Source organism: Odocoileus virginianus, chromosome 9 (assembly GCF_023699985.2).
Source record: "Odocoileus virginianus isolate 20LAN1187 ecotype Illinois chromosome 9, Ovbor_1.2, whole genome shotgun sequence".
Lineage (NCBI taxonomy): Eukaryota > Metazoa > Chordata > Mammalia > Artiodactyla > Cervidae > Odocoileus > Odocoileus virginianus.
The window spans coordinates 52,495,382-52,566,609 of record NC_069682.1 but is presented as its reverse complement, the minus strand read 5'-3'; the positions used below and the strand labels follow the sequence as shown (position 1 = coordinate 52,566,609).

The following is a 71,228-nucleotide window of genomic DNA, read 5'->3' as shown; positions in this document are numbered from 1 at the left end:
GTGAATTACTTAAATCTCTCTGAGCTTCATTCTGTTCAGCTGAGAAATGGGGCTATTATCTACTAGGTAGTGCAGAATTAATTTTATTTAATTGAATTATTTGAATTAGTGTATTTAATTTTTTTCAGAATTAAATGACATCAAATACTTACAGCACCTAGCATTGTAAGCCAGCAAATAAGAGAGGACATGTTGATTTCCTTTTCCTGTGTTCAAAGCTCTGTAATTGAGTGACAGTCACCATGGGGGTGGGGGGGGGCGGCAGATACACAGTAGTTATTCCTACATGGGCTTCAATAAGCACTAAGATGAAGTACAGTAACTATTCCATCCCCCGTGTTTTCCTAGAGCTTTCTTCCTATGTAATACTGACCTGGCATAAAAGGATGCATCTCAGTGTCTCAAAGACACACACGACTGTGCTGCTGAAGCTCAGGTGCCATCATAAAATGCATTTATTTATATTGGCAAGATACTAAACATGACAGCATTCTAGGAAGGATAAGACATATGTGAAACGTCTTAACACATTTCTAAAGCCTTTTTTTCACACTATTCAGGCCACAAGAAAAACACACTTCAACCAACGACTTGTGCACATATAGTTTAATAGTGAGGCTTAGGTGAAGTCATCTTAAATGGCAGGTATTAAAATATGTTTGAAGAGACAACCCAACAACTGCACAGGTCACAACAAAACTTGAATTTCTAGGCTATGTCACTGTGTTTTCAGGCCTGCAAATCTCCTTAAGCTGTCCCAAAGCTATTTTATTAACTAGGCAGGTATATTTAAGCTTTAAAGTTTTTAAATGTTGATCTTTTTTCAAAGGCACATGGAGGTTTTCTTAATATTGAAGATATAACATTTACTACATATTCCTTGACCAGACCTTTTATGGCAAATGACCTTTACACAGATTATAAGATTCTCCACATGCCTTTACATGGCAATATATTTGCCAGCTCTTGCTCATACGTGAATGCCGTGGATAACTGCTTTGCACACTGGGCTAGGATCCAGGGCATAGTGGCTGAGGCCCTCACGGGCTTACAGACCTAACTGGACAGTTTGTCAAACAGCAGGAAATGCGACCAGGCTTCTCTACCTCTTCCATGTCAATGGAGTTCACAGTGCTAACAGCCAGCGATTGTTCAGTTCAGTCACAATGTTTTAAATCAGAATTTCATATTCTTAGGCCAGAAGGTACCAAAGAAAGCCATCCTTGTTGCTGGAATTTTTAAAACACTGAAGTTGCCATTATAAAAAAAGAAATTGGTTAAAAGGCAAAATTCATCCTTTGCATACTTATTTGACAAACGGTAACAAGCATTCAAATATTTAGAGTTAATTCACTGGTGACAGCTTTCACAAGATTTATCACACTGGCTTCAGCTCTTGAAAACCAGCTTCCCAAGTTGGAGACCACGTCCACCTTAGCTGGGTTTTCACACCTCTGTGCTAGCACCTGCTATCGGACCACCACTCAGCACCAAGAGAAATAGCCCCTCGCTGAGTTTTAAGTTGTTGTGGCACTCTGCAGGAGACAATGGCCTTGACTTCTTGGTTGGAGAGTTAAAAAAAACAAAACCAACCATTTAACATTTTAAAATTGGGAAACAAGTCCAGACAAGGTTACAAAGTTTATCTAAAGGCACAAAGAATAAAGTTGGCAGGTAGTTGATAAAACCAGGCATATACAAATACAGCTTAAAACAATTAAAATGTATAAATATTTGTGTATTGTTTTTCCTCCAGTCTGGTTGTTGCTGAAAATACCTGCTAGTTCCACTTGGTAATGTGACTTCCAAATGAGGACTGCTGGAACCCTGGACACTTAAGACATCAAGAGAGTCATCATAATCGTCAAAAAGGTAACTGCAAAGGGCATTGTTGCCCAAATTCCACAGAGTTGCCTGAAAACTGAAATAACGTAAGGCAGAATTTCTTTAAATACTTAGGTAGCTCAAACCTAAACAGAATGACTAATAAAGTGCAGATAAACAATTATCAAACGTACAATAAAATACATAAAGTGCAAAGAAACACGCAGAAGGGGCTGTTTTGCTAACTAAAAGTTTTAAGTGTTTTCCTTCTTGGCAGTTGCTGATGGAGGAGACACACAGCCTAATGGAGCAGCCTGAACTCCCAGGAATGATTGTATGATGACTGAAGAGGCATCAATTTCTTGCCTATTAATAGTTTCCCGGCTGTTAGAAGCCTACAGACATTGGCATGCAAATGTGACTTCAGGTTTTCCTTGTCCCAGGGCAGGAATGCCTCAAGGGACTATGATGGGGGGGTCACAGCATATACATTCTGTTTACAGTGCGCACAAACACACGAGAATGACTTTTCTTTTTTTTAGCTTATTGAATTCAGAATGCTCCCAAGAAGGCATGGGCTAAGGGTAAAAAGTCTCAACATCGCAGTGATGATAAAGAAGAGCTATATTCACAGAGACGCGATCAGGACACATGCAAAAGCCACAGGCTTTCCCGGCGCAGGGTGCAGGCCTTTTCAAAACCACCTGCCTGGGCCTTCTTCATAGGGCCAACTCACTCGTGCATCTACTCACCCAGCACCCCACCCAGCACATGACACAGCCGGGCCTCTGGCATCGGAGGCCACGGTTTAGACCAAGTGACCCAGCCGTTTCAAGTAAAAGACAGCATAGGCGGGCCACAGCGAGCACACTTTGCAGCTGCGGGAAGCCAGGTCCGATGGCCCCGGCTTGGGGGTGCGGTGTGAGGCAGGGCCACCTCCCAGAAGCTCAGATAAAGTGGATCCAGCTCTCCTCGCACTCCCCGCGCGGCATGTGCAGTGCGTGGTTGCGGCACGTGAAACTGTAGTCGCGGCCGTCGTTGTTGTCCCAGTGCTCGGTTCCGGCCACACGGTAGCGCAGCGCGAAGTGCACGCGGGAGCCGAGCTCCAGCAGGAAGGGCGGCACCGGGAAGCCGAAGGCGAAGACGTCCTCGGAGCCCCCGGAGCCTGCAGGCCCGCGCCACCGTGCCACCACTTCGTGCGCGCTGCGCCAGTCCGAGAAGGTGTAGCGCACCGCCACCTGCTTCTCGAAGGCCACGTTACGCACGCGCACCGTGCCGCTGATGCCCAGGTCCGAGCAGGTGACGCGCTCCAGGCACACGAGCTGGCGGCCCAGGCGCTCGCCGAAGTCCGGAGCCTCGACGGGCGGCGGGAAGTCGGGCACCAGGCACTGCAGAGTGAACTCCAGGTCCTGGCTGCTGCAGCACAGGTCCGAATTGATGGCGAGCCGCGACAGCACGTGCAGCGGCACGGACGGGTCTTCGCCCGCACTGAACACCTTGACCTGTGCCAGCTCCAAGCCCAGCGCGTCGGCGAAGCGCACGCGGTGCTGCCGGCTGCAGCCGGGTCGGCACGCAGAGCCCGGAGCGCCCGCGCCCTTTTGGCGGCGCTCCGGCGAACTGGGCAGCGAGCGCGCCCGCCGCAGGATGATGGGCCGCAGGCGGGGGTCGCAGCCGGACGGTGCGGGCGGCGGCGGCGGCGCGCTGCCCGGGCTCCCCGGGGGCCGGCAGGGCCGCGGCTCCCGGGCCGCGCCGCCGTCCAGGTCCGAGAGGCAGCTGAGACTCCGCGGGGCCGGCTTCCGGAACCCGACGGTGGCGGGGAGGACCGCCGAGCCCGGGCCTCTAGACATGGCCCGGCCGACCGTCGAGCGATGGGGAGGCGGAACCGAAGGGCGGCCTCCCTCCCGATTCTGCGTCCGCTCCTTCGGTGTCCCGGGACGTGCTCGGCGACCCTGGGGAGGGTCCGCTGGAAATGCCGCAGGCAGAGGACGCAGTGGGCCGGCTGCGCGCTCCCCCAGTCCGCCACCTGGTCCCTCGAGTCCTCCCCCGGGTTTTCCGCTTTGGGCAGGAAAAAAAAAAAAACAAACCAGCTGGTTTCCAGGACGAACGCTTGCTCGCGCAGACGCTCCTCGGGGCCGCAGCGGAGCGCGGGGTGGCGGCGGCTTGGGCTTCCTCCGGGTGCGAGGAAGGAGGTGTCCGCCCAGCGGCCCCTCCCCGGCCGCGCGTTACTCACCGCCGCGACTTGGAGGAACTTCCCGGCGAGCCTCCGCCCCGCCCCTCGTGACGCGGCAGGCGCGGACTCCCGCCGCCCAGCGCAGCCTAGCGCAGCCGTCTGCCTCCCGCTCGGCCCCGCGTCACGTGTCCTCCGCGGCCGCGAAACAGGTCTGGTCAGTGTCTGTCTGCGTCCGCCTGGCCGGCCGGCCGGCACGCCAATCGGTACCAGATCGGTGTCTGCTCGCGCGGAGGACCCGGAGCGTGCACGCTGCGGTCCCGGGATTTCTGAGCTAATGTGGGCGGGGGAGGGGCGCACCACTCGGCCTGCCCAGGAGCAGGTCCCCAGCTCATTTTAAGCCTCGAGGGTAGCCAGCTCTCTGGACGTTTGCGCTGCAACAAGGACCCTAGGCCAGACCGTGGGAGCCTGGCTGCGTAGACGAGAAGCGTCGTGTCCCCGCGTCACCCACAATGCTTTGCCGCGGGGACCGCTGTCCCTGTCCCTGCGGGGTGGGGAGGGGGCGGCACTGCTGCTACTGCTGTCTCTTACAGAGGCTCCAAACCGGAGAGGAAGATATGAGAACGAGGGTTAAGACCCTGTGACAAATGATAAGGCTGCCTTTAAGCAGCCTCTGGCGTTTGGGACGCATTTTTGTAGGCAGAATCCAGACTTTTAGCTTTGTTCCCGAACCTTCAGGGAAACCAGAGCTTGCTTTCTGCAGCCTTAGGGACCCTGCAGGCTGTCACCTCTTCTCTCTCAGTAACTTTGTCCAGAAAACAGAACAGCCTGGGGTGTAAAGCTTGCCAGGTGAAATGAAGTGGAGAAGATGGGAGTGCACTTTCTAGAGAGTTCTAGAGTGTTCCTGTACCATCCAGAGGGACAAGGCAGCAGGAAAACCAGACTAATGAATTGGTTTGGCGAAGAACGTTTTCTACATCTGAAAAGAATTAAGCAGTTGATTATGGTCTCATTCATTCATTGTAAGGGCCCGCATGTGATTGTCCTTCTCATCATATGTACACAGATCAAAATGGCATACATGGCTTATTTTGAAAAATAACAGTTTTAGGAAGGAAATAAGAATGTATAATCCCAACTCTTCCATTTTTTCAGAGGCAGGGGATTTTATGGAAGAAGGAAGATTCACATTCAAATGGGGCGCTTTTAGTAGGCCACTCAAGAGGGGGGAAGCAGCTTTGGGTGGTACCAATCAACAAAATGTCACAGAGAGAGAACACTGTGTGATATGTATTATACTGATAAATTTTTCATGGACTGATGTGATAGTGAAGGCTGGAGGCCTGAAAGGGGCCCTTTCCAATAGAATTCAAGCTCCATGAGAGCAGGATAGGTATCTAACCCTGCTGTTTTCTAGGCACTCTCTTTGTGGAAGGAAGGAATGGATGAATGGACATGGGAACTTTGGAGTAACAGCCAAACTTAATTAGTCCCACAGATTTCCTCGACAAATTATTTCCAAGGAGATTTTGTGGGTGTGTGCATGCGTGTGTATGGGGAGAGAGATGAAATCCATTTATAGTAGCGTGATCTTGTATCTAATACCCGCTGTGAAAAACAAGCAAAATAGACTAAGCCATAAATAGAAGGCAGTATCCCCCCATTAAAACTTTTTATACAATTTGTGAATATTTAAGAACAAAAAAGTGAAAAGCAACACGATTAAGGATGATAGGGTGTTTGCAATTGGTACTTACCAACACTGTTCCATTGCTTCTAGTTCCGGTGGTAAGGCATCCTTCCCAAATATTAGAGGAGGAAAGAAGTCACTTCCCCTGCTGTCAGCATCTTCCAACAGATTTAGCAAGAATATTTTGAGCACTACAGAAAAGGTGATGTTAACTTAAGTAAAATCTCATTTAGATTTGTTCTAGTTTTTCATGTTTCTTTCTTGTGTGTATTCATATGTTTAGGGTATTTATTAACTATATGTCTTTCTTTCTTTTTTTTTTATGTCTTTCTTTTTAGACAATCCGTCCAACTCTAAATGATGATCAGCCATGTGACTTTTTCAAGAAAGGGAATAGGGTGAATGAATCTTATCAGAAAAGCAGGTAAATAGTTTTTCATGTAATTACTTTATCTTGCAAAAGGCTCAGTATCTCAGTTCTCCAGATTGATATGTGTGGTTGGGAGAAAAATATGTCTGTAGACAGAAGTATATACACTATATTTTTTGTCTGACAAATGGTTTTGAACATCACTAGTTGGTAAAAATTCTAGGAGGTCATAATTCTTGCACTGTTAGCAGAATCCACAATTTTGGGTAATCATCTTTCTATGTTTGTTTTCCTTTTCTTAAAAAGTATACTAGTAATAACTTTTATGGATGCACATAGACAGCTAGAGGTAAAGGAAAGTTTTAACAATGTTGGTTATGAGTTCTAAATCATGGCAATTACTTTATCCATTTCTTCATTTTTTCCAACATTTATTGAGCACATGTTATGCTGCTGGCAATGATTTAACCTCCTCCATGTTTATTAAGAGGTGGCACATTTTCAAGTAATCACTTATTGTGGTGGAGACCTCCAGCGAGTGAACCTCTGAGGTTTCCACAAAGCATGTTTACCATCCTTTTTTTTTTTAACCACACCAGACTGATGTTGCTGAGAAGTGCTATTCATCTTGGTAAAGTGCATTGTTCTTGGTAAATAAGTTGAAAAGAAAATATTTTCACCTCTGATATGAGATGCTGCCTCAGAAATAAATTAGAGGAAGAATCAGTTGCCATGCTAGTAATGTGTACATGTATTCATGAGATCTGCCTCCCCACTGTTCAAAGGGCAGTATTAACAAGGCCCTACTGCAGAGCATGGGGAGCTGTGTTCAAAAATATCCCAAGATAAACCATAGTGGAAAAGAATATTTAAAAAAAACAACGTATATATATATATATATATAAAACTGAATCACCTTGTTGTGCACCAAAAACTAACACATTGAAAATAAACTATACTTCAATTTTTAAAAATGATAAAATTTAAAAAAAGTAGCATTTAAGCCTTTTAAAAAATTCATATTGTGTTATCAGGCATTGTGTGATTTTATTCCTATCCCTCTAAACACTGTTTTCCCTAGTGTGTTTTCTATTTGAAGATACTCTGATGCTTTGATAAGCTTTTGGCTCAAGGTGTAGGTTGTATATGCTACAGTTTTCCTTAGGATATTTGCTGGCTCAGAGTTACCACCAACCAGCGGTTAAGTTCTGTAAAATGTGTATTTTACATCCTGTCTATGTTTAATTTAAAATAGGTATATAAAAGAAAGGTGTGGATTTTATTTGTTTGTGTTATTAAACAGTGCTCATCATTAACAACAGACTGAGCGTTCTACAAGAGATATTTTTCAAAGTACACACAATGGGTTTAAGATGATAATATAAGTACTTTATGAAATGTTAGTGTTTTTCTTAAAAGCTGATATTTGCTGCAAAATGAACCCATGCATTTTGGGTTCTGGTACCTGCTTTATATTATTTCCTAAATAGAGTTATCAAGTGGAAAACTGTCCTGTAACTTGAGAGTTTAGAGGCCTCACATTTTCTAACCCACTGCCATGGCTGAAATGTACAACTAGAGGCTTCTTTTGATTACTTTCTTAATTCATTAGAAGGCCAGTTTGTGTCACATGGACTAAGAATTGCAATTTTATTTCTCGCAGCAATATGAATGCAGGCCCATCTTGGAATAAAGTACAACATCCCAAGAATTCCAGAAAAAGACAGAGTAAACCCCAAGTCCCCCACATTTCTTCCCAGCTGAAAAGCAGTCTCAGAGGATGTGTCCCCCAGCCAGCTGACGATAAGCTGAAGGAAAGCATTTCCCCAGAAGGAAACCTCAAAAAGAGTCCCCTCAGCCCCAGGTATCGGGGGCCCTCAGGGAACAAGCTGTTTCTGGACTTTCAGTCCATGAAAATCATCAAAGGAGATGCCGAAGAGGAGGACAGTGCCAGCGACCTCTCTGATTCAGAAAGGATTGCCATCTCCCCATCCCCCCTCACACCTCCTGATCTTCACCTTCGAGCAGAAGAGATTGACCCGGTTTACTTTGATCTGCACCCGGGTCAGGGCCCCACCCGGCCTGAATACTGTTACCCCGACTTCCTCCCGCCCCCGTGCAACTCCTGGGACCTGCGGGACATGGCCATGCTCCTGCACTCCGAGCGCAGGACAGAGACTGTGCCCAAAGCTGGGGGGCTCCTGGGCAAGTACGTCGACAGGCTCGTCCAGCTCGAGTGGCTGCAGATCCAGACCGTCCAGTGCGAGAAAGGCAAGGTGGCCAAAGGGAGGCCTCCCACTGCCCCTGGGACCTCGGGGGCCCTGAAGAGCCCTGGGAGAAGCAAGCTGATGCCTAGCGCTCTGTCTAGGCCTCAGCAGGAAGGGCCTCCGAAGTCAGGCCCTTCACGAAAGAAAGACACGCTCTGCGAGGAAGTCCATCCATTCTGTTACACTGGTGAGGCTTCCCCCAGGCCCCTTGATGTGCTGAGCAGTAGCCGATTATGTTCTCAGAAGCATACCCTGGAGGTGCAGACAGAGAAGAAGAAAAAGAAATTTAACAACAACTCCAGGCTGCAGCCCTGGGACTTATCTTGCGGGGACGGTGGCCCCAAGATCGAGAGCAATGGGAACCTCCGTGCATCCCAGCCACCAGCCGTGATCCTGGATCCCTCAGACGGCTGCAGGGCTGCCCGAGCACCAGCACACACAGGTCTTAAGAAGAAGGGAAATGTGAGTAACTGTGCTCATGCCACAATATCCAGCGAGAAAAAGCTCAAAGCTAATGGAGGAAAGCAAAACACGTACAAATTCAAGAAATAACTGAGATGATGAGTTGCAAGGACCTGCAGATGACTCAGTATTAAAGCTCTTCCAAAAGTTCCCCTCCAGTGAATTGTAAGAGACTTTGGGTTTACTGAGCTTGAAGGGGTGGACAGTTCTTTAGTCCACCCACCCTCACCTCCACCCCGGCCACACAGGGTTGTTTTCAAAGAAAGAAATCTTTAGGTAATCATACTTTGTGTTGACAGTCTTAGGCAAACTTGAGGTAAACATCAGCCAAAGTCTGTGCCACAGAAAGAAATAAAACCACTGCTCTCTAGCGGGACTTGAGTGAATTCCACTTCTGAAATCTCAGCCAGGCTAGATACAGCACATGTGAGCTAGTGGGTACGGCTTCAAACAGTAGAGAATCCTGAGTGTCTGAGACAGGGCTCTCTGCACCCTGGCCTTAAAGGATTCAAACAGAAGTTCTGGCTGTTTCACCCCAGGGGAAGCTTGGGCCCTTCCTCAACAGCATCTATTTTGGGCAAAGTCATTTATCACTAAGTTTCCTGCTCTTGGGAGACAGTGGAATCTAGGGCTTTCATGCGCTTTCCCTAACATGGGTTTGTTGTTGTTGTTGTTTTTTAAGAAGGCCTTTTAGAGGTGGTGTGAAGTCAATTTTTTGTATCCTGTCAGTATGCAGACTTCATCCCAGTGGAGGTTGGTGGGTCTAAGCATGGTCTAAGCATGCCACCATGTTGGCATGTGGTGGGAGGAAGAATGAAATGTTGACACCTGGAATTCCCGGCGGCTGGTGTCTCTGAAGAGGTGCCACAGATAAACTGCTTTTTAGAATTTGCAAATGCAGGGCCTATAATCAGACAGATATACACGGAACCACTTTGAGTGGAACCCTTATTACATTCCTGATTTGGGACCTGGGCCCTCTTCTGTCATTAAAATGATGATCTGTTTTCATTTGCAAGAGCAGGACTTTATAATCTTGCTGGGGGTGCGGGGAGCATGACTAAAGTTACTGAATGAATGTCTTCACATCCTTACATGGCCCTGTGGCTTCCTGACTCTCCTAAATGCTTCTTATGTTACTGCTGTTAAGTCACAAAGATCCATGGCTGATTCATGTCATGTCAATGTATGACAAAAACCACTACAATATTGTAAAGTAATTAGCCTCCAACTAATAAAAATAAATGAAAAAAATTTTTTAAAAAAAGGCGGCAGGAGGAGAAGGGGACAACAGAGAATGAGATGGTTGGATGGCATCATTGACTTAATGGACATGAGTTTGAGCAAGCTCCGGGAGTTGGTGATGGACAGGGAAGCCTGGCATGCTGCAGTCCATGAGGTTGCAAAGAGTCGGACACGACTGAGCAACTGAACTGAACTGAAGTCACATCTACTTGTTCCTATGGTGGTGTGAAGTGATTGCTTTTGATATTATTGTAAAAATCTTTAAAACCTTTGGTTGAAAATTCTTGATGTACAGTATGTTTTAATGACTATAGCTGATATTATTCCTTCAAACAATTCTTCTATTTTTCTTTACATATATGTCTCTGTTTTTTCATCTTTGGGGCAAATGAAAAACTTGGCACATTTCATTTGAAAATATTTACCAACTGGCAGACTTTTTACCCAGCAATTCAGTGTCATCCAAGTCACTGTTTAAGTTAACATAAAGACAAGATGCATTTATACATAGTTAAAAATAATAGGTCAAAATTGAATATTAAGATGCCATATGAAAATCTGATCTTAATCATATTAAACAACAAAGATGTTTATGGTAGTCCTTTTCTTTTCAGACTTTATTTCCAGATTCCCTCTTATAGTCTTTCTTCCTCACACTGCCCTACTGGAGAAAGCACTGGTTATGGTAAGATCTTAGGCCTTTTTATAAATGAACAAAAGATGTATATCTGCCCAGCATCACTTCCATGGTTCACAATTATACTGTAACATTTGTACTCAGTATAAGTATATTTTTAAAACATATTGTTATTCATAACTGTTCCTTCCTGTGGTTCCTGAGCATTCCCCCACATGTCTTTTGACGGGCCTGCTTCTGTGATCACTGATAGGCAAGTCCTGTCTACACCCCACTCATGATTTCTTTTTCTGCTAGATGTTCATGCAGCTCTGTATGAAGTTGCAGGGCCAATAAATCTCTGTAAGCATGTTATATACACATATATGATCCTGATATTAATCCTGATTAAAAACCCAGGGTTTATGCTGAGCTGCTGCCTCTTGCAGTAATACACCTGTGCAGGAGATCTGGACGGTGACATGGTTTATCTTTCCTGGCCTCCTGTATGTCTGAGCTGATTAAGAAATGTTGAGGTAATACCTCGGATGTTACGTTTGTTCCTTGCTCTTTGACTTGGTTGCTTAATTCGGAAGCATAGTTATAATGTCACATGTTAGGACAGTTTGAAAAGCCTGAAAAAGTGGCTTTGCTTGTTTAGTTTTTTGCCTCTGGTTGGTAATTTTAAGAGACATTATTGTGATTGGATCAGAGCTCCTAATGAATATAGGTTCATTACAGAGCAGAAGCACACTTCTATGATTTCTGATGCGCACATCTTAATGCACTAAATGCTGCAGATAAAAATCTTGCCACTAGAGCAGACCGCATTAGAGTTGAGTCGTGAACTAATTCAGTCCATCAGATCGAAGTCATGGAATCTTGTGACATGAGTCACTGTATTCCTAAGAAGTGCCTGTCATTTCTGTGCAGTTGTTTACATACATGTTGCATTTAAATCAGTTAAAGTAGCCAATAAAATGGTAGCAAAAAAAGAAACAACCCCAAAGTTTAGAAAAAGTGCTAAGAACTGTTTCAGGCTTGGAATCAGGGGGAAAAGTTGTAAAAACTACAGAAGTGAACTACAAAAATATATCAATATTAGCTACAATTGTTTAGGTTGTGACTATTTAATGACTATAAACTGACTAAAAGTTTGTAACTTAACTGGGATAGCATGGGGTTGGCAACCTATGACAAAAAAGATGGGGGGAGAGGGTATCACTGGTTTGTAGTGGTTCTTGGGCCTATTTGGTTAGTTTCCAGAGAGAAGAATTTCTACCATTCATGTTTAAATATCACATATTTTCTCTTTCCTTTGTGCTCATTTACACAAGTAGTAAAACAAAAATATAGACCTCTTGGTGGTACTGTATTTCAAAGTAATAAGCAGAATTTATTATTTATTCATGAACATGTACGGAGCACCATTCAAAATTCAGCATGTTTGTTATTTGCTATGTAATTATTGTATGCTTGGTTTTATATATAATAAAACAATACACAGGTTTTTGTGAATCTGGGCTTTTTCCTTCCTTGAGATCAATTGAATATTGGGAAAACACTATGTGGATTTTTCTGGTATTGTTTTGATTTGCTTTTTATACAGTTCTGTTTCAGAATTTGTCTTCGTTCTCCCTGATTAGTTCAAAAAACTGCTGAGGGGGAAATTCTGTCCCAATTACTTTCGTAATTCTGAGCTGCAGACATGACAACAGGACTAGACGCATCTGAGGAAGATTCCTGGCTGCACCTTTGCTGAGTCCCTCTTCCTCTTATCATACACAAGGTTGGTTAGGGACACAGATGGAAATTCAATAAAATGAATACATTAGAAATAAACTGCATTTTAATGTCGAGCCCTGTGTCTTTTGAGGGAGTCCCCAGATTAGGAAATAGAAATTGTGAGCAGCTACTGCTGTAAACATTCTGAAAACCTTTTGTTCCTCTTTCTAAATTCACTCTGACAATGAGGTGTCCTGTTTAGGGTCTGCCAAACAGTGGCAGTTTAAAAAGAATAATTTTGGGGGTGTTAAAAAACAAGTTCACTGAGTAAATTTAAATCTTGTTGACTTTATCCTGTGATTAATGAATTGACAGCATCCAACCTAGCAGACAGAAAGGAGCTGTGAGGGAGGGGCTGTACAAAACGGAAGCTTTACAAACAGAAGGGACTGGACAAGAAAGTGATACCAGCAAAGAGCAGATTGGCTGTGGCAAGGTCACCTTCCTTCAGCGGCCAGGGTGGCAAGGGGCAACCAGGCAGATGACTTACCTGACTAGGCTATTCCTGATTACGGTTCCTTTTCCGGAGAGCCGAAACGGTCAGTCTCAGTTGGGTGAAGTAGAGCTTAGCATAAGCGACTCATCTGGGGCTTGCGGTCTCATTTTTAACAGGGGTTTACAAGTAACTGTATGATATTTTGAAAATGAACCATGCTGGAGGTTCCACATCATTAGTTTGTACATAAAATGGTAGATTATTTTTGGATGTGGCAATTTTCTTATCCACAAGGCGGCGACTAATCCTTTTCAGGCAGCATTGAATTGATTCTGTGATGCTTTCTGATCAAATGAAAGATTTTTACTGTGATCCAGAAGACATGGGGAGGGAGGAGGAGTGTTTGATTTCAAAAACAAGAAAATTTTAAGCTTTTTTTCTCTGAAAGATTTGAGAACTCATTTGAGCAAAAATCAATTTGTATTGGGCAGTACCAAAGGTTTAGAGGTTAGGAGCACTTCCCAGACAGGACCTGAAGTCAAGGAGAAGATGCAAAACAAGGGAACCGTTTGATTGGCTGTGGTTAAGTGGTTGCACCATTTGGGAAACCCTGATTGGCTGTTTGTGTTGGGTTGTTTTTCTTACTCTTGAGGCATTTACAAGAAATACTCCACTAAGGGTTTGGTTCCATTTGGTAGGCAAGGAAAGGGTAAAAATCACCTCAGTCCAAAAGCCTCCTTGCATCATTACTTTGATATCATAAAACACTGTTTATAGAACAATGCTCAATGAAGGAACATAAATCATGCGTTTTATAAAAATCTTCATAGAGACTCAAAAGATCCAATTCATACATCTCTGTCCTCAGCAGTTTGATGTTTAAGAGATTAACTGAGATAACTCTGGAAAATATACTTGAAATTTTAAAAACAGGATAGTCATATATATCATTGTCCTAGCTTGTTGGATTTTTAGAGAAAATTAATGATGCATATTTAACTTTTGATTCCATTCAGCTAGCACTATTCTATGCCTGTTACTCATATTCTGAGGCTCACTTCAGACCCACTGAATCTGAAGGAGTTCAGAACACACCATGTATGCCAAAATCATTCTGGCATAGGGATGATTTTGAGTTAAAGGCATTTGAAAGACAGCAAATATAAGAAAAACACTCTTATCTTCCTTCTTTTCTTTAAAGGAGGGAGATGAAATTCCTGTAAGACATGTTCCCCATACCAGGAGGAAAGCAACATATTATCACCAGGGATGAGAAGTTGAGGCCAACAGAATTCTACAGAAACTTTATTTGTTCAAACGATACTCATCTGTTGGGGTCCTTTAATGGACCGTAACCTAGTGGTCCGGAGTCAACAATGAGAAAGTGAAAGAAGGAGAGAGGCTAATATTCCCTGGGTTATGCAGCCGGCTTTCGTGTTCCAGGGAATCAGCCAGAAATAGAGAGAGAGAGAGAGAGAGAAAAGAAAGAAAGACACGGGGACCCAAGCAATGATGGAATAAGGGTGCTTTATTGAATTCTGTAAGAGTATATACACCGTAATACAAGGTAGCTTCTTCAGATAAAGATCAAGAGACCAGACTTTACAAGTTTACCAAGGAAGCAAGGAGCAATAGAGACCAAAAGGCCAAAAGGCAGATCCGTATCAAAAGGGGGTCGGAAATAGTTACTTTTCACCGTAAGGAAAAACCAACAAAGGAAATGCATGCATTCCTCAGTCCGGGGAGAGGCTTGCCTCTCCTCTTAATTCCTGAATATTCAGGAATTAACAAGGAACAGAGGATTCATGACAGATCCAAAACACCACACAGGAAGCCTCCTGTTAAATGTATCCTGACACTCATCATCTCATCTCCCCGGAGTTTCATCACTTTTCCACTCTGTTCAACCTAATATGAGAGCAAGGAAGCGTTGCCGTTTCTCTGGGTCTTCATTCTTTATGATGTCTAGTGTGTATTAATATTAACTAAATTTGTGTGTTTTTCTTCTGCTGACCTATCTCTTGTCAGTGTAGCTGTCAGGCCCAGTTAAAAAAAAAAAAAAACTATAAAAAAAAAAAAAAGCTGTAAAAGGGTGAAGGAGGGAAGAATCTGCCATCCCAAAATATGCCTCATTGGCGTGAGGATTGTTTTCTAGGCTGGTTATTTGTAACAAACAGCAGATACTGGAGAGGCTCTGAGAACTGAGAAGTTACCTTTTAGTAAAAGACATTTGGACTTGTAAGGGAAATCTCCTTTTGTAAGGATATCTTCCTGTCTGTACCTGGAAGAGCAGGACGAACTAAATCTAGAAATTTCAGAAATTCTTATTCATCTTATCAACTCTGATCATATTAAGGCAGGAGTTAAATCTGCCTAACAACTATACTCATTTTCTGTGCTTTTCCTGACAACCTCCTGTCAGTTGCTCCCCCAAACCCACACGTCCTTTTTCCTCTTTGGCTGGAGATGTTATTTCTGGCAGTTCGGTCTTTTCTGGGAGGGAGTCCCTCACTTTTCCTGGGTCTCTCCCACATATACAGGGGACACACAGGTTACTAAACTTTTGTTGTTTTTTTTCTCTTGTTAATCTGTCTTTTATTACAGGGCATCTCAGCCAATACGCTAGAAGGGCAGGGGAAACATGATCTCTCCTTCCCCATGAGGGTAAAGGTAAACACTGACCTCCAGAAGCAGAGGCTACATTTTAAGATCTCTGGAGGCTAAAGTCTGAGAAGTTCGCCTTTATAGCACTTTAAGTCTATGAGGTTGAACTGGTTGCTCTCACATCATTCCACCTGCTGGACCAGTCCCCTCTTGTGCTCTGGCCACAAAGTCTTCTGCTTGCTTCACTCTGCTTTCTCGAGGGTTTAAAGGCAGCTAGCTGGCTCTTTACCTCAAGAATAGGTCACTCATCAGTCATTAAAAAAGAAGGAAATTTTGCTCTTTGCAACCACATGGATGGACCTGAAGGGCATTGTGCTAAGTGAAATAAGTCAGACAGAGAAAGAGAAATACTGTATGATTTCAGTTATATGTGGAATCTACTATAACCAACTAGTGACTATAACAAAAAAAGAAGCAGACCCACAGATACAGAGAGAATCTAGTGCTTACCAGTGAGGAAAGGGGCAGTATAGGGCTGGAGGATTAAGAGGTACAAACTCTTATGTATCAAATAAGCTACAAGGATATATGTACAGCATACGGACTGTAGCCCGCCAGGATCTTCTGCACATGGAATTTTCCAGGCAAGAATACTGGAGTGGGGTGCCATTACCTTCTCCAGGCTATCTTCCCGACCCAGGGATGGAGCCCAAGTCTCTTATGTCTCTTGCATTGACAGGATACTTCACCACTAGTGTTATCTGGGAAAGCATTTAGGGAATACAACCAGTATTTTACAATAACTGGAAATGGAATAAACTCTTTAGAAACTGTGAATCATCTGTAACTTATCAGTATTGCACATCAATTATACTTCAATAAAAAATACAGTAGGGCACAAATCTGAATGCTTTATGGCTCTGATTACCTAGGCCACAGGTGATTATGAAGGAGTGGAGGTTTTCCAGAACATGTCTCCCTTGAGTATGTTTTTCTTACATCCACACTCTTCTGTTTTAAAACTTCAGTTGTGGGGAATTTACCCTGCCCTCAGCTGATTTTTTTTTCCCCACACACTTCATTCAATACTCCAGCCAGATCTGGAAGGGTCATCACTGCCTTTGGAAGGGTAACCAAGTTTTTCCTCTAATCTCTCAAGAGACGTTCACCTTAATAAAGTAAAGGGAAAGAAAGGAAGACTTGGCTTTTTTCCTGTGTTGTTCCAATTTTCTCAATACTGCAATGAAATGCTTTTTGCTAATAGGTCTTCTACAATAAAGAAATGAGGGCTTCCCTGCTGGCTCAGATGGTAAAGAATCTGCCTGCAATGCAGGAGACCTGGGTTTGATCCCTGGGTGGGGAAGATCCCCTGGAGAAAGGAATGGCAACACTCCAGTATTCTTGCCTGTGGAGAATCCCATGGACAGAGGAGCCTGGTGGGCTGCAGTTCATGGAGTCACAAAGAGTCGGACACAACTAAGTGACTAACACACACACACACACACACAATAATTAAATGAATGATCCACTAAATTTAATTGAAATATATTCTAATTTAAAAAGAAGCATATATTTTTGCCTCAAGAGGATGATTTTGATGTGGGAAGATAAAGTAAACAGCCTCAAATCTTTCTCACTTTTATCAAATCTATCTCCCTCTTCTTCCCCCCAAAAGCACAGAAACATCCACATACATAAACAACTCAAGAAAGAGCTTGGTAACTCCACTATCAATATTATTAGTATTAAACTACACTTGCAAAAAGTGAAAAACACTCCAATCTGTTGTATTTGGAAGCATTTCCCTCCCCTATTGCTCATCTACAATGATCAGTTTAACAAATAGGGATAAGAAATTAAAACCTCTCAAAGGAGATTTTCCAACCAGTTCTTGGGGGAGGACTTGGAATACTGAAACGTAAGGAACCACTTCTGATCAACCTGAGTGATTTGAGTCACTGAAAATAGATCCAGAAATACAAATGATGGATTATTTCATTCCGATGTGAAATCTAACAAACATTAGATGTGTTGGCTCATACTCATGTTAGACACTGGGCTACAAGTGCATGTACAATATTGATGTTGGGGTAAAATGACACAATAATAACTTGGATTTGTTACTGCTGGAGTCAAAATCACTTAATGATTTTCCTCCCAACACTGTATTATAAAAAATCTTGAGCATACGGAAAAGTTGAAAGAACCATGCAGGGAACACCCACAAACTTAGTACCCAGATCCCAGCTCCTGTCTGTTCATCCTCTGTCCGTCTGTCCTCTTCTAGGAGCTTGGCTACCTGCAGTTTCTGTGTCTTTGGTCTCTCTCCAGAGCCTCCATGTAGCTGTTATTTTACATGTTGTTGAAAGGGGATCATTCCTCAAGGCAGGGCTGGGCTTGTAGGAACCACCTCATTTCTCTAAGCACAGTCCTTCCTTGGGTCGTTTTGTTGCTTGGAGACTGTTCTCAGAAGTTAAGCTTTTTGCATCACTGTGAAGAAATGGACTTATCCCCTCTTCTCTGCAGCTCCCACCAACACAGGAGGACGTGGCTGGGGTGGTCCCGCTCGGACACCTCCCTTCCCTCCCTCTTCTCTTTCCAGGTGGTCACTGAGGTTGGCTCCCTTCTGTAGAGAGGGCATCTAAATGTCTCCATGCCTGGGGGGTGTCCTCCACCTGCCCACAGCAGCATCCCTCTGGGGAGGCAGGAGGAAGGCTGGTACTGGATCATCTCCTGTCTTCCACGTTGACTTGACCCACAGGATAAACTGTCTCTTCGCCATGCCAAAAGGAGGAAGGGATGGGCACTTTAGTGTTATCCTTCTCTGAGTCCTGCTATATACCACAAGGCCCTCATTTCAGCTGGGCACAGGCCCACTGACCAAGCAGAAGTCGGAGCTGGGGTGGGTGGGGACCCACCTGTGGGACCAGTGATTCTCAGGAAGCTCCCGTCACATTCACTGGAGAAATCCACCCCACTGCATCCCTTTACCCTCCTCTACCCCAGACCCCCACCCCTTCTCACGCCCCCGTCCACTTTCCAAGGTAGAAAGAAAGCATCTCATGTGTCTGCAGCAGGGAGGGTGGGATCGGCCCTCAGTGCAATTGAGGCCCAAGGAGGCCAGCTGACTCCTGACCGGTGGGCGGGGCTGGACCTGGGGGTGGCGGGGTCGGTTCTGCCATTCAGAGGACGCCACAGAGGGGTCTGGTCCTGACTCTTGCTGTCTCTTTGGAATGTCATGAACTGACTGCTTCTTTTCTCTCAGTGAAGGGCTCTACTCACCACTTTCTGGGCAAGTAGAAACCTCCCGGACCACAGGCTTTTCCTGAAAAGATGGAAAAGGAATCCGATTCGGTTGTCTTGACTGACAACTCTGAAAATGCAACTCACTGCATACCTGTATCTGGCATTTTCAGGAATCTGAAGGACAAAGATAATTCAAGCCAAATTAATCCTTGCTTAAAAGCAGTCATGATGCATTTATATTATAAAAAATACTGAGAACTTGGAGTGGGTTGGGCTCCCCTTGATGCCCAAGGTGAGAATGTAGAATAGAATGTCAGTTCAGTTTAGTTGCTTAGTCGTGTCTGACTCTTTGCGACCCCATGAATGGCAGCACGCCAGGCCTCCCTGTCCATCACCAACTCCCGGAGTTTACTCAAACTCATGCCCATCGACTCGGTGATGTCATCCAGCCATCTCATCTTCTGTCATCCCCTTCTCCTCCTGCCCCCAATTCCTCTCAGCATCAGGGTCTTTTCCAATGAGTCAACTCTTCACATGAGGTGGCCAAAGTATTGGAGTTTCAGCTTCAGCATCAGTCCTTCCATTGAACACCCAGGACTGATCTCCTTTAGGATGGACTGATTGGATCTCCTTGCAGTCCAAGGGACTCTCAAGAGTCTTCTCCAACACCACAGTTTAAAAGCATCAACTTTTTGGTGCTCAGCTTTCTTCACAGTCCAACTCTCACATCCATACATGACCACTGGAAAAACCATAGCCTTGACTAGACGGACCTTTGTTGGCAAAGTAATGTCTCTGCTTTTTAATATGCTGTGTAGGTTGGTCATAACTTTCCTTCCAAGGAGTAAGCGTCTTTTAATTTCATGGCTGCAATCACCATCTGCAGTGATTTTGAAGCCCCCAAAATAAAGTCTGTCACTGTTTCCACCGTCTCCCCATCTATTTCCCATGAAGTGGGACCAGACACCGTGATCTTAGTTTTCTGAATGTTGAGCTTTAAGCCAACTTTTTCACTCTCCTCTTTCACTTTCATCAAGAGTAGAATGTAGACTGTAGGAAATTAATTCTCATTCTGACCTTCCTTTTAATCAGGTGACTTTGATCTCACCATCACCTTCTTCATTTAGGCTTTCATTGAGCTGGGAGCTGCCACCTTGTGGCCATAAGGCATTACTGCACTTCTAAGAACACAGGCACACACATCTTTGGAATCGTGCCTACACAGAACAGACAGAGAAGCGATATCTTGGAGCTCTGACTCACCTAAGACGTGTGGCAGGTTAATCCCAGAGTCACCAGCCAACTGAGCTACACAGCCTGAGAAGGACTGTCTTGTGGAAACTGGCTTCTTGTTCAGTTTTAAATGTTTGAGAGTGTTGAAAATTTGGTTATTTTAATATATTAAAATACCACAACTTAAAGCAAATATAAAAGTGGAACCCTTTGCTCACATTCCCTGGCCCCTCTCTGGATCTCTGCAGGCCAACACACTGTTTATTTTTTCTTTTTAATTTTTATTTATCTTTTAATTGGAGGAAAATTGCTTTACAAGGTTGTGTTGGTGTCTGCCTTTTTAAACTTTTTTTAATTGGAGGGAAATTGCTTTACACACTGTCTTTCTTGATCAACATTATCAGCCCCAGTATTAGGGATGTACAACATGCATCTCTCACAAACATTCTACACGCCTTAGCTTATTTACCTGACATATAAGTTCTGAATTCACGACTCTAACAAGTTTTTCAATAGATTTCAGTTCAGTTCAGTTGCTCAGTCGTGTACAACTCTTTGAGACCCCATGAATCGCAGCACACGAGGCCTCCTTGTCCATCACCAACTCCTGGAGTTTACCCAAACTCATGTCCATTGAGTCGGTGATGCCATCCAACCATGTCATCCTCTGTCGTCCCCTTCTCCTCCTGCCCTCAATCTTTCCCAGCATCAGGGTATTTTCAAATGAGTCAGCCCTTCACATCAGATGGCCAATAGAGTTACATGGAATAAAAATATCCATGTTGAAAATAAATGCAAGGTTTATTTATTCAAAGTTGTAAATTTGATAATTATTATTCTGCTTTTTTTAAAAAATTATTTCTTTATTTTAATTGGAGGATGGATAATTACAATATTGTGATGGGTTTTGCTATACATCAATATGAATCGGCCATAGGTATACACTTGTCCTGAACACTCCTCCCAACCTCCTCCCCACCCTATGTACAGGAAATATAGAAAGGTTTTAAAATTACATTAGTTATTCTTTTTAGTAACAAACAACTTGGATTCAGATTATAAACAATTCAAATTAAAAAGGGCAGCAACCTGTCACAGAGCCATGAAAGTACATTAAGTCAAGATAAAGATTATCTTTTATTTCACCTCTTGAAGAACTATTTAGTATTTTCAACAAGGTGATGTGATCACAGGTAATACATTAAGTAATGAGGACTAATGAGTGTCAGATCTTGTTTTCCACTTGGTCATTGCAGCCTGAAGTATTGGTATGTTAGAACCTCAACTTGTCTTTTTTTCAGAATCCTAATGTAAAGACCCCAGGTTGGTACAGAGACCCTCCCACGGGGAACCTCTTTCCCATCCCTCCTCACTCTTTCTTTCATCTCAGAATCAAAAAGGCAGGTTCATCTAAGTGTAAAGGAGATTTTGGTGAAGTCTATAAACCCGAGAGCCTCAGGACATGATTGGGATAAAGATGGTTAACGCTTTGGAAAGTAAAATTATACTGTTTCCTTTTTCTTCCTCCCTTAATAAAGTTATCCTTTTTCGAATTCCTTTTCCAGTTATTTGATTTCAAGCAATAGAGCCTATAAGGAAATGAGCATTAAAATACTCTGCTACAAGGAAGAGGTCAGTAGGCCTTCCACTTACCTTGGAAACAAAAACAAAGAAACCAAATCCCTACTTCCCCATAGACACTGGCTTCACCCTCTTCTGACTGAGCTCTGATCTCCTGGGGTCAGATTCCCAGCCAGAAATCTGCTGTGCGTATCGCTGGGGCAGTTTTATTTCTCCCCACTCCCTTCCTGAGAATTCTGCCTGCGGTTAATGAGGCCAAAGGCTAAGGCTCAGCCCCGCCCGCCCCCCACCCACACCCCTGATAAATACAAGAACGCTGGCGAGCAGGGAGGGAAGAGTTGAGACAGTGTCTGTGAGGTGCCCAGAGGGTGATTGGAGAAGAGAGCCTGCTGGGAAGGACGGGCTGCGGCTGAGCCCACGGCGGGGAGGACTCGCCACCGCCCGCAGGCTGTGGGCGCGCAGGCGGCATGTGCTCCAGGGTTCACCCCGCGCTGCCGCTGCTTCTCGCGCTGCTGATGCCGGTGAGCAGGGACTGGTACCCAGAACGTGGCATTTACCTGCCAGGGGCCGGGAGCTGACCGCACAGCTCCAGCCGGCTCTGCCCGTTCGAGGATAGGGGACAGGGGCTGAGTGTGACGGCCTGCAGCTGGGGGCTAGGGGTGGAAGCTTTAGTACAGGGAAGGAAGAGGGGTTCCAGAACTGACACCAAGGAGGGGTTTGGCAGAGTAGTGGGAACAGGCTAAGACTGGTTTATATAGGTTTATAGGTTTATATAGGTTTATATATGTTTGGATTTGTATCAACGCGTTTCCTAAGGACATTTCTTTTCACTTTACGTAAGACTGAAAAAATCTCAACTGTGTATGTGGAAGAGGGTTTGAGCAAACCCATGGGGGTGGGATGGCTAAATCCTCCTGCCTCCCCACCCCCTGCCCCCCACCAGTTGCCATGGCTGAACCCGGAAACAAACAGTAGACTCAAGATGGCCACATCTGGGCCTGTTGCTTGTACTTACCGTGGAAAGAGCTTAGGCCGCATCTGCCTGTGGGGCGCAGCCGCTTAGCCCGCTTTCCTCAGACAGGGAGAGCCATGGGGTTCTGGCACTGCTCCTGGGTTCTCCCTTATAAACCCAGCCAGGGCAGAAGCAGGAGGCCCTGCAGTGGATGGGGGTCCAGACGGTGGGTCTACCCTGCACTGTAACCCACCTGGGCACCGTGGTTGTCGCTTGGCCTCGGTCCTCACCTCGGTTCAAGCTGGACTCTTCCCAGATGCTGCGAGAGTCCCGGTGCCCAGAGGCCACTCGCCCCTGGATTCAGCAGAGCTGATCTGGGGATGCGGCCTGGGCATCCGGGTTTTCAAGGCTCTACCTTCATCTTGTTAAGCCATGTTGCCTCCGCCTGAAAATGGAGCTCCTGCAGGCACTCACCTGACCTGGTGGTTGTGGGAGTCGCTGAGGAAATGCAGAGGGTCTTTTCCTGCTGTCTTCCACGCCCTGGCGGGACGGTTATTCTCTTCACTCAGCGTCTGGGCTGCTACTGTTGCTGGGACACTCGCCCCGGGCGCTTTCACAAGCGCTGGGTATTACAGTAAACAGAAGAGGAAACAAAAGTCCCTGGTCGTCTAGCCAATTCTGCTTCTGAAATCCGATGCCTTGTTCGCCACCCTTTGCTTAATGTTCAGAAAATGTTCTTGGCTACTTAAAAAGAAGTTTTAATTGGAGTATGGTTGCTTTACTATGTTGTTACTTTCTGCGGTAAGACAAAGAAAAACAGCTAAATGTATATATTTTGGGGGCATTTCATTCCTGTTCAGGTCACCACTGAGCACCAAGTGGAGTCCTCTGTGCTACATAGTAGGTTCTCATTAGCTATCTATTTTATACATAGTAATGTACATATGTCAACCCCAGTCTCCCAATTCGTCCCCCCTCACACTTCTCACCATGGTGTCCATGCATTTATTCTCGATGTCTCTGTCTCTATCTCTGCTTTGCAAATAGGTTCATCTGTACCATTTTTCTAGATTCCACATAGATGCATGATGTACGACACTTGTTTTTCTCCTTCTGACTTCACTCCTAGTAGAGTTCTGTTTCAGTAGCCCACATTAGCCTGGATTTGAATACGTCACAAATCAAACCTTGGTCCCATCTTTTTCTTACTCCTGCTCTAACCCCTAACTGGACTCATTAGAAAACAGAGTTTTTTCTTCTTTCTGCATGTTAGCACAGAGCCCAGGCAGGTTCATTCCTGACTGAGGGTGTGGTGGGTGGGGTGGGAAGTGGGCAGCAGGACTGGACTGTGTTTCATGGACAAAATTATATTTAGCTTCCAGGGATCAAGGTTGAGGGAGATAATGGGATACACCAGTGTTCCATGGTTTTGAGCAATCTGCACTCTGGACCCTCAACTGGAGAACACCTTTGTGTCCAGGAGGTGCCCAATTTTTTTGCTGAACTGGCTATAATTAATCTATTCCTTTCGGCCCCTACTTTCCCCCACCCACACTGACTTCTAACCATTGCTGTTATGCAAATAAGGCACCCACTCCCCCTCCCCTGACCTCCAGATTTAAAACCAATTCTGCTGAAGAGCTGCAATATCTACAAGTGTTCTCCCTAAATCTCCACCCTCAGGTTATCATCCTGATATGAAGCAAAGAACTAAGTAGCAACTCTGCTGTGGGTCTTTGTTCCAAATCCCACGACAAGCCGCAGAAGCGGGGTCCTATCCCCCTCTTTGCCATTTCCAGACCTGAGAGCTTGTACATCCTCAGCTTTGGGCTGGGGCAACTTCTAGGACCTGAGAGGAGGGAGGGTTTGAGAATGAAGTTAGTGAACAAAGTCTGTTATGGTTGGTGGGTTGTTGTTACTTTTTAATCTGGGAAATTCCGAGTCAAGTTATCGTTAAAAAATATGTTAGCATGTATGCTCTGCCCGATTAATTCACTCAAACCCCTCATTCAAGAACAAGAGTCCGTAGGACATGAAGAATCGTGTGGTCAGAGGTGATGCTGAGCCCTTAGCAGAGACTGAGTGGCCAGGCTCTATCCTAAGAATCCTGGGAACCCTGTTTTCTGCTGCCCCGTGCTGAATCTGCACTTGTAAAGGATCAGCCAATCTTCTGTAGGCAGAGACTGTGTTTGGACTGCATACTCGTCTCCATTACAAAGGAAGCTCGTGGCTTAAAGTAACTGAAATGTACAGCATGGCAGCTCCAGTTAATAAGACCACATGCATATATGAAATTCATTAACAGAGTAGATGGTAAAAGTTCTCATCACAAGAAAAAATATGTTACTATAAATGGTGACAGATATTAAGTCAACTTATTGTGATGTGCCACAGATGGTAAAGAATCTGCCTGCAACGCAGGAGACCTGGGTTTGATCCCTGGGTGGGGAAGATCCCCTGGAGAAAGGAATGGCCACCCATTCCAGTATTCTTGCCTGGAGAATCCCACAGACAGAGGAGCCTGGCAGGATACAGTCCATGGGGTCTCAAAGAGTCAGAGATGACTAATGCTTTCACTACTTTTCAATGTGGTGATCATTTCAAAATACATACAAATTTTGATTGAATCATTGTACTGTTCTCATGAAAGGAATATAACGGTGTACGTCAATTATACCTTAGTAAAAAGGTTGTTCTTGAATTCAAATTTGCTATCAAAAGTGAAATATTTGGAGGAAACAATTGTTTCTGTATTGGCTTCTTAGTTCTTTAGGACTTTCTATAAACACAAAGCCTTTATTTACTCAGATAACTTCTTCCCTGAGGTGGCTATGGCTACTCAGCCAGGCCAGCACAATGCCAGTGACATTCCCTTAAGTCCAGCAGCACCTTTCAAGTGATAGGCAGGTTGGATCTTGCAGTGACTGCCTGCCTGCCACACTCCCATGAAATAGTCAGGTGGACACTGCAGTCGGAGAACCGCTTTGAGAACATTTTTCTCCCCCACTGAATTATAGGAAGCATTATGTAAATCAGTTGAATGGCATCCTCTTTGGACAAACAGCCTAAAATTGTCAAGGATGGGAAATATAATAAGCATACTTACAAGATCATTCTGGCAAATGTAACCATTTTCCAGTCTTTCTGCCTCACCCAGACAAGATGGTGCAAGTTAATTCTAAGCTGTGCACCAGAGGAGAAGTAATACATGTGTACATATAGGATGTGAAATTTCAGGCTCGGAGGTTAAAGTGTCTGCCTGCAGTGCAGGAGACCCGGGTTCGATCCTTGAGTCGGGAAGATCCCCTGGAGAAGGAAATGGCAACCCACTCCAGTATTCTTGCCTGAAGAATCCCATGGAGGGAGGAGCCTGGTAGGCTACACTCCATGGGGTCGCAAAGAGACAGACACAACTGAGCAACTTCACTTTCACTTTCACTGGGTGAAGAAATGCACTATCTCAGGCCTCTTTTCCCACTCCCCAGCCACTCCTACGTGACTGTCAGCTGTGCCTTTATGTGTCATCCTAGGAAAATGAACCTAGAGCTTTCTGGTTGAAAGGGCCTTAAAGGTACCTTGCCTCACACCCTTGCTCACAGAAGGGGAAACTGAGGCCAGAGAGGAGACAAAACCTTAAGGTATTCTTGGTTCATGACCTGGGTCACCTGGAAATAGACCTGTTTTAGAAATGGGATGAATTTTTTCATGCTGCCCCAAGACTGCAATTTTCTCCATGTTAAAACTACACACCAGGTTGTGTTAGTTGCTCAGTCATGTCTGACTTCTTTGCAATCCCATGGATTGTAGCCCGCCAGGCTCCTCTGTCCACAGACAGCGGCAAGAATACTGGAATGGGTAGCCATTCCCTTCTCCAGGGGATCTTCCCGACACAGGGATTGAGCCCAGGTCTCCTGCACTGTAGACAGATTATTTACCATCTGAGACACCAGGGAAGCCTCACACACCTGGTTAGGCCCTGTATTTAAAATTAGCAACGTTAATCAAGAAGCAGATGTCTGAATAAATCAATATTAGATATTTTGGAATGGAAGGAGTTAAAAAAAACCTTTGCCTTTAGGAAAAAAGACAGAAATAGTGTCTGTGGCAGGAAACAAATATTACGGTTACATTTGACATTAACAAAACCAAATAACGTAACATCCCCCAGCCACCAGGATGGTGGCCAACCACAAGAAGTGAAGATCTGAAGGATATCTCTTCATGCTCTATAGTAAGTGTTACTCGTCCAGTCGTGCCCGACTCTTTGTGATGCCATGGACTGCGGCCCACCAGGCTCCTCTGTCCATGAGATTTTCCAGGCAAGAATACTGGAGTGGGTTGCCATTTCCTTCTCCAGAGGATCTTCTCAACCCAGGGATTGAACCCAGGTCTCCTGCACTGCAGGCAGATTCTTTACTGACTGAGCTACAAGAGAAGCCCTATGCTGTTATCTAATACACAGTCCTCTATGCTGTGACAAGCCCTTGGCTAAGGATAAATCTTTACAGGTGGGGGCAGGGGCACAACCACAATGAAGGATGTTTGGCAGGATCTAGGTGGGCTGGTGATGGCTCACCCTGTCCCCAGGAGATTTTAGGTATAATCCTAGAGTGCTACTGTGCTGTGCTGTGCTAAGTCACTTCAGTTGTGTCCGACTCCTTTTGACCCTACGGGCTGTAGCCTGCCAGGCTCCTCTGTCCGTGGGACTCTCCAGGCAAGAATACTGGAGTGGGTTGCCATGTCCTCCCCCAGGGGATCTTCCTGATCCAGGGATCGAACCTGCATCTTTTATGTCTCCTGCATTGGCAGGCAGGTCCTTTACAACCTGGGAAGCCTCATAAATCCTAGAGTAGCAGTTATCAAGCCTCTTACTCTCAGGATGCCTTTCCACTTGTAAACTTTATGCAGAACCCAAAGAGGAGTTGTTTATGTGGTTATATTTACTGATGCTTCTCATATTAGAAATTAAGACTGACATTTTTTTTTTTGGCCACACTATACAGCTTGTGGGATTCTAGTTCCCTGACCAGGGATCAAACCCAGGCCTCCTGCAGTAGAAGCACAGAGTCCTAATCGCTGGACCACCAGGGAATTTCCAAGACTGGGAAATTTTAAACGTACTTCTCAATTCATTAAAGATACTGATTAAAATAGACAACTAACAAGGACCTACTGCATAGCACAGGGAAAATATTCAATATCTTACAATAATCTATAGTGGAAGAGAATGTAAAAAAGAATATGTATATGTATGTATGTCTATGTGTGACTAAATCATTTTACTGCACACCTGAAACTGATGCATTGTAAATCAATTATATTTCAAAAAATTTTTAAATAAAAATAAATTTTTAAAAAGGAGTTTGGAACTAGCAGATAGAAGCTACTATATATAAAATATTAACAGATATGGGACTTCCCTGCTGGTCTGGTGGCTAGGACTCCGCGCTCCCAGTGCAGGGGGCCCAGGTTCCATCCCTGGCCAGGGAACTAGATCCCGCATGCCACAACTGAGGCTCCCTCATGCTGAAACTGAGACCTGGCACAGCCAACTAAATAAATGTTTAAAAAAAAATTAACAGGTAAACAAGGACTTACTGTCTAGCACAGGGAACTATATTCAACATCCTAACAAACCATAATGGAAAAGAATATTAAAAAGAATATGTAGATACATATATAACTGAATCACTTTGTACAGCAGAAACACAAATTTGTAAAGAGATAATGATAAATCCATTACAAACTAATATAAACCAAACATCTATGAAAAATTAATGTATTTTCCACATTTCCATTCAGTGTGAAGAATGGCACAATTTCCTATTTTTGCAAATCTCTTGGCCGTCTGGCTTAAAAGCAGACACCTGGACTCTTTTCTCTGATTCTGAACTCAGTCTATTGTAAATGTTGTTTGCTTCAAGTATATGAAGCAATTCTTGCCTCACATAGGTATGTATATGGAAAGGGAGGAATATTTTTATAGCCTGGAACTGGGAGTACTTTTTTTGATGTCACGCCAGAATTTGACAAGTAGTCCATTTTTAACAGTCACTTGCCATGTGGAGCCTGAAAGCATATTAATAACTTTCGTTACTCTGTTCGAGTAAAACCATTGGAGTCACTTGAATTTTGAATAACTCTCACCTGTGTGTGATTTTGGACTGCGGTATCTTAATCAGGAGGAAACTCTTGGCTCGCTGAGCTATACAGTTCTTCTACATGTTGACATATTTCATTCTAAAAAATCAAAAAGTCACATTCATTAATCTGTCCACCAATATCAGCAGAAAAATCTTTATGTGTTGGGAAGCTGTCAAGCTCTCAAGTTTTCCAAAGTTCTAATTTTTTGCTTGAAAGCTTAAAATTTATCATTGACAACATGACACTGTCCATTGTTTTTCTCGAAGTGATGGGCTGACTGTTCATTATCAAAGACCTGTCGATCAAGTAACCATTCCTGAATAGCCATGGTCGGTCAGTCATTCTTTTGGGGAAAATGCTGCTTCATAAGAAAAAAAAAAATGTAGTCTGTTTAGCTGTCAACTCTGACAATCACACACGTGCTTTTCTCTGAGACAAACCTTCTACACTGATGGGCAGCACTGGGGTTCATACCTCCATCTAGACACACAGAGTGTCTAAAAGATACACAGGTAGGGGTGGCATGGGGTATAATTAATAATATTTCCTGCCTCATCCATTCTCATTTCAACAACGAGGTGAATTTATCAGTTATATCATTCTCAAATGAGACTGACCGTTTTTTTCTCTTCCTTCATTCCTCCATTTCTCCTTCTCTCCTTCCCTTCCTCCCTCCCTCCCTCCCACCTTCCTTTCTTCCTCCCTGTTTTCCTCTTCCCTGCCTGTTCATGGTGATGAAGCCTGCAAGACTATCAGAGGAGTTTGTGTCATGGTCTCCAGTGGTCCTAAGGCACCAGCATTTTTATCACCAATATTTGCTACCATCAGTGCAAATGTCACACAGAGTAATAGACAAGTATTGTCTTAGATTATTATTATAAACATGTTTGGCCTTGTGGAGTCTCTGATAAAGTCAGGGACCCCGGTGAAACAAACTGAAAAATGTGCTCCAGAAAAATTTTCTATTTGTATATTCTATAACCACAGCATCACCGTGTGTGTGTGATAACAAACAACTGGAAGTAACCTAAATGGCCATCACTAGGAGAATGACAAACTGTCCTCTATTCATACAGTTAAAAGTTATATGAGAGTGAAAATGAATGAGGTAGAAATATGAGTGTCAGTGCACACGCACACATATACACATACAGGCATACGTGTTTTATGTTGGTTTGACATGCATTGCATAGCTTGTCTCTTTCAAATTCAACAATCCTACTGTTCATGGGTGGAGATTTTTCCTGAGGGGGAATGTTGTTGAAAAAATGATAAATAATTATCAAGCCTTCCCAGATGGGAAGGAAACTGCCTGCCAACATAGGAGACATAAGAGACAGGGGTTGATGCCTGGGTTGGGAAGATCCCCTAGAGGAGGGCATGGCAACTCTCTCCAGTATTCTTGCCCAGAGAATCCCATGGACAGATGAACCTGGTGGACTACATTCTATAGGGTCACAAAGAGTTGGACACAACTGATGCAACTTAGCATAGCATATCATAATTATTGATGCAAATCATTATGTAACTGTAAAGTACCAAATTCCTTAGTTTTATTATTTTATGATAAAGTCTAAAAGTAAGGAGATAAGTCTACAAATAAGGGAAAAATAAAAAACCTAAAAAAAAGTCCACTTGAATCCACCACCAATTAACATTTGGTGCTATTTTACATGTGCACGTATAAATACACCTGGCTCGCCCTGAACAGTTTGACTTCCCACTTATTATGTTATGCTCACATAAACGTAGCAGGTAGGGCTTTAAATGTCCCTACCATTGGTAACACTAGATCAGAATTTTCTGCTTACTTCTCTTACAGTCACAGAAGGGAAATGGCAATTTTGAATTGAGATGTCAAGAGCAAGAAATTAGTTATCAAAACCGAATGCAGTTCCTTTTTTTCCTCTGCTCTAATTCTAGAAGATTTGTGTGACTTCGGGCAGGGTCTACCTGGTTCTGCTATGTACACTCCCTACTAATTAATGTCATTTTTATTTTTAAGGTCAGCACTGTCAACAGCACCCGACAAGAAAACGATGATCTTACTAATCAAACAAAGGTGGGGTTTGGAATTTGGTTGTTCGATAAACCAAGTGAGATTACACTTTACTTAGAGGCTGCCTTGTAATTTTGAGTTTTTTAGTGTCCTGTCAATATTCTGTTGCCACAAAATAAATTAGTAACTAGATGTGGCCTTTTAGAATCTTGAAGGACTGTGGAGACTTGCAGAGGATGCTTTTATGTCTAATTAAAAAAGGAGCAATCTGTGGAAGTCAGAAGTTGAGTATTCGGTCCTGGCCCAGAGGTTTGCCCACACTCTTTTCCACTTTAGGGAGCTAGAGGGAGCAGACGCTGTCTTCCGGGGTGTGGGTGCAGGCCACCACCGCTTCGAGGTTTCGCCACATCCTCATCCACCTTGTGATGATTTCCTACCTGTAGTTCCTGTGATAAACTCACTGTCTAATTCAGTAATTTTTCAGGAGCGCAGCTTCCGAATGAAAATGAATGCGGCTAGATACCACCTATACTTATATTGGGTTGGTCAAAAAGTTCGTTCAGGTTTTTCCATTAATATCTTATGGGCCTGAGCGAACTTTTTGGCCAACCAAAATAATAACTATACCCTAACAGTAAAACTGGAAAAAGTCAGTTTTCATTCCAATCCTAAAGAAGGGCAATGCCAAAGAGTGTTCAAACTACTGCACAATTGCACTCATTTCACATGCTGGCAAAGTAATGCTCAAAATCCTCCAAGCCAGACTTCAACAGTACGTGAACTGAGACTTTCCAGATGTTCAAGCTGGATTTAGAAAAGGCAGAGGAACCAGAGATCAAATTGTCAACATCTGTTGGATCATACAAAAAGCAAGAGAATTACAGAAAGACATCTAATTCTGCTTCATTGATTACATGAAAGCCTTTGACTGTGTGGATCACAACAAACTGGAAAATTCTGAAAGAGATGGGAATACCAGACCACCTGACCTGCCTCCTGAAAAACCTGTATGGAGGTCAAGAAGCAACAGTTAGAACTGGACATGGAACAACAGATTGGTTCCAAATTGGGAAAGGAGTACATCAAGGCTGTATATTGTCACTCTGCTTATTTAACTTATATGCAGAGTACATCATGCAAAATGCCAGGCTGGATGAAGCACAAGCTGAAATCAAGATTGCTGGGAGAAATATCAATAATCTAAGATATGCAGATGACACTACCCTTACGGCAGAAAGTGAAGAGGAACTAAAGAGCCTTTTGATGAGAGTGAAAGAGAGAATGAAAAAGCTGGCTTAAAACTCAACATTCAAAAAATGAAGATCATGGCATCCGGTCCCATCACTTCATGGCAAATAGATGGGGAAACAATAGAAACAGTGACAGACTTTATTTTCTTGCGTTCCAAAATCACTGCAGACAGTGACTGCAACCATGAAATTAAAAAACGCTTGCTCTTTAGAAGAAAATCTATGACAAACCTAGACAGCTTATTAAAAAGCAGAGATATTACTTTGCTGACAAAGGTCTGTATAGTCAAAACTATGGTTTTGCCAGTAGTCATGTTATGGATGTGAAAGCTGTACCATAAAGAAGGCTGCACATTGAGGAATTAATGCTTTTGAACTCTGGTGCTGGAGAAGACTCTTGAGAGTCCCTTGGACTGCAAGGAGATCAAACCAGTCAATCCTAAAGGAAATCAATCCTGAATATTCATTAGAAGGATATTTGCACCTGATGCAAAGAGCTGACTCATTGGAAAAGACCCTGATGCTGGGAAAGATGGAAGGCAGGAGGAGAAGGGGACAACAGAGGATGAGGTGGTTGGATGGTATTGCTGACTCAATGGACACGAGTTTGGGCAGGTTCTGAGAGATGGTGGGGGACAGAGAAGCCTGGTGTGCCGCAGTCCATGGGGTCACAAGGCATCGGACACAACTCAGCAACTGAAGAACAGTAAAATAAATGTAAAACACATAAAACCCCATTGTTCAATTCTATCTATATTCCTTTGCCCAATAAATCTCTGACCCTCATGTTTGAGTCTAAGTCTCAGTCTCTGTCCTGAGGGAGATGTGTAGACAGAGAGGCATTGAAGACCCCACAGCACTGAATGGAGGCTTTCTCAACCAAGGGTTTCAAAAACATGGAGAGGAATGTGTGTTGGTCACTCAATCATGTCCGCCTCTTGAGACCCCATGACCTGTTGCCTGCCGCGCTCTTCTGTCCATGGGATTCTCCAGGCAAGAATACTGGAGTGGGTTGCCATTCCCTTCTCCAGGGGATCTTCTCCACCCAGGGATCGAAGCCAGGTCTCCTGGATTGCAGATTCTTTACTGTCTGAGCCACAAGGGAAACCCAGAGAGAGGAATAGAGAGGGGGTAATTTTCTTATTGATCCCACAACTCTGTGCATGTCGACTTTAGGTGTCAGCACACACTAGACAATGATCTTTATTAGCATTTTCTCCATAGCCCCTGAAACATCATAGGAGCCACATATGAATGTGAAATCCCCGGGGCGTCACGTGGCCCACAGTTTAGTACCAACTCCGTAGTTGTAAAGAGAATGGGCACTTGGGATTTTTAGTTATTGGAGGCTGTTGTGAGGATGAGAAAGGGAAGGTATGTCAATCACTGTGCCCCCCCAGCCCCTCACCAACATCCTCCCCCTCATCGCAGTCTCTGTGTTTCCTAGGGAGACAGCCGGCTTCTACAGAGACCCAAGAGAAGTTGGGTTATTACCACCTTGGAGCTGGAGGAGGAAGACCCGGGACCCTTCCCCAAATTTGTGGGTGAGGTAAGGCTGCTGCTGTCAGGAAAGGCCCATCACCCTCTTCAATTCAGCACATCCTTGTTGGCAGGAGGCTAAGACGCCAGGCAGAGAAGTGGTAGGAGGCATGGGTGTCATATGAGGAGAGGACCCCTATAAGATTCTTTCAATAGGGATGGACACTTATGCTCTTTCCAATTCTTCACTATTACGAACCAAACTGCTGCTGTATTCCTTGTTCCTGCACCTTTCCCTACCTGTTTATTTCTTTAGGATAAATTCTCTAAACTATAATTTAAAACTGCCTTTAAATATTAGCCTAGATATTTGATAGATATAATAGTTTACTCTCATCCTGTTTATTTTCCCCCTCCTTTTTTTTCCCTTCCAGCTGTTCAATAATATGTCCGCTAACATGGAAATAATATATTTAATCAGAGGACCTGGTGTGGATGAATATCCAGAGATTGGTTTGTTTTCTATAGAGGATAATGTGAATGGGAAAATATATGTTCACCGCTCTGTTGATCGAGAGAAAACACCATCTTTTAAGGTAACTAAAATGCGACGTATTCTAAACTTGGGCTTCTCTGGTGGCTTAGATGGGAAAGAATTTGCCTGCAATGCAAGAGATCCTGGTTTGATCCCTGGGTCAGGAAGATCCTCTGGAGAAGGAAATGGCAACCCACTCCAGTATTTTTGCCTGGAGAATCCCGTGAACAGAGGAGCCTGGTGGGCTATAGTCCATAGGGTCACAAGGAGTCGAACATGACTGAGTGACTAAGCATGTAAACTAGGATTTACTGCAAAGATTGTGCAGGATCATTGTATATGGCAAGCATTCTGTAAGCTGGCTGTGTGCCAGGTTCTGGGAGCTTGACATCTTATAAACTGTGGCATGCTTTAGAAATGTGCCTGAGACCTAGAGATTAATTTGTAATCTCTTCGAGTTCTGGATTTTGGCTTTTTCATCATTTCTGTAATCTGTGAATTGCTGCAGGTTCCTGTTCTAACAACTGCTATGCTGATATGATCAGGATATTTGAAAGTGTTTGGCTCTAGAGCTATAGAATGTTTATAAAATGGTCTGATTTAGTTTTTGGTGAGTCACAGATGAAATCTACGGAGAGAGGCTGTAAATGGACTCCATGGATTGTGTAGTAACCTGATGAAGGAGGAATTACAGCCCTGGTGATGGTCTGTTCCTATGAGGCTAGGTGTTCTTTATGATTTATCACCCCAGGAATATGGTCTGGGCTTCCCAGTTGGTAAAGGATCTGCTTGCGAATGCAGAGGCCTCAGGAGACGTGGGTTTGATCCCTAAATTGGGAAGATCCCCTGGAGGAGTAAATGGCAACCCACTCCAGTATTCTTGCCTGGGCAATCCCATGGACAGAGTAGCCTGGCAGGCTGTCTGTGGGGTCACAAAGAGTCGGATGTGACTGAGCACACATACCATGGTCTGCCATGAGGCTGAAATTCAAGTTCAAAACTGCAAAGGAAACTTGAAATAAAAATGCCCCCAACCACGTGGTAGTATCTTGTGCTACCAGCCAAAGCTTATAGGGCTTCTTAGAAGTCTGTAGCCTGTGTTCTGGTTTGAATTCTGCCGGAACCTGGGCTCTGTTCTCAGGCCTACTTGCCCAAGCATTTCCTCCTTCAAGGGGGGAGATGTTTTTAATATTGGCAAGAAGTAATTTGTGAAGCTTTTCTCCACTGACTTAGAAAATTTATACACATGATAAGCTATATACCCTTAACACATTAATGGTCTTGGGCTCTATAATTTTTAAACAGGCAGAAATTCTCTGAAACTTCAAAAGGACATGCAAAGATGACTGTCTAGGTCTTCACTCTCCATATAATTCTTCAAACCCATCCATAAAATGTGCAGTTTTTTTTAAATGTACAGTTTTTGAATAAAAGAAGGAATATAGAGACTTCCCTGATGGTCTGGTGGTTTAGAATTCACCTACCAATGCAGGAAGCCCAGGTTCAATCCCTGGTCCAGGAAGATCCCACATGCCACAGGGCAACTAGCCCATGTACCCCAACCACAGAGCCCCTGCTCTAGAGTATGGGAGCTGGAACTACTGAAGCCTTTGAGCCTAGAACCTGTGCTCTGCAATAAGGGAAGCCTCCACAATGAGGAACCCACATACCACAACTAGAGAAAGCCTGTATGCAGCAGTGAAGACCCCGCTCAGCCAAAAATAAAATAAATAGATAGATAAATAATTAAAATAAAACGGAATATAAAGTCATTAGGGGGACCCTGGGACAGCACTTCTCTATCTTTACTGAGCAAACAGGTCAGCTAGGAATCTGGCTAAAATGCAGGTTCTATTTCAGTAGGTGGAGCAGGCCTGAGCTCCTGCATCTCTCACAAACTCCTAGAAGATGCTGCTGCTGGTCCCCAGGCCTCTGAAGTTTGACTGTGGAGGAGCTAGGATACAACAGTTAACAGGCACAAGCTGTGCAAGGATGGAACAAAACATGTAGTGCTTGGAGCGGTTTTATTTTGGTTATTGTTGCTTGAATGCTTTTATCATCTTTAATAACGTACTAAGGTTGGCATTCGGAATTCCCAGGTGGCTCAGTGGTAAAGAATACGGGGTTAATCCCTGGGTCAAGGAGGAGGGAATGGCAACCCACTCTAGTATTCTTGCTTGGGAAATCCCATGCAGAGAGGAGCCTGGCAGGTTACAGTCCATGGGGTCGCTAAGAGTTGGATATGACTGAGCATCTGAGCACCATGCTGAATTGGGTTAGATCTTAGTCTAGAAACCAGCATCCTCGTAAGGGGAGGGAGATTTGGATACAGAGAGAAAGACAAGGAAGAGAAGGCCATCGGAAGCTGGAGACGGAAACTGGAGTGATGGGTCTACAGGCTAGGAAACACCAAGAATCCCTGACACCATGGGAAGTAAGAAGAGAGGCCTGGAGTGGGACAGTCTACAGAGCCCCAGGAAGGAACCTTCCCTGTAGACACCCTGATTTTGGTGCTGGCCTCCAGAACTGCAGGAGAATACATTTTTTGTCGTAGGCACCCAGCTTGATGCAAAAGTCATAGGGGACTAACCCAGGGGGGTTAGCTACTGGTTAGCAAGACGTGAGACAGGCTGCTGAGGAGTATCAGACCTGAAGGTGGGACAAGCAGTGTCATAGGCGCAACTACGCAGACTGAGTGCTCTAGTTTAATCACCGGCTTCTCTAAGAATGCTTACTACTGCGTTTTGACTGTCCTTAAGGACAGGATGTTATTAAAAATTCAGTAAGCCTAATGTATTGGCAAGAAGACAGCTCTAGCAGCACTGTTACTCTTGCAGATAGCAAAGGAGTCACTAAAGCCGGCTAAAACTTGTGTTCCGAAGGTAATGGGGTGATGGAAGGAGCTAATTTCTGGTTAATCCCATAAAAAACCTACAAGAAAGCAGTAGCAGGGGCTTCCCTGGTGGCTCAGTGGTAAAGAATCTGCCTGCCAATGCAGGAGACCAGGGTTTGATCCCTGGTCTGGGAAGACTCCACATGCCCTAGAGCAACAAAGCCGGTGTACCTCAAATACTGAGTTTGCGCCCTAAAGCTCTGCAACACAGAAGCCACTGCAATGAGAGGCCAGCGTGCACCGAAACCAGAGAGTAGCCCCCACTCACTGAACCTGGACTAAAAGAACAACCAAAAATAAATAAGTAAATAAAAAATTCTAAAAAAGAAAGCAGCAGCACCAACTGAGAATTGCTGGAAGATTTAAGACCGAGAGAGGGAAAAAGTCTTTTTTGTGTGTAGAGATCTTTTCTATTTCTATCAAAATATGCTCAATTCATAGGGTACAAGTACACTCAAGAAAGTCACCTTTTAACATTCCTCATAATAATTATTTGGGGCTGTTTATCCCAACATAGTTATCTTCACCTCCTTCTAACCTATGCATAGATGTGAGTTTGTATTGTATGTTTGGCATTTAAGATATTTCTTTCTATATGCTTGTGTCTAGGATAAAGGATCTTGTACATGTAATTTCATATAGCTATCACATCAATGCCCTGTGGTGTGTTTATCCAAAGATATAAATCTGAAGACTGTAACAAAGGTCTGAAAACCCTTTAAAAGTGCAGAGAATATCCATAACATTTCCTTTCCCCATTGTGATTCTGAGCCCCTGGAAATTCTTAGCATCTTGCCAAAAACAAATAGCACTTATGCCTCTCAGGCATCTTTCAGAACTAAAGGTCTCAGACGTAGCTTTAGGATAATAAATGGAACATAAAATAATAAACATAAAACAAACATGTGGCTCTTGTTTTTAAGTGGGAGGATTATAGTTGGCACAGACTTAGAGCCAGAAGTCGGGGTGATTAAGGAGCAGAGCTTTGCCAGCACCGTCATAAATTATGGAGGAGCATGTGGAAACAGTGCTGGAGAAAGCCAGTTAGCTTGCACAGAAATTTTAAAATGTATGTTGGAGTCCCCAAAGCAGACAAGTTCAGGACTAGCAGCCTCGCAGCATCCTTTGTCTCATAGGGGGAGAGGAGAGAGCTGAACGAGAGTAGACATGGGGCCCGGGACAGCATCTTAAGATGCTGAGCGGGACCACCAAGGTGGCTGCTGATCAGGGAGCAGCAAGTCTGCTGGGAAAAAGGCCTGAGGAGGTACAGACAGCGCAGTACAGCAGGCCACGTGGGCTACGAGGAAAAGTGGAGGGTGGGGCAGATAGATGGCTGCCTGAAGCTCGCAGGGTCCTAAGGCGGCTGTCTGGTGAAGCAACCTGCTCTGGACTCTGGGACCATAGAGGGAAGAGACGAAGTACCAGCTGGTGACACCGTCAAGTCGACCCCACACCTAACTGCACTTGAATCTGGGCTGCTCTGCCTCCAGGCTCTGAGTCTGACAGCCATGGACCCTCTCAAATAATTCAGAGCAGGTGGACTTCCCTGGTGGTCCAGGGGCTAAGACTCAGTGCTCCCAGGGCAGAGGGCCTGGGCTCAATCCCGGGTCAGGGAACTAGAGCCCACATGCTGCAACTAAGAGTTCATATGCCATAACTAAAGATCTCCCCTGCCACAAGAAGATCCAAGACTTTGTGTGCTGCAACTAAGACTCACTGCAGCCAAATAAATAAATATATTTTTTAAATGTGGCAGAGGAGGAATACGAGGGAGCCTCCCTCTAGGACTTATGAAAGAAGAAAGGAGCTGATTTACGTAAGGGCTCAGCCAGGTCCCGAGCGAGTCCACCCTCCCTGGGCCTCACTGGAGCTATGGAGCTTCTTCCTGGCAATAAACCCCATACATACTCATTGTCTCTGAGCAGGGCTCTGCCTGTGGTCATCAGAGGCCCCTCGAGAGGAGAAACCAGCATCATCACCATAAAGGGCCGTCTGCTTGAGAGCTCCTTGGTGCTACTTCTGACTCTGCAGACTCCCCTAAATCTTTCCAGTCTTCAACAAATAAAATCACTATTTTCCCTAAAGCAATGAGAGATTCAGTAGCAAGTCAGAGTAGACCTATTTAAAATACATATATGAAAAAAATACATATATGATTGCCTATGCCTTATTTTGCAAGCAGGGGCCCTTTTTTAAAATTAATAGACTCTAGTTCTTAGAACCACTTTAGGGTTACAGAAAAGTAGAAAGTACAGAATTCCTACGGGCTTCCCCAGTGAATCAGTGATAAAGAATCCACCTCCCGGCGATGCGAGTTTGACCCCTAGGTTAGGAAGATCCCCTGGAGCAGGGTATGGCAACCCACTCCAGTATTCTTGCCTGGAGAATGCCATGGACAAGGGACCCTGGTGGGCTATAGTCCATGGGGTTGCAAAGAGTCAGACACGACTGAAGGGACAGAGCACGCCTGCATGCAGAGTTCCTATACACCTCCTCACTTTCCCACTCATCCCATAGTTTCCTCTGTTATTAATATTTTGCATTACTATAGGACGTTTGTTACAATCGATGACCCAATGTCATACTTAATCATTAACTGAAGCCCATAATTTACACGTGGATTCGCTCTTTGTGCTGTACATTCTCTGGGTTTTGGCAATGTATAGTGACATGTACCCACCCTCTGGCATCCTGATTTCACTGTCCTAAAGTTCCCCTGTGCTCCATCTATTCATTCCTTCCTCTCCTCAAAGCCCTTGGCAACTGCTGATCCTGTTACTGTCTGCATAGTTTTGCCTTTTCCAGAATATCATAGAGTTGGAATGGTACAGTCTGTCACCTGTTCAAGATTGTCTTCTTTCTCTTGGCAATATGTCCAGAAGCTCCCTCCATGTCTTTTCATTGCTGAAAAATATTCCATTGTGGAATACTGTGGATGTACCACTCTTTGTTTATCTGCTCACCTGCTGAAGGCCATCTTGGTTGCTTCCAAATTTTGATGATTATGAATAAAACTGAACATCCATGTTCAGGATGTAACATGATTGTTGGATTGTGTGGTAAGAATATGTTTAGTTTTGTAAGAAATTGCCAAACTGTCTTCCAAAGTAGCTACACCATTTGCATTCCCACAAGCAGTGAATGAGACTTTCCTATCGCTTATCTTACTTTTTAGGTGTAAAGCTAATAAAGGCTTCTTATGGAATTTAAAACTCCATAAGAATTTATTTACTTATTTATGTTAATGGTATAGTCATTAAAAACCTCTCTCACTGCCAAATTTCTTCTCTGATCTGATTCCACAGAGGTGACCACCTTGCACCTATGTCCTTGCAAGCATTTGTAGTGTCTATTGTCAATATACATAGGCTAAATATTTGTTAAATTTTATGAAAATTAAGGATTCTCAAAAAAAAAAAAAAGACAATTAAGGATTCTCTTTAAACATTTTGACCTCATGCAAGAACAGTGATTTTTCTGCATGAACAGTCTCTAAATTGCCCTGACACGACAGGTGCATTTGTGATATTGGAGAACTGCTCACTCTTCAGGGAGCAGGGTCATTGCTGGATCCCTCTGATGTGGTCGTTGAGTCACTTTTTGTTTCTTCTGCCCTAAAGATAAATGACTAAGACAGTGGTGCCTCGTCCCTTAAAACTTTGCCTTCAAAGTTGGCACCAATTGCCCTGTTGGTGCTGAGGCAGTCTCATTGACCACCCTCCTGAATGAACCATTAGAGAAAGATGCTCTCTGAATGTCCTCAGGAGTGGACTTAAGAATGTTGCTTTTGCTTATATGTTTTTGTATTTAACATTTTGTGTGCCCTTACAGCTTCACATGGGGCTTCCCAGGTGGGGCCAGTGGTAATGAACCTGCTTGCCAGTGCAGGAGATGCAAGAGATGTGGGTTTGATCTCTGGTTCAGGAAGATCCCCTAGAGTAGGAAATGGCAACCTACTTCAGTCTTCTTGCCTGGAAAATCCCATGGACAGAGGAGCCTGGTGGGCTTCAGCCCATAGGGTTGCAGAGAGTCAGACTTGACTGAAGGATTTAGTATGCATGCACGCACAACTTCACATAATCATTTGCAAAAAATATGGTAACAACAGGGTGTAATTGGCTTTCAAGGAGACAGAAGGACCCAAGGATTCCCGCTGGCACCTCAGCTTTCATTGCACACACGCATGCATGCATGCATGCACACACACCGATTTTAGCATCTGCTCAGAGCAGAACGATGGGAGGATCTCTGCAGCGGGGGTGTGTAAGAATACTTGTCCTCTCAAGATGCTTCCATTCACTTACATCTTCAGCAGTTCCAGAGAGTGCCGTTTCCAGCAAGCAATCATTAGTCAGTGCTGGGATGGGTACTGTTCTTTTCAAAAAACGGAATCAAGGCTCTTGTGGTTCAGGCAGCCTTTTTATTGGTTTCCACATGTAACAGCTCTTTTGTGTAAGTGGGTGATGATGTAGTTCTTGAATCTCTTACAGATGTGATTTGGCTGAGGCAGAATGATGGACATGGCCCATGATCTTTCTGCTTTTGACAGTGATTCTGTTATGGGGCACAAATCAGGGACATACACAAGACCTTGTGAGATCACGACCCCTCGGATCAATGGCCATGTTTGTTCCTTTGTCAGTGGCAAATGTCTGGCTTATTTCCTTTCTACCTTTTCATTCCATAAATACTTCTCCAATCTGATTCACTGTGAGTTGAGTTTTGCGAGACTCCGAAGTCTCCAGGAATGCTACCAAAGCAGAAACTTTTACACCACCACACTGTCAGAAAGACTTCCGGTTACTTCTTCACACCCAAGCCTTTGATGTGAAGAATAAAAGAACCACATGTTTATTTCACTAAACATTTTGTGTAAGCAGAATATAATTCAGGCAAAAGTGTTTTGGTAACATGCTTTCAACAGGGAATTTGAGACCTAGAAGTTACAGCACAGGAACATCTCAAAAATCCCTATTGCCAAACACAAAAATGGTTGGGTGTCTGTAAATAATTGTTTTGCAAGCTTTTAGTGAACTGCTAGCTTCTACAGAATCAAAGCACGCAGAGAAAGTCTGAGTTTGATATTTGAGTGATGAGAGGAGAATGCATTTTGATTTGTTGTGTTTTAATTACCATTCAGTTTAAAACATTTTCTGATTTCCATTGTGATTTCTTCTTTGATCTGTACATTATTTAGAAATGCTTTGCTTAACTTCCAAACACTTGGGGTTGTAAATTATCTTTCTTAATGATTTCTAGCTTATTATACTCTGTGTGTGTGTGTGTGTGTGTGTGTGTGTGTGTGTGTGTGTGCGAGCACGCACGCTTAGTTGCTCAGTCGTGTTGGACTCTTTGTGACCCTTTGTATGGGAGCCCACCAGGCTCCTCTGTCCATGGGATCTTTCAGGCAAAAATACTGGAGTGGAAAAAAAAAATACTGGAGTGGGCTGCCACGTCCTCCTCCAGGGGATCTTCCCAACCCAGGGATTGAAGCCTCGTTTCCTGCGTCTCCTGCATTGTAGGCAGATTCTTTACCCGCTGAGCCATCAAGGAAGCCCATAGCTGTCCTAGTCTTATTTATTTATTGGTTGTGGGGTTTGTGGGGATCTTAGTTCCCTGACCAAAGATTAAACTTGAGTCCATGGCAGTGAAAGCACTAAGTCCTCAGCACTAGAGCTGCAGGGAATTCCTAGTCCTAGTTGCTTTTAAATGTTCCCTCTCCCCAAAGTTTAAGTGTCTTCTCTGCAACGTTTCACTAATATTCAATTGTGTGCTTACTTCTAATCACAAGACATATAGTATGTAGGAACTGAGGCTCATAACAACTTGCCTATGTTGATACAAGTGGAGAAATTGAGATCTGAGCCTACTATTAATAATAATAATGAAGTATTTTTTCAAGTCGGCTCATTGATCTGTCTTACAAACACTTGTTGAGTGCCCAGTCTGCGCTCAGTCCTGGGGTCGCAAGGTGAAGGAGAGCCTATGACCTCTGCCCTCAGGAACTTTCATTCTTTGGAGGATACTGATGTAGGGCACACAGTATTACTGACTGGGATGGGATTCGTGCCATCAAATCAATGGTTCTGAAATAGTAATATGGTTTCTCTGCTTCTTAGGTTTATTGTGATGTTGCCCATCGCTTAACAGGACACATCGTGGATAGATCCTTGATTATCAACATCAGGATCAATGATGTGAATGATCACGCTCCTGAGTTCCCTGAGAAGGAATTTAACATCAGTGTGAAGGAGGACCACGCCGCAGGTGTGCGTGGTGGGGTCCAGGGGGTCCCTGTCTTCTCTGTGCCATGACGGTTTTCCAGCTTCTGTAGTGACAGGGTGCCTCAGTCCTAGTTGTCTTCAGGGACTCTCGCTGTTCACATCCCAAAGGTCACAGGCCCAGGATGAGAGCAAAATGCCGTGAGGTCTCCACGCTTTATTTTGTATCAGCAGAGCAAAATGATGTGGAAATTGTCAGTTGGAAGGGCTAACCTGTAAATATCAACCTAAAATAAATGAATGGAGGAAGAAGAAGAAGCAGAGGTGGGTGGTGGAATCCTGCATATTGCTGCAAAGTTCTCATCTGTAAACATCTGTAAAATGGCAACAAGATAGCATCTAAAATTCCTGAGCTAGGATTCTTCTAGTCTTGAAATCCGAACCATCCTCATTAAAATGTGCATCTATTTGAATAACAAAAAGAATTATTTATTTTGCAAAACAGTCTCTAGGAAATTTGGAAAATTCCAAGAAACAAAAAGACTAAAATAGGAAGCATCTTTAATGCTACCAGTTAGAGATAAGTACCGCTAAAAGTTTTAGTTTATATTCTTTCAATATTTTTCTTTGCACTTTACATATGTGTGTGTGTGTATACTTCGCTTTCACTTTTCACTTTCATGCATTGGAGAAGGAAATGGCAACCCACTCCAGTGTTCTTGCCTGGAGAATCCCAGGGATGGGGTCGCACAGAATCGGACACGACTGAAGTGACTTAGCAGCAGCATACACACATGGTATGTTACATTTATATGTGTGTATATATTCACAGATTTATACATACAGTTACAAATGTATATTTGTATATCTACATATTTTTTCATCTTTATCATAGTACAAAATGTATATGTGTTTATATTACATATGTATAAATATATGACCTGAAGAAGGACATGGCCATCTATTCCAGGATTCTTGCCTGGGGAATCCCATGGACAGAAGCCTGGTGGACTATGGTTCATGGGGTCACAAAGAGTCGAACACAACTGAGTGACTGACACACACACACAAATATATGAGCATGCTTTTTTATGTGTGCATATTTAAGAATTTTCTCTTTAAAAATGCAATTTTACTGTTTATAACCTAATAGTATTCTCCTAGAGCATCTTGTGTGCCATATTTTATTTTATAGATGTGCTTTAAGATTTTTAACCAATCTTCTTTTGTTGCACATTTACATCTCATTGTCACATTTTGTTATTTTTACAAAGCATGCTTCAGTGAACATATCTGAGCTAAAAGCGTGTGCCATTCAAGCATTGCCTACTTAGCACAAATTCAGACAGGTAGAATTGCTGCTCCAGACCACACACACAACTTCAGTGTTGCAATTTATCCATAGCCCAGCGGCATATGACAGGGCTTAGTGTATTGTTCATCTCTGATTACCAAGTGCTTGAACATGTGATAACTTTCCTGGCCATTTCTAGTTCCCTTTTCAGTTGCTTGTTTCTTTTCTTTGTCCACTTCTGTTAGCGTCATTGTCCTTTTTTCTTCTTGACTTCAACCTCCTCTTTTGACATTAAGAATGTCTATGTTTCTGTCTGCCAACATGTATTCCAAATATATTTTCCTGGTCTATCATGTCCTTCCTTTTATTTATAGTTTTTTTGCCACACACTTAAAAATTGATCTGTCGATTTTGTCCTTTAAGCCTCTGTATTTGCATCATGATTAGAAAGTCCTTCTTGACCTTATGACGATTTAAATATCCCTCTTCATTTTGTCTAGTGTGTCTATAGCTTGACCTTTATATTTACATACTCAATCCATTCTGGTGTAAGCCCCAGTGCCATTCAGCAAAGAATCATTCTCCTACTGGTTGGATAGGCTGCTGTTGGCCAATAGTAACAATTAAAAAAATTCTTTCCAGGTCAACCTGTTTTTCAGATGTTAGCGCTGGATCTGGATCAAGAAAATACTCCAAACTCTCAAGTGCTTTACTTCCTTGTTTCTCAAACACCGGTACTGAGAGAGAGTGGTTTCCGGATTGACCGTGTTAGTGGAGAAATACGACTGTCAGGATGCTTAGATTATGAGGTTATGTGCACTTTATTGTTTTGGAAAAATAAAATGGCTTCTCCCTTCTCCCAGACTTAGGGTTTGCATTTGCAGTGAGAAACCCTCTGTGGCTAGATTGGCTACTGAAATTGCTAAAATGGAACATTTCTGTATTAGATTTCCTTTTCCCATGTGTGAAGGGTTTCACCTACCTTTTCCTCCTCATGTAGACGGCGCCTCGGTTTACATTAGTCATTGGAGCGAGGGATTGTGGCAACCCGCCGCTGTCGTCCACAGCCACAGTTCATGTGCATGTGCAAGACAGCAACAACCACATGCCCAGGTTCACCCAGGACCACGTAAGTCCCCGCATGAACAGTCTCCATGCCCCAGGCTCTGTTTGCTGAGGGAATTCCTCCATCACCCAAGATACAGGCAATCTGCAGAATAACTTTAGCTAGAATCAAGAAGTCAACTGCATTGATAGGGAACCAGTTAACAGCAATCATGTGAGCCTACATTTGTTACTATTTTGTGCCAGAACAGTGTTCAGAGTATTGACAGGAATCCCTAGGTTTTCATTGGTTGGAGCTGCCGCATTTTCCATTCTGCAGGTGAGAAGGCTGAGGCTCGGGGAGGACGGAGGATCCAGGCTCCGTCCACTTCAGGGCCTCTCACTTTCCACACTGCTGATGTTTTGGAGATGGAGGAAGGCATAGGGAGGGTGGGGAGGGGCTGCCCAGTGACCTGTAAGCATGTTGAACAATAGCATCCTTGACCTCTGCCCGCTGGAGGACGGTAGCATCCCAAGTTATGACAACCAGAAATGTCTGCCACCATGCCCAATTGTCCCTAACCTGACCCACAATGTTCAGAGCTCTGAAATAAGAAGATGGGCAGGCAGACTCGGGCCAGGCCTTCCCCACATCACCTGGTTTATATATTGGGCTCCACACAAGATTTCGCAGGCTGCTAGGTCCTCAGGCTTGAAGAAGGTGCTGGCACTCACTGTCCCAATCAGTTTGGGAATACGAAACCACTTAAAATGCAGAAGATTGCTAAGAGAGGAAATAAAAACCCATCATGATCTGCTTTTAGCTTCTTAATTTTTCACTCTTCCATATGAATTTTTAAGAGGAAAACATCCATTGTATTTCTGTCTTTCTTCTGACCCCTCTCAGGGAGGTCTTTCCTGATGACCTGGTTAAAATCCCAACCTGACCCCCCAACATACTCACACTCAGTTCTCAGCTCCTTGGGGATGGGATTTTTGCTGTTTTGTTCACATTATCTAAACCAGAATCTGGTACACAACAGTCTTTGTTGAATAAACAAATGCTACAAACACTTATTTTTTGTGTCATTTAAAAACATTAATTGTATAAACCGAAGTTTATATATTTCCAATGAAAGCATCTCACTTAACAGTATGTAATAACTGAAACATATTTATTATATCTGAGTCTTGTTTCAAAATCCTTCTCCAACTTAGTAAAAAGCTATACTCGCGAAAGTAGGGCTGGAAAAAATACACATTGTTATTTTGATGTGCTGGAGAAATTATCTTGTCACCAGAAGTATTAAATAAGGAGCTATTTTAAAGATCTAATATGTATTAGAAAGATTATCACCTTAATTAAAATACATAAGAGCTTTATTTTAGTAGAATTAGATTTTTGTAGGCAGCATAAACTAAGGTGTGTACTATTATTTGAAAAAGTGGTGCCTTGCATTGGAGAGAAGGGCACTTTTAAAGTTATGTAGCTCTTCAGTTATTTGGGCATCCAGTCACAGGGACGAGATATTTGTTGTTGACACGTTTTCTGCTGTAACAGACAGGCTTCCAGATCCTTAGTGGTCAAGTTCAATCATAGGAGAAGCATCCAAGTTGTCATCTGTCTACGTTTTCTTTCTTCTTCTCTGCTTTCTTTTCCGACTGTGTTTCTTTTTCTCCACGACAATGATGATCATCTCTCTCAGTATAACATTCAGATTGCGGAAGGCCGGGCCAGCCAGGGTGTGTTACGTCTCGGGGTTCAAGATTTTGATTCACCATCTACAGCAGCGTGGAGAGTGAAGTTTGACATAACGAATGGCAATGAAGAGGGACATTTTGACATTTCGACGGATCCTGAGACCAATGAAGGGATTTTAAGTGTTATCAAGGTAAATGTATCCGAGCAGGTGGCTGTAGATACCGAGGCCCTCTCTGTAGGACTCCTGACAATGAAGTAGGTGCCAACAGATGATCCACGTGCTCTGAGCACATGGCCTGCTGGGTCCCAAGTCATCATGGCCAGTGAGGAGCGCAGGGCTGCGTGGATCCTCAGCTCTTTGCCTTCATGGCTCCTCCCATCAAAATCGTATCAGTATTCAAGATTATTTTTGATATGACCAGTTACTTCAACATTAAATTCTTTGGGTCTGTTTTAGACAAAATTTAGCAGATTTATGTAGTCCCTAACGTGTTTCTTTCTCCCGATGTGATAAAATCATTTACAACATTTTCTCGAACCCCATGAGTTCATTTTTCTTTTTGGTTTGAAAGAAATTAGAACATTTGCATGGACACATAAAAATACTGTGGGCTCCTGGCACTATGCCTGCTGTGCATAGTAGAGAGTTGGCCCTGCAATAAAGTATTATTATTTCATTTAATGATGAGGAAACTGAAGCCCAGAGAGGCTGGGTTGTTTTCACGAAGTCACATGACTGGAGTAGGGGTTCTGACTGGAGCGGTCTGACTGCAGCGCCTTTAGTCTTAATTACTCTTGGTAGACCCTAGAATGACCAGTGCCTCTGGTGAAGTGGAAGTGAGTCAGTCTGGGGTTCAGCTGCAAAGGCAGACCTGAATGAGTATATCTGGAGTGGGGCCGATTCTGCTTGTCAGTGTAACAAGCTCCCAGATGATGCTGAGGGGCCATACCATGCTGTGAATAGCAGGGCTCTGTGGGTTTTCCATGCCAAAGGCCTGGGGCTGGATTTCCCAAATATTCCTAGTCTTTCAACCCTTTTAAGTCACTGACCACTTTGTCCCCTGAATAGCTATGATCATTAATATCCATATTTCCCTAAGCGCCACAGGGTTTTTGCAGGAGAGTTGTCACATTAATGTTTCATTAGGTTATGGTTTTTGTTGCATTTTTCATTACCCTCTGACTGATGGTGGCTCTTTTCAACCAGGAGGAAGGAGGGGAAAAAAAAAAAGAACTCTATAAATGATTTGAAAATGGGCTGACAACTGTCTTTTGATCATTATCAAAGACAATGTAAATAATAAATGAGGCACAGAAGCCACAGGCGCTGGGTTAGCAGTGACAACTCACGCTGAGAGGCTCCCTCCGGCCCGCAGAGCCACGGGGGCTAATGAAACCTTCTCTCTGGGGTGGCAGCCTTTGGACCATGAGACTCAGCCAGCGTGGAGCCTGGTCGTGGCCGTGGAGAACGAAGAGCCGCTCTTCTCCTGTGAAGGGGGGCAGCTGCAGAGACCCCCGCAGGCCTCAGCCAGCGCCATCGTGAGTGTACGGGTGACCAATGCCAACGACCCGCCCACCTTCCACCCGGGGACCTTCATCGTCAGTGAGGTCGATGGCGCAGGGCCGGGGACTCGGCTGGGAATGTTCAATGCCACAGATCCAGATAGAACCGCTGGCCAGATAAGGTGGGGAGACTGGACTGGGAAGGGTGGGAGTTCATGCAGAATTAGCCACGTGCCAGAGAGGGTTCCTGTTTGAAACTGGCTCCTTCTATGTGCTCCTGAGGGCGACTCCGTCCTAGTTGTGAAAATGCCATAAGTCACCCTCCCCAGAACTCCCCTAGCCCAGGTTCAATGCAGTTTTCCTTCTGTAGTGTCCTCTGACCCTCATGGGAGGAATTCAACTTGTTCATTTCCTTTGCATAGAGCACAAAATTATTTTACAGTCTTTTTCCTGTATTAAAATAATTTGTTATGTATTTCCAGTCCCTCTTTACCAAATGTTGTAAACTGGCAGCCTTGTGGCTTCTGGCCAGCAGAAGTGTTTTCATTTGTGGCAAAATGTGCATAGAGTTTACCACTATCACTGTTTTCAAGTGTGTGGTTCAGGGACATTGAGTACATTTATACTGTATGTCACATTGCACCTTCCCCACCACCCATCTGCAAAATCTCTCCTCCATCTCTTCATTCCCCCAAATTAAAACTCTGCACCCAGTAAACAATAACCCCCCCCCATGCTCCCCCACCTCTAGGACCCTGCACAACCTTTTTCCTTTCTGTCTCTATGTATGTGACTGCTCTAAGTACTTCACATAAATGGGATCACACAGACTTTCCTTTTGTGACTGGCATATTTCACTTAGCATAGTGTCTTCAAGTTTCATTCACGCTCTAGCATGTGCCGGAATTTCTGTCCTTTTAAAGCTGAATAATATTCCACTATGTGTATATACCACGTTTTTTTTTGTCCATTCATCTGTTGATGGATACTTGGATTGATTAGTGTTTTGTTTTTTTAAAAATGAAGTTGCCACAATCCCCAGGAAGGTGGCAGAGTGAAGAGTGCCAGGAATGTTTCCCCATCTGGACAATGACGGTGCTGGCAGAATTTGTCTGATGGACTGAATTTGGAACTCAGGAATCTGTGGAAGGCTTGCAACTTCCAGGGAAGATAGTGCAAACCGTGGTTCACTGTGGTTCATCTTGGCTCTTAGCACAGTGCCTCCCTCACATCCAGCCCCATGCAAGGCAGCTGTGCCTCTGTCCCTGGAACTGGATACACAGCCTGTGGGAGCCGGGGTGGGCAAAAAATTAAGACATTGATTCCCTTCTCATCAGTAATTAATTTATACATGTAAAGATTAAACTCTCCAGTTAAAAGACAGAGCTTGGCAGAATGGATAAAAAACACATGATCTGACTCTGTGTTATCTTCAAGAGGCTTTCTTGATATCCAAAGACACAAACAGAAAACCTAACACCATATACAGAAATTAACTCAAGGGTTTCCCTGCTGGTTCAACGGTAAAGAATCTGCCTGCCAATGCAGGAGACTCGGGTTTGATTGCCGATCCGGGACAATTCCACATGCAGTGGAGCTACTAAGTCCATGCATCACAACTATTGAACCTGTGTTCTAGGGGTGGATGCCATTGTCGAAGCCCCCGTGCACTAGAGCTTGTGCTCAGCGACAAAAGAAGCCACTGCAATGAGAAGTCTGCACCGCAGCTAGAAAGTAGGCCCTGCTCAGTGCAATTAACAGAAAAGCCTGAGCAGCAATGAAGACCCAGCACAGCCAAAAGCAAATAAATAAAGTTATTTTAAAAATTAACTCACAATGGATCAAGTAAGTAAGTGTTAAGACCTAAAGTAATACAACTATTATTAATACAACTATAGAAGAAATCCTAGGACAAAACCTCACAACACTGGATGTGGCAATCATTTCTTAGAAATGACACCAACGGCACAGATAACAAAAGAAAAGATAGCCGAATTGGACTTCATGAAAACCGAAACTTTTTTTTTTTTTTTGCATCAGAAGACACTATCCGCAGAATACAAAGGCAAAATGGGAGAAAACACTGGCAAGTCATACATCTGATAAGGGATTAATATCCAGAAAATATAGAGAACTTTGAAAACTCAACAACAGCACCCTGATCCAAAAACGGACAAAAAACTTGACATTTCTCTAAAGAAGATACAAGTGGCAAACAAGCACACGAAAGATGCTCAACATCACTAATCATGAGGGGAATGCAAATCAAAACTGCAGTGAGATATCACTTCACACCCATCAAAAAAGAACAGAAAACAGGCTCTAGGTTCATCAGATTTGAACCACCTCAGTTCAATTGCTGATTCAAACTGTTGCACAGCAGAAAACAACACAACATTGTAAAGCAATTATCCTCCAATTAAAAAAAAAAACAACCCATAAATGGAAAACAAGTGGTGGGGAGAATGTGGAGAAATTGGTATCCTTGGGCACTGCTGGTGGGAATATAAGATGATACAGCCTCCGAGAAAAACAGTAGGGGAGTTCCTCAAAATATTAAAAATAGAATTACCATATGATCCAGCAATTCCACTTCTGGGTACATGCCCAAGAGAGCTGAAAACAGGGCCTCAAAGAGATGTTTGTACACCCATGTTGATAGCAGCATTAATCACAGTAGCTAAAATGTGGAAGCAAGCCAGGGAGCCATTGATAATGAATGGGCAAACAAAATGTGGTCCATACATGCAATGGAATATTATTCAGCCTTAAAAATGGAGGGAATTCTGCAATATGCTCCAACATGGCTCCAACATGGGTGCACCCTAAGGACATTATGCTAAGTGAAATGCACTAGTCACAAAAAAACAAATTCTGTACAATTCCACTTATCGGAGGTACTTAGAGTAGTCAAATCTCATAAAGAAATAAAATATAATGGTGATTTCTAGAGTCAGGCAGGAGGGGAAATGGAGAGTTATTGTTTAGTAGGCATAGAGTTCAATTTTACAAGAATGAAAAGAGCTGTGGAGATGGATGGTGGTGATGGTTGCATAGCAGTGTGATGTATTAATATTTAATCCCACTGAATGCAATTTGAAATGGTGAAGGTGGTAAATTGTATGTTATGTGCATTTTACTGCAATAAAAAGACAGAGATAATAAAGCTGCAAGCATTTAAAAATCAAGAGTATGCTAACAACCTGAATTATCTAAATATTCTTGAAAAAGAGGAAGATTTGGCATTACTGGGTCTGTGTCCAACAGGGTCATGATCATCAGGGGCACGGGGGGAGGTCCCTTTGACCTCTTGCTCATCAACTGACACCAATCCTTATCCGACCAGCTTTGCTCATTTCTTGCACCTGCTCGGGACACCCCTGTGGGCACTAGAGTTTGAGATTCTTCCTTAGAGCAATGCTTCTTGACTTAACCATTGAGAAGGACCAGCTGTTGCTTTTTAAAATTTCCAGTTCACTGTGGAATAATAATTTGATAAAATATTAAAAGATAAATTACAAAAACATGATCATGTGCTTGGTGGTCACAGTAATGCCACTGACTATAAAAATTTCCTGATGCTTGCTTCTCAGTTTTCTCTCTTATATCCTTGGGGGCAGCTACCCTGGAGTTCCAGACCACCACAGGTCTATGCAGGCAAGTGCTGAGTTAAAGAGGCCCAACTGCAGTATGAATCAGGGTCACTTGGAAGGCCTGTTAAATGCCCTTTGCTGGGTCTAACCCTTGGGGTCTCTGATTTTGAGGTCTGGGATTGGGACCGAGATTTGCATTTCTAACAAGTTCCAAGATGATGCCGATGCTCCTAGTGCCTGCCTGGACCTCTTCTGGGGGATACCCACAGAGACCCCAAATCTGATTCAGGGCTGTATTCCTGTCTCTAGAGTATGTTGGTCCCTTTGTAAACCCTGACTTGACAAATATCAGACAGGGAGAGTTACTGACCTTTTCCAGGGCCTTTAAGTGATGAGGAGGAGAAAGCACATGAAACCCCCTGTCCTCCGCTGTTTTGGGGAGTGACGTCTTTTCTGTTTGGGTCCAGGCCTTTCCTTCTCTGGGTCTCTCAGCAGGTAGGTTGGGTTCCGATGGTTCTGCTTGGTTCTGATGCCTGCCCTCTGACTCTGACAAATCTTGGGGAATTCTGGAAGGCCAGGTGTGCTCATCCATTAAAATGGTTACCAGGTGCACACAAGTGAAGCAGGATGTAGACAGCCATGTTGCCTGGCTGTATTACCCACGTGTGAATCCTCTAGGCTCCAGGGCTAATATAGTCTTGTGCTTCTGTTGCAAGGGCGGGCTTGGCTTAACATGAAGCCACCAGCTCCTGCAGGCAACTGAAGATTGGCTCTTTTCCAGGATGAAATGTTTTCCCTGAGGTGGACAGAGTTATGTGCAGCCCGACAAGGACAGGACACCTGGTGTTCAGTGAATACTGATCTGACACTCTGGTTGGGTCTCAGGTCTCTGGGCCTTCATCAGAGCCAGGAACACTCCTAACAGAGGTTCTTACAATTTCCCAGATTCACAATGGGAATTGTGTCTGCTGTGGTTTATTTGACTTGTCTCTTAATGTAACTTTTTAATTTTAAAAATTACATGTGTTTTCTTCTGCAAGATACAAATTGGCTTATGATCCCGCAAACTGGGTCAGCATAGACGAGCGCTCTGGGGTGGTCATCACTGTGAAGCCGGTTGACCGCGAATCTCCTCATGTCAATGACAGCATTTATGTTATCATCGCTCATGCTGTTGATGATGGTAAGCACTGATCCAGAATTGTCAGAGGGGACTATGTTTTCTTGCTCGTAAGGGGAAATGACACAGGGGAGTGTCTTTCAGTCCAACTGGGAAAGATATAAACTTTTTATCATTGTGCATCCATATTGATGATTATTTTTGATAATTCTTGAAATGGCAAACTAGGAGGCTATGCCATAGAAAGAGGGGCAATGTTCATTCAGAGACGATGAGCCTGATAAGGACACAGCCCCACCACAGCATCTTTTTCATCTGTTCATAAGACAACTCTCTAGCTCTTTGTCAAAGCCAATTGCATATGATAAACATGGGCAGTTTCCCTCCACTTGGACCACTTTATAAGCTCAGGAAAATGTGACTGTGCAGGACAAATTTGTCATCAACCAGGATCGGTGATTTTTATCAGTATGTTTTAACACTTTTCTCTACAATCTCTCTCAAGGCTATATTTCTTAACCTACCAAAGCAGAAAGCTAGAAAAAGAAAATATTTCAAGTAATTTTAATGACTATATTTAAGAAAATCTGTAAATTAGAGTTGTAATAAGAGTTGTCTTATGAACTCAGATTCCCAAGCATACATGGTTGTATATCCTATTTGCATAATTAACAGTTGTATAATTAATGTTGCTTAGGGAGCTATTACATCTGTGTTCCTAATTGGTTTTAGGTGAGGGTTCCATAACTCTGTTATGGATGTTTTAATGAATGGCACTGTTTTTTCAGTGGAATAGTTTAAAAAAAATAGATTTTTATTTTGAGGTCATTGTAGACTCACATGCAGTTTTTAGAAATAAGGTAGTGGAAAAAAAAAAAAAGAAATAAGGTAGTGGAATCCCAAGAACCTGTTGCCCAGTGTCCTCCAGGGGTGACACCTTGCAAAACTCTAGTGCAAGATCCAGACCAGGATCACGGTGGGGACCCAGTATAGAAGCTGAGGTCTCCAGAACTACATCACACCCATCCCTCACTGCCCCCAGCACTCCTGCCTTAACAACTTCCATGGCTGATATTATCATCTACTCGATAATTGTACCTCATTCAACAAGTGTTTTATTAACTTATCCTACCCAGATTTTCAAAAAAGCAGGAAAACAGATCCAGCCCTTGCAATAAAGCTTATTGAAAGGGAATTGGCTTCAGTGTCTCTGCAGAATGGTTCTTTCCTGCAGAGGCCGAGAGCGCTCATTCGAAGGCATCTGTGTGCTGGGGCAGCCTCTGGAATTAATCAGCAGCCCTGCTGGGACACCCCCTCCTTCCCACCCAGGTGTCCCTCCGCAGACGGGAACGGGGACCATGCTGCTCTTCCTGTCAGACGTCAACGACAACGCTCCCGTGCTCCGCCCGAGCTCTCAGCACCTGGAGGTCTGTCAGTCTGCCGGAGACAAGGCCCTCCTCATCGAGGCGGAGGACAGCGACCTGGAGCCCTACTCCGACCCCTTCACCTTCAAACTGGACAGCACGCGGGGAGATACAGGAGACATGTGGAGACTGGGGGAAAACAGGGGTGCGTATCACACTGGCCAGAGAGAAAGGCTGGAAAAGGACAGAGACCTGACTCACACAGACTCAGGCCAAGAGGCATGTGCTAGCTTATGTCACCAAGAAAGGGACAGGTAAGCCTGTGTCCCAGCAGACCTGGGTGCCCAGAGGACTTCCTGGAGGTGGTGGCTCCTGACCTTGGCTATGTGTTCCCTTCATCTGCAGGCAGGCTCTCCTCTGGAGATAGCAGCGTGGCGGCTGGGAGTCCCTGGGACTCTTTCTGGTGCCTTGCAAGAAGATGTACATCATTGCAAGGCTGGAGCCACCTGCCCTGCTCAACATTGGGTGTGGGTTGGGAGGGCAGATGTGCTGGATGGTTGGTACTGAGCCCACACCTGGACCTGGCTGGGATCTGGGCTTAGCCCCTCCTGATCCACGCGGGGGATGAGTTCAGGAAGTGTCGGCGCCCCTAAAGGAAAGCAGGGGTGCTGTTTCCATAGCTGTGAGTAGACAGTTCTCAGAGAGTCCTGAGTCCTTCTAGAGAATCATCAACCTGAGGGTGGTCTTGGGAACCACTTCACATGCCGCTGGTGTCCACGGGAGAGTGGTCGTGGCCACCTCAAACGTCCTACAAAGCCTGGCACAAGGGAGGCATTAGGAGATAACCCCTGAGCAGCTGAACGAATGAACACATCAACGCAACTAAGGTCCCCCTCCCTCTGCAGGTTATTCAGTGGAACTTCTAATGCAGAGAAGCCTTCCACTTGGTGACTACTCTGTGCCGCTTCTCATCGGAGACAAACAGGGACTTTCCCAGAAGCAGACTGTCCATGTGAGGGTCTGCTCCTGTCCCGATGGATTCACCTGTGCAGAGCCCCTCGTCGCGAGAGCTGGGGTCCTGCAGGGGGCCCTGGCCCCTCTCGGTGTAGCATTCATGGCTCTGGCAGGTCAGCATAGACAGGAGCTGTCCTGGGAATGCAGCTCCTCTCCCCAGGCTGTAAGCCAAGGGCATAGAGTCCTTGGCGGTGGGGATGGCCGAGGTCAGCGGGTTGTCTTTGAGAATGACTCCCAGGCTCATGGGAGGCCCAGGCTGGGATGGGAGGTTTCCACCCTGGTCAGATAAGCTGCCTGCCTGGCAGAGGGGGCTTCTGCTCAGTAGCAGCACTTTACAGCAATGAACCTAGAGATGGACATTGTCTAAGGACAGTGGTCCACTGTCTATGGATTCTTGCTAAGCAGGAGATGCAGGTTCAATCCCTGGGTCTGGAAGATCCTCTCCTGGAGAAGGAAATGGCAACCCACTCTAGTATTCTTGCCTAAGAAATCTCATGGACAGAGGAGCCTGGCGGGTTATAGCCCATGGGGTCACAAAAGGTCAGACATGACTGAGCAACAGAGCAAAGATGATTTTAATAGTTGAGGACAGCAATGTACACAAGCTCCCAGGCTTGGCAAAGGCTAACAGGGAAGCTCAATTTTCAAGGAGAGTGTAGAATATTACTGGTCATGTAGTATTACTTAATCAGTCCGACAAATAGTTACCTCTCACCTACTGTGCCCCAGGCTGTGCTAAGCGCTGAGGCTGCAAAGATTGATGAAGGCTCAGCTTGCCCCCATGAGCTCCCAGCCAAGTTATATGCCAGCAGCGCAGGCTTCGGTGGGAGGGAACCTCTGATCGGCCAGAGCTCCGGCGTCTCCTCTCCCCCTTGTCCCGTCACAGCTGCTCTGCTCCTCCTGCTGCGATGCCGCCTTGTGTCCAGAGCCGAGAGGCAGGGTCGCCTTGTGCCGTGGGATGAGGGGATCCAGACCCTGATCACGTGGAACGAGGAGAGCAGAGCCGATCCTCTCCAGGTAGTGCGGCTGGGCTGTGTCTCCTGAGGATGATGCAGTAGACTCTCCATACTGCTCTCATTCACGGCCCCCTCGTGTCATCATCTTGCCTCATTTGTTTAGGGCACTGGCTCTGAACTGGGGGTGATTCTGGCCCCCATCCCCACCCCAGGGGACAGCTGGCAGTGTCTAGAGGCGTGTTGGTGGTTAGAACTCAACTGGGAGTGCACAGTCAGTGGGGCAGGTGGGGGGCGGTGGTGATGCTATTGCATCTGGTGAGTAGAACCAACTGGGGGACACTGCAAGCCATCCTGCTGTGCTCAGGACAGCCCCCATGACAGAGGGGTCACCCGCTTGAGTGTTATCAGTGCCGAGGCTGAGAAATCTTATTTAGGCCAAATGACTTTTTTCAGGTGGAGTTTCTCTAGTATTACTAACAGCAGTTACCAGTTACGTCCTTGTAGCCACTGGTAAATAAGGCTGCACCACTGTGTTCACACGTCCCAGTTATTCCACCTAATGTGAACACGCCTGCCTGCATCCACACACTGGGGACACTGCGCACTCTTGAGAAGATTCCCTTCACCCAGACAACATCACCGATTCCACCCGCCTTGTGCTTTTCTGCCACCGGACATGCCCCCTGATCAAGAGGGTCTGCCGGACAGCACGGGGGCCTCCCCTCTCTGTGGGGAAGCCAGTGAGCCCTTAGGAAAGAAATCCAGGCCTTCCCTGGAGGCCAGTGGTCAAGAATCTGCCTGCCAGTGCAGGAGAGAGACACTGGTTCGATCCCTGGTCTGGGAAGATCCCACGTGCTGCAGAGTAACTGAGCCTGTGGGCCACAGCTGCTGAGCGTGCGCCCTAGAGCCTGTGCTCCGCAACAAGAGAAGCCACCGCAGTGAGAAGCCCAAGCACTGAGATGAAGAGTAGTCCCCACCCGAGGCAACTAGAGAAAGCCCTCGCAGCAACGAAGAGCCAGCACAGCCGAAATAATAAATAAATAAATCTTTTTAAAAGAGAGGAGAAATCCAGCACTTCTCAACACCCGAGTCCCTCAGTGAATATTTGTTGAGTGAGAAATGGATAAGGCCCCACACAGCACTGCACACCGTGGCGACCCCAAGAGCCATCATTGAGGCTTAGAAGAGGGCAAGGACCATTTTGAGATGCTGAGGCTGACTGAAACAAGGTTTTCTCTTTGGTTGCTTGGTTTTTGTTCTTGCCATCTCTTCATGTGAACCGCTAAACCACAAGAAACTTCACTTCCTGACCAGTGATTACAAAGCGTCCGCTTGCCAGGGTTGCCCTCCGGCTTCACAGCGCAGGCTGTTTTCCAGGGTCAGGATGCTGTCTGTGGTGCCAGAGGGGAGACATTACTCCCTGTCCTCTGTGTTAAATGCTGCCATCTGTAATTTCAGCCCCAGTCATATTTCTTTCCCTCTGTCCCACAGGGAAGGTCATACCTCAGGGATCACATGGCAGCCCCGTCCATCAGCTCAGCCGAGGTGGGCGCCAAGCTGGGAGCTAAGGTGAGTGTGGCTCATTTGCTGCTTGTGTTGAAACAAGAGGGGTGGCTTTGATGACTGTTCAATGCAAGGGGGGCACCATGGCTGCTCCCCGACCTACATCCTGGGATGTCCCCCTACAGGCCCACCCCACGCCTACTTTCACCCCAGCCCCACCTGCAAAGCCCCTGCAATTCTGCTCAACCTCACATGCCTTTGCTCCCAGCTCAAGTGTCGGATGGCTCAGGCCCACACTCCAGTCTGTCTAGCGCTAACTTCACGACTTTAAACATTATTTTCCTTTAAATGGACTTGTGTCCAAAAGAAGTGCATTTCTTTAAACAGGAAATTTTATATTTCAATTGTAAGCAGAAAAACAGTTTTACTTGTGTAAAGAGCAGGTGAATGAAACGCAGACACAACAGAAATGGAACCCTGTAATTCTAGGTAGAAAATGTGGAAAGAGAGAGCGAGCCAGGAGAGGCTGGCACCTGACGGACATGTCCTCCTTGATGTCATTAGGAGCATGGAAGAGGACTTAGACAGGGACTGATTTTTCTCACCATGCGGTTCAACGTCATTTGAAACCCTGTTCCCAGTCTGGCTAAACTTGCCCTTCTCTAAGCAGACGGAGACTCCACTTTGGAAAAGAGCGAGTTGACCCAGGGCTTCTGTCATTTATTGTGCAGGCACCTGGCTGGGGAGAGCAGGGCCAGGTCCAGAGGGCATCTTCCCACCACTCCATATTCCCAGAGGGAGGGGGACAGAGACTCTTAGAGAGGGCTGGCGGGGGCCTCTTTTCCTTGACTGGTCTATAAGCTTCTGGAGGCCAGAGGTCCTGGTAGGCACAGTAAGAACTCTGGTCCACTCATTGTGCCCTGGGGTTTGCACTCTGCAAGTATAATCCCATTGCATCTTCACCAAACCCCTGCCAGAGGGTACCTTGCTCCCCCATCTGCAGGGGAGGACTCCAAGGCTGCTCTTCTATTTTCTAGTGAGTCTGTAGGTTCCCTTTATGATGTCCTGCAAATAGTCGGTGTACCTGTTGTTGCTGGTTTGATAGTCAGCCATTCACACACCTTCCCTCAGTGAGATTGTCACTTAACGATTATCAGGTGACCTGCTATTTTAAAATCTGTGACAAGGTATGGACTTCCTTAGAACTGTTACTGAGGACCTGCACCTGCTTTATTTTCTTTGCAATTTTATTTCATGATTGAAGGGCTTATATTAAAAATAGAAACCCAAAGCAAAAATTGTCCACAATCCTATCCCTAAATCTAAACAGTTTCATCTGTCTATGTCAGCTTCTAGATCTTGTGTGCATATTCAGTTCTCAGGTGTCTATAATATCATCCATAGAATGTTATAATCTACATCTTCAAGTCACGTTGGGTCACACATACCCACTTTATTTTATTCTTTTTTTCTTTGCTTCTCTTCACCTTCCCTTTTCTACTCCCATTTTCCCTCCCCTCCATCATAATGCTAATTTTTATTTGCACGTGAGTATCTGAGCAGGAAAAGGGGTAGCTTCTTTGTTTTCACCCAGAGGGAAATGCGTTACCTTTGGAGTAAGCCAGCGTTGTCCCCTAGGATGTAAACGAAATGCCACTTTCTCGGTTGAGTGCATCTGACCAACTACACCTTGTCCTGGGAACTCCAGTGAGTTGCATAGCTTTACTCCTGCTGCTGGGACTTCACTGGTGACGGACAGTGGGTTCCCTTCTAGAAGATTCTGTGAATCTGGTAGAATAAACACATAGTTGTGAAAACCTTCTCATGTATCTAACTAACTATTGTGATTGTTGGTTGTTACTGAGTTGTTATTTGATAGCTCTGATCAAATATGACACCCACAAATAAATACATTTCTCTGTGTTCATGTCTGGGCACCAGACATCATCTATAAGACTAAGAGCACTGGCCTTGGCCCTAACCAACTTCCAGTCCAGTGACTCCACACCTCCTGCCAAACTGAGCCATGTCCTTATACACTCCATATACATATTCTAAAACTAGAGCTTTGCTTTTTAACATGACTTTTCAGGCTCACACAAAGTTGTAAAAATAGTTCAGAGCTCCTGTGTACCTTCCACACAGCTTTCCCCAAGAATAATAGTCTACATAGTATGTTATCGAAACCAGAAAACTGACTTTGATATGACACCATTGACAGAGGCCTCAAAATACAGACCTTATTTGGACTTCACTAGTATAGCTAGCTTAACTAGTGTAACTAGTGTAACTTAACTAGTGTAATATTTACTCTTATAACAAGATCTAAAATGGGTTCTCAAGGGCCAAAGAGTCACTGTTTTCATGACGGAAGGCTTTTAAGAAAGAATTCAAGATCTCTATAATTCATTATTTTTCTCAGGCTACATTTGAGCCAAGATAAAAGAGTTCTTCTCTTTTGCACAGACCTGATTCCATGAATCCTAAAAAGGGAGTGTGCATTGATAGGTATGTCCCTCTGACCGTGGAAGGGGCAGCTTCATAGGCATGGAACTCAGTCAGTCCCACAGGCCCCTGTGCCCAGAAGGGCCTTGTAGTTGGTTAATACTCTCCTGTCACCATCTTGAAACACTTCATATCTGGCAAAGGGCTCACATTTTTTATGCTGGGTCCTTCCAATTATGTAACCAGTCTTGGGTCTTAGGAATGAATGGGCCACATTCACAGACTTTAAGGCACACCGTGAGTCTGATGAGAATTTTGTAGACCCAAGATGGTCTTGGAAATCTCATATTTTTGTGTTCCATCCACACAAAGCAACTATAAAACTCACCCATGGATTTCTGCTAGGAATACCTACGTTGCTATCATTAGATACCTTTAGTGCAGAAACAGGAGGCCTTATGGTTACAGAATTTCTAGTTATGTGTTTGCATCTTTGGGTAATTTATATGGAACCAATAAACACTTCATTTTTTTTACTTTAATTAATTTTTCATTTTCTAAAATAATTTCAGGGTCATGGCGTGTTTTTTGAGCCAACTGTGAGAAACAAATACTCTACTCCTGTAAGTACCGATAAAGAAGTTACCATGAAAAGAGTTACCTTACTGTCTTGGCAGCCGTGGGAAGCCCTGAAAGTGGGAAACTGGGAAGGGGGAAGGTGGTAAAAATATATCCAACCAATGTCCAAATAAGCTGAAAGCAGTGAATGTGGGAAGCAGTGAAAATGTTAGTCACTCAGTCCTGTCTGACTCTTTGCAACCCTATGGACTGTAACCTACCAGGCTTCTCTGTCCAAGGAATTCTCCAGGCAAGAACACTGGAGTGGGTAGCCATTCCCTTCTCCAGGGGGTCTTCCCAATCCAGGGACTGAACCTGGGTCTCCTGAATTGGCAGGTGGATTCTTTACTGTCTGAACCATGACATCTAGGGAGCAGATGAGAACTAAATAAAGTACTCACCTCTAGACCTGAAAGCACCAGAGTTTTTCAGTCCCTGACAAGTTTCTTTTGCTGCTGAGAAGCTGGGAACTTGATGAAGGCCTGAGTATTCTTTTGCTTTGATTCTTCATGGATTTACAGAAGTTTTGAACTAAGGAGACTATAGAGGCCATTAGTCCATTTTCTCCTAAACCTTTCTAACAGCAGAATCCTTCTTTACAAATGAGATCTTACAAAGAATGACATTATAAATGAAACAGAAAAGAGCTGTTTTTTTTATTAGTACTGATTTGAAGTGCAATGACATTTACAACATACATCTGTTACCAAAGCAACAAATAAAAATAGTGATTCAACTGGAAACAATAACAACAAAAAGGAAGGGTTGGATATTGTGGAGGAAGTTTGCAGAGCTCTTCTTTAGCGCCTAATTCATTGCCTCACATTGTTGAAATCAATTCTTAAGGTGTCAAGAAGATTTCAATTTATGACAATAGCAGTTTCAAATATTTTTAAGGGAGCTTAGTTTATCATATCAGGTTCTCTTCGATTTAGCAAACAAGAGACAAAAAGCTTCCTTCAAGTTTCATAAAAGCAAATTATAACATTTTTGCTTTTATTAACATGTTGAGAGGACTCAGTTAAAAAGATGTAAGCCCTTCTCCATTGTATTAGAAAAATAACATTAAATATTATTATTAAAATAACTTTCACATAATTAGAATGAAATTCAAACACTCTTGCTGAAGCACCTTTGAGGAGTCGTGGGTTGTGGGTCCTGGGAACATGCCTGAAACCAGCTCCATGCCGAGCTGCCAGGGGAGGGAAACTGCTTTCGGCCTTGACAGAGGCCTGTGCAGTAAATGCAGCAAAATGAAGCAAAAGCAGCAAAAAGTGGCATGTGGTAGAACCTAAAATCTACTCAAGGCAAAATTGACCCTGAGTTTTCCTGGAGACTGGTGTACCTTCCACCGGCCCAGAAGGGACCACAGGGTCTGACCAGCAAGCACACTGGAGGAATGGCCTGTGTCTCTTGTATCCTTCTCCGAGAGGCCCACGGGAGCTGGAGGGCCGTGACTGAGGACACAGCATCGCCAGGCAGCAGGTCTCCAGGGTTGTTGGTAGGGTTATCCCTGCTACCTCTTTGGCTTAGAGTGTTTAGTTCAATTCGCAATGGTGGGATGGGATGGGTTTATGTGTATAGACAGATATGGGTACAGACAGGTGGACATGTAAAATTATCCCAAACTTCACAGTGTTTTATACACATCTTCTGGAGTATACAAAGGACCCCTAAATCCAGGGGTGATCAGAAGTCACCGCAGCTATAAAAGTCACCAGTGTGTTTCTGAAAGTGAAAGTGAAGTCACTCAGTCGTGTCCCACTCTTTGGGACCCTGTGGACTGTAGCCTACCAGGTTCCTCCATCCATGGGATTCTCCAGGCAAGAATACTGGAGTGGGTTGCCATTTCCTTCTCCAGGGAATCTTCCCGACCCAGGGATCGAACCTGGGTCTCTCGCATTGCAGGCAGATGCTTTACCCTCTGAGCCACCAGGGAATGCTCTCACGTCACTCTCTCATTTAACCACCTGACAGCTGGCCGTTGTCCGGGGATGGTCTGCAGCCCTGAGACCTGGGGTCATCTGGTCTCTCCTGCGCTGTCCTCTGCCTGCAGGTCTGGGCTGCCTCCAGCCCCCCGGCCTCTACTGGCCTTCCCTCCACGTGGGCCCTCCTCTGCTCCCGTCCCCGGGCCCTCCTCTGCTCCCGTCCCCAGGCCCTCCTCTTCCTGAGAGGCCACAGGTGCAGGCGGCTGAGGTCTCTCTTGCACCTTACATGCTCATCACTATGTTCCTCTCACCTTGGGTGCAGGCCTGGCACCTGCCTGAGCCTGAGTGAGGGGCTGCTTGGCCTCACCTGCGTGGGCCTGACTCCATGATGCAGGTGGGGCTCTCTGGGGTCCCGGGTGGCCCCCACGTGGGGCATGCTAAGCCCACCTCCTCACAGCTCTACCCCACTCTTCAGCCAGAACCCGAGACCCAGTCCTTGCGAGAGCAGGCTGCACAGCACCCTGTGTGCACGAGGTGTGGCTGACCTGCCAAGGCGGGAGGAAGGGGATTAGTACCTGGGACCAGTGGTGGGATGAGCTTCCCCACGTGGGGCAGTCAGCCTCTTGCTGATTCCTGTTTGTGGACCAGACCCAAACCCTGCTGGCCAGACTCACTCGGCTTCCTACTTCCCTGGAAGCCAAGGCACGGAGGGTCCATCAGTGATCAGTCAAAACCGGCAGGGCTGCCCTCTCTTCCTGCACACACGGAGGTGACATCTGGTTAAACTGCCCTTGGCCTGTTGTCCCCTCCAGGAGAGCTGAGACAGCCCTCCGCCTGGTGGGGGCCCCCATGTGCCAACCAGCAGAGGCCATCAATTGAGGGGAGCTGTGAGCTGACTCTGGAGGATTAGGACTCTTTGCTTCGCTTTTCAGGTTTTCCTTGATACCACAGTGCCCAGAGGACCCCTGGAAATGAGAGCAGGAGTGATGATGGAGGTGCTGAGTCAGGTAGGAGGCCCTCAACTCTACAGATGCTGCATTAGAGGGTCTGGGTGCTCATTGGAGCCTCCTGGGGCTCTGTTTTGTGAGATGTGCCTCGGGGTCCCTTCCTCTGGCTATTAGAGTGGATGAAGATGGGTCACGGGAAGTGAGAACCCTTCTAGTCTCATCCCTGGTTATCATCACGTGTCATCTGGCTTACCCACATTCACATCTGTGTATCTGCCCTCACTGTCTCACACAGCTGTGCCCTGTGGATGGAGTGGGGGGGGGATCAGTTCACCGTCTGACTGGGCTGAAGGAGGCTGCTTCCTACTGAGGCCCATCCTCCTGTTCCCCAGGCAGGCAGGGAGCCTTCATTAGTGCAAAGTTGGAGCTGAGCTGGGTGGTGTGAGTGGAGGAAAAAACAGCAGATTAGAAGGCCCAGTGCTTTCCCTTGTGAGTCTTCTAACTTGGTTGGGGTTTATGATGAATTATTGATCTCACAGGGCTTCTAAACTGCTGAATCAGGGCTGGAAGCTTCTGCTGTCACAGGCCTCGGGAGTTTTGAGCACAGACCCCCTGCAGATCCCGATTTGCTGTGTGCTCACCAGGCTCATCCTTGGTTATCTACTTGGCTGCACTGAGGGGACATGATGGGACTGGTGACACCCGGGTCACAGCCCCTGGATTCACCTGTCGGCTGGCTTTCCGCCCCCACCCATGCCCCAAGCCATAGGCCACACTGTGACCACAGTCCCTGCAGGTGTGTGATGTAAGGATGAAGGCTCCCAGGTACACCTGTGGGCAGCAGGTCTGGGCACCAGTAGACATAGGGCCAGGAGACGGTATTCCCACTAAATGGAGAGCCTGGAGGGGTCCCCGTGAGCCGAGCAAGATGGACACAGCTGGCTGAGAGCCTGGGGACATGGTGGGGTTCCTTCCCTCTTCCTCCTGCCTCTATGGGCTCTGAGCTGTCTGACTCTGAACGTCTTCAACCTGGATGAGTTCATTCTCACACGAAATGCTGTGAGCCAGTGATGGCTTAGAAGAGTCTTGTAAACCCATCCCTACCTCGATCTATGAAACAGGCTCAGACTTCCATTAGCGACCTTCTAGGGTATTTGAATCAACAGGGGAAAGCCCTTTAACCTCATCCATCCATCCATCCATCCATCCATCCATCCCACAAACATATATTGGGGATGGTCATTCCAGGTGACAGAAGGCGTAGGGCCAGGAGGGGAGGTCTCAGGCCTGGGTGAGGGAGGAGTCTACCCTGTAAGAGGGTAGAAGGGGTGTGCGGTTTTCTTCCGTGTTCCCGTCATCCTACCCAGGTCAGGGCCACCGTCATTGTCAGGGTTCCCTCCCCGAGACCAGCAGGAGTGTGATGGGGTCCCTCCCTTCAGCTTGGCTGCCTTATCTGAGTCTGTAGAAAGGCCTGTGACGGGACAAGGCTCACATGCCGTGGCACTCACTTCCTCTCCCTGGTTCTCCTCCGGCAGCTCTCTGGCACCCACGACCCCGAGGGTAATCCTGGCTACCCACCTCACATCTACGCAGAGGAGGGCGAGTGTGAGCAAGCAGACAGCCTCAGTTCTCTCACCTGCTCTGAACATGACCTACCGCCTGACTTGCTGGACTCTTTGGGGCCAAAGGCTGCTCCACTAGAAGAAATATATTCTGAGTCAGCTTTTCGTTCCCCCCAAAATGCATATTTTGGTTGATTGGAATAATTCACAAGGGGAAATCACTATTCTAGAATGCTTTTTTTTCTTTTGTTTTTAAAAAATTACCTTCTAGTTCTAACAGAATGAGGGTAAGTTGAGTCTGGATTAAATGGTTGGACATTCTGGGACACCTTGAACCAAAACAAAACAGCAGGTCATACTCTTTAAAAAATTTGTCAGGCATATTTTCTAGAGGAACTTGAATTTAATTGTGTAATTCTTTGCTTCCATGAGCAGCCCAACTCTGAGAATAAATGAAATATAATCTACAGATTACCCCAATTATTTGGGAACAACAGGTAATACTGGGAAAACAGATTTTTCAATGCTTACTTAAATTTCTTTATTATGGTTCTGCTTCAGTTTAAGTGAAAAACAATAGGGTAATATTTTGTAGAATATTTGCAATTAGTATTTTTAGTGATTTTTAAAAATATATTAATCCCATTGCACTTTTTGAGTAGATAAATAGATAAAATTTATTACTATAAGAGAAGTCATTAAAACTTAAAACTTTATGAGTGGTAAATATTAAAAAAAACTGACATAATTTAACTTGTATATACTATGTAATTAAAATAACTTAAGAGCCTTTGAGTGACTAAATTCTGATTAAATTCTATTTTTATACAATACCACAAACTTTAATTGATTTTTACTGTCCACTTACCACTAGTGTAAACTGTGGGGGAGGTGATAGTGTCCTTTATCTAAAAAAAAAATGTAAATAGTAGGATATGTGCCTATATATACTCAGTTTTCTTGGCTGTGTAATAGATAAGAAGCTGGTTAAGAAAAATGTTAAAAGATACCAAGACACTTTAATGTATATATTAGATATCTAAAAGCCTATGGCAAATTCTAAAAATTTTATATAATTAATGAGCATAGTCTTTTGTGCACACCCTCCTGAATTCGAGTCCAACTCTTTGTGATCCTATGAACTGTAACCCACCCAGTTACCAGTTACCAGTAACCCACAGTTACTGTAACCCACAGGCTCCTCTGTCCATGGGATTTCCCAGGCAAGAATACTGGCGTGGGTATCCATGACTTCTTCCAGGGGATCTTCCTGACCCAGAGATCAAACCTGTGTCTCGTAGAGCTCCAGCACTGGCTGGCAAGTTCTTTATCACTAATGCCGCCTGGGAAGCCCCAAGTTTTAGCTGATGCAGAGTTAAAACTTTTCTTTCTAAAGAACCTGTGGAAATACTAAAAGAGATCACAAGAATTAGTACACAGTTATTTCATGTGTCACCTAGTGCTTTGGGTAACTGAAAAAGAAGAAAACCATCTCCAAAGGATTGGAAAGTCTAAAACTGACTCACAGTTGCGTAGAACAGCTGTGCTAATTCTGGAATGATTCTGAGGAGAGTCTACGATATTTTCTGGGGAATTCAGGATAATAGTCCTATCTTAGAACAGTATACTTCTTGAGTCTGAATGGTTGGTGAGCATCAGTAGGAAGTCATTGGACCTTCCTGGATCTGAGGCAAAGGACAGAAAACTATGCCCATGCCCCACCATCTGTTTTTATAAATAAAGCTTTATTGGTACACAGCTGTGCTCATGTGTTATTTAAGGGCCATCCATGACCACTTTGTGCTGCCATAGTAGTGCTGAGTAATCATGATGGAGATATATGGCTCACAAAACCCAACACATTTACTTCCTGGCCTTTTAAAGAAAACAAGAACGCTGACCCCCTTGTCTAAGGCATTCTTTTTAGGAACTCCACATCTCATCTAACACTTAAATATATCCATGAAAACTGAAAAGTGAAAGTGTTAGTTACTCCATCACATCTGACTCTTTGCAACCCTGCCAGGCTCCTCTGTCCATGGAATTCTCCAGGCAAGAATATTGGAATCGGCGGCCATTTCCTTTTCCAGGGGATCTTCCCAACCCAGGGATTGAACCCGGGTCTCCTGCATTGCAGGAAGATTCTTTACCTCCTGAGCCACCAGGGAAGCCCAAATATATCTATACTCTGTGTTAAAATCAAATGCATTGCCATACACCTCTGACAGGTTTTAGATAAGTTTGCTTTTGGCTGTAGGTAACTTGACTCCTTTACTAATGGTTATGAAATCTTGGCAGTTGTGCCTTTTAGTGCATTCTTATGAGGCTCTCTCCCACTAATTGTTCTCAGAAGTAATAAAATACTCATGAAAAATTCAAGAACGTGGAATTGAACAATTAGCAAGAACAAAATGTTACATTTTGTGGATATTTAATTAGACATTTATTAATTTTGATTTTGCTGTTTTCTTTGTGTATTCTGAAGCCTGTGTGTATGTGTTTGTAGGTCTTGAGCCTTTGGAGTGTATTGTCCAGTGGAGACACTGGCCCTGTTGGCATGTTTGTGAAGCCCATCTGGAATAATGCTTTGACTTTTCCCTTTAGATTCCAGTCTATATTATATATTATCACCTGCCCCAACTGATGTCTGCAGGGAACATTCTTGAATATTGGCTGGTTCTCCCCACAGATTGATTACCAGTTCTATCTCCATGCTTTAAAAGCTTTCCATTAGAAACAGCCTCACCAGGAAGTTTTGGGGGAAAAAAAATGTTAACCTCCAGTGGAATTTATGTACACTCGTGAATGAAACCAAGTCTTACTAATGGCAATGAAGAAGGCAATAAAACAGAAATAGTAAATATTTTCCTAGAAAATGTGATTTTTTTTTAAGAACATTAGCCTCCAAATTACTTAGCAATCCAAAGATAGCTGCCGTCTCATAAGTTAAATATTTATTTTGCATTTCATCAATTTTGGGTTTCCATTTCCATTTACAGTCTCATTGGCTTTATGGAGTTTTTCATCAAGGGAGTTTGTTTTTCTTACTTTTCTAATTTACTGAGCACAGAAGCTATCTTGGTTGTTAAAAGTTTCCCAGCTGAAACACTAACCCAGGAAACTTTATCTTATGTCCTTGTTAAGTAGGCATAGCAACAGTCCCCTGAAAGATGGCATGTGGGCAGAAGACGGCAGACCTCATGTGGTTGTTGTCTCCTCTGAAATGTGTGTGTTAGAGGCCAAATATATCTGCCTCTGCCGTCAGGAGAAGAAGGAGGAGGAGAAAGAATGCTGGCACTATAAAGACAGGAAAGACTGGTCCTTTCACTTTCCCAGTATGAGGTCACTGGTACTGGAATGTGATAAGAATATGCGGCTGCAGCATAATTGTTTCAGTATCTGTTACCTCTCCTTCCTCAATAAAAGACCCAGAATGTGTGGCCATCCAGAATGGGAATGACATTTCCCATCCTCCCTTGCAGCCACTGTGGCCATGTGGCTACATTCCAGTCAATGGAAAGCAACTTCCAGGAAGTGTCCTTGAAGGACGGAGATGTAGACTCATCTCTTCCCTCTCTACTGGTTGGAATGAGATGATGAGACAGGGGCAGCCGCTCTGGACATTGTCATTAGCTGATGCATGGTGCACTGACAAGATAGAAGGGGTGGAGGTCTCTAACATCCCTCCTGGATGGAGCCCTGGAGGGAGGCTCCTGGAGGGAGCCCTACTGGACCCATCCCAGGACCATGTTACTCTGGATTCAAATGAAAGAGAATTAAATACATTTTGTTCAAGCCACTGCTGTTTTGGATTTTCTGTCACTCAAGGCCACATGTACTTTTAAGTGTTATAAAATATAGGAGCAGGATAAGCAAGCTGTAAATAGAAGAACTCAAACTTGGGGCATGGGCTTGTAGACGCATCTGGGGGGAGGGATTCAAGCAGTGGGTCTGGGGGACAGGTGGCCCATATCGTGCAGAAACCAAGCATTTACTAACAACTCTCATCTGTTATTTTTTGGAAAGCAGCTCTTGGGCTTCCCTGGTGGCTTAGATGGTAAAGAATCTGCCTGCAGTGCAGGAGCTGGGCTTAATCCCTGAGTCAGGAAGATCCTTTGGAGAAGGGAACAGCAATCCGCTCCAGTATTCTGCCGGGAGAATTCCATGGACAGAGGAGCCTGGCCGGCTACAGTCTATGGGTCACAAAAAGTCAGGTATGACCGAGTCACTAACACTTTCACTTTCCTTATTCTGAAAAAGGATTGAGGAAGAAAGTTGTGGGAGAAATTCATACTGTAGAAATGCATTAGAGCAAAGTCCCACAGGAGAGATGGACATGGGCAACTGCTGGCCAGGGCTGGAGTGGCATGAAATGTAGGCAGCTGTGCTAATGGAGACGGTCTCGCCTGCAGCCTGCAATCTAAGTTGACTGAGAGCTGGGTAATTTGGAGCCTTGCAGGGCTGAAAAAGCAACTGCTGTGTCTCTCAAATGACATCAGTCATTGGAATGGTTTTGTGCAAAGCAGTACACTTAGTGGAAAATAAAACAAGTGCCCCGTCCCACCAATCTGTGAGCCTGGGGGCAAGAGTCTCTCTAAGGATGTTGCCTTCCTACCCAGGGCCGTCATTTCAGGTGACTTGAGGTGGGTGGTACCATGTACCAAGGGACGGAAGGTGTCAGCAGAGAGAGAGAGTGAACTTGGAGGCCAACGAGGAAGGTCAGACGCTCCAGGGTTATAAACTATGTCTCAACAAAGAAAGCCCACTGGAAACAAATAGATCAGCAATCTTTATGTTTTTGAAAAAGTGCTTTGCCTAAGAAACCACAGCCTGGTCTGAAAAAGCCTGTGATTGTTCAACTCTAGAGCAATCCCTGAAAACAAGGAGCAACCTGTGAAAACCACGCAGGTCCCAGGAGGGGCATCCTCTGGGTGCCCATCCCAGCCCAGTGCAGGGGAGGCAGCAGCTGGGACGTAGGTGGGGCCAGGCTTGGTGATGCTGCTGAGGGGTTGCCACTCTTCCTGCTTCCCCGGGTTTGCTCCTGTGTGTGGGTCACTGGTGACGCTGTTCAGTATTTTGCTTTTTTCCAAATGGCCGCATCCTCCTGTTCGTACTCATCAACCTTATGTTCGGTGTGCTGAGACCAGGAACTTATGATCTAGTTTGTAGGTTGTGAAATCATGAAGAACCTCATCCATATCTGTTGGAGGGGATGCTGCTCTGTCTGGGATCCTGGATTGGGAGCCAGGTGCAGAAATTGGCTGGGGCCTTGTAGCTGGTTCCCTTGGGGGATGCAGGGGAGGGTGTTCTGTGTGTGGAGGAAGGGTGAGCACAGACAGGTGAGCGCCCAAGGGTGGGTGGCAGCAGAAACTACTGTCCCCCGTCCCCACTGTCCCTTCTGTCCCTCCTTCCCAAGTCTGAGCGAGGGCAGTGGCTTCCCTAAATGACAATGACATTTCCTAGCCCTCCTTGAACTCGATGTGACCAGGTGACCACGTTCTGGCCAATGGACCTCACACCACAGCAGCGCGTCTCAGTAGATGCTGAGATGAAGGAGAGCAGGGAGTGTGTTTCCAGCCCTCTCCCCTCCTTGCTGGCGGGAACGTGGCCGTGAAGGAAGGCTATTGGGGACCTTG

At 44.8% G+C, this 71,228-nt stretch overlaps 3 protein-coding genes across 5 annotated transcripts; 2 read left to right on the top strand and 1 right to left on the bottom strand.

Moving 5' to 3' along the window:
* Positions 1-2,593: 2,593 nt before the first annotated feature.
* Positions 2,594-3,752, bottom strand: PPP1R3D (protein phosphatase 1 regulatory subunit 3D). The gene has a single exon (XM_020905161.2). The coding sequence runs from the start codon at positions 3,669-3,671 to the stop codon at positions 2,772-2,774; it is 900 nt and encodes a 299-aa protein (XP_020760820.1). The 5' UTR covers positions 3,672-3,752; the 3' UTR covers positions 2,594-2,771.
* A 265-nt stretch (positions 3,753-4,017) lies between these two features.
* Positions 4,018-12,159, top strand: FAM217B (family with sequence similarity 217 member B). Of its 3 annotated transcripts, none has more exons than XM_020905157.2 (4): positions 4,018-4,203; positions 5,772-5,883; positions 6,020-6,105; positions 7,715-12,159. In XM_020905157.2, exon 4 carries the CDS (start codon positions 7,719-7,721, stop codon positions 8,868-8,870), a length of 1,152 nt encoding a protein of 383 aa, XP_020760816.2. In that variant the 5' UTR covers positions 4,018-4,203; positions 5,772-5,883; positions 6,020-6,105; positions 7,715-7,718; the 3' UTR covers positions 8,871-12,159. The 3 variants fall into 3 exon arrangements, with proteins under 3 accessions (XP_020760816.2, XP_020760818.2, XP_020760819.2); XM_020905159.2 differs by having other exon boundaries at positions 4,018-4,208; XM_020905160.2 differs by lacking the exon at positions 4,018-4,203 and adding an exon at positions 4,217-4,257.
* A 9,747-nt stretch (positions 12,160-21,906) lies between these two features.
* On the top strand, positions 21,907-67,350 carry CDH26 (cadherin 26). The gene is made up of 17 exons (XM_020905152.2): positions 21,907-22,047; positions 30,628-30,684; positions 33,319-33,420; positions 33,785-33,946; positions 42,898-43,045; positions 44,936-45,102; positions 45,294-45,422; positions 47,044-47,229; positions 48,456-48,724; positions 53,176-53,318; positions 54,585-54,824; positions 55,525-55,746; positions 56,520-56,650; positions 58,081-58,158; positions 61,110-61,160; positions 64,016-64,090; positions 65,566-67,350. Exons 1-17 carry the CDS (start codon positions 21,994-21,996, stop codon positions 65,785-65,787), a joined length of 2,436 nt encoding a protein of 811 aa, XP_020760811.2. The 5' UTR covers positions 21,907-21,993; the 3' UTR covers positions 65,788-67,350.
* Positions 67,351-71,228: the final 3,878 nt, after the last annotated feature.

Bases quoted from the DNA above. Each gene is read 5' to 3' on its own strand.
- PPP1R3D (XM_020905161.2), bottom strand. From the start codon at position 3,671: ATGTCTAGAGGCCCGGGCTCGGCGGTCCTCCCCGCCACCGTCGGGTTC.
- FAM217B (XM_020905157.2), top strand. From the start codon at position 7,719: ATGAATGCAGGCCCATCTTGGAATAAAGTACAACATCCCAAGAATTCC.
- CDH26 (XM_020905152.2), top strand. From the start codon at position 21,994: ATGTGCTCCAGGGTTCACCCCGCGCTGCCGCTGCTTCTCGCGCTGCTG. The intron at 30,685-33,318 runs GTGGGGTTTGGA...TGTGTTTCCTAG, and splicing joins ATCTTACTAATCAAACAAAG to GGAGACAGCCGGCTTCTACA. The intron at 48,725-53,175 runs GTGGGGAGACTG...TTCTTCTGCAAG, and splicing joins AGAACCGCTGGCCAGATAAG to ATACAAATTGGCTTATGATC.